Source organism: Equus quagga, chromosome 2 (genome assembly GCF_021613505.1).
Source record: "Equus quagga isolate Etosha38 chromosome 2, UCLA_HA_Equagga_1.0, whole genome shotgun sequence".
Lineage (NCBI taxonomy): Eukaryota > Metazoa > Chordata > Mammalia > Perissodactyla > Equidae > Equus > Equus quagga.
This window is the reverse complement of record NC_060268.1, coordinates 13,322,997-13,395,085: the sequence shown is the minus strand read 5'-3', so window position 1 is coordinate 13,395,085 and position 72,089 is coordinate 13,322,997. Positions and strand designations below refer to the sequence as shown.

The following is a 72,089-nucleotide window of genomic DNA, read 5'->3' as shown; positions in this document are numbered from 1 at the left end:
AACACAGGAGTGAATTTACCAAGAGAAAGTAATAATCCTAAATGTTTAGGCACTTAGAGCTTGACAATACATGAAACAAAACCTGATAGAACTGCAAAAAGAAACAGACAGGGGGGCCGACCCCGTGGCTGAGTGGTTAAGTTTGGGTCCTCTGCTTTGGTGGCCCAGGGTTTCACAGGTCAGATCTGGGCACAGACCTAGCACCCACCGCTCATCAAGCCATGCTGAGGCGGTGTCCCACATAGCACAACCAGAAGGACCTACAACTAGAATATACAATTATGTACTACTAGGGAGCTTTGGGGAGAAGAATAAGCAAAAAAAAAAAAGAAGAAGAAGACTGGCAACAGATGTTAGCTCAGGTGCTAATCTTTAGGGGAAAAAAAGAAAGAAATGGACAAACCCACAATTATAGTCAGAAACTGCAGCCCCCTCTCAATAATTGATAAAAACAAGTAGACAGAAATCCAGCAAGGATACAGAAGACTTGAACAACACTATCAAACAAGTTGTCCTAATTGACATTTTAAATCACTCAACCCAAAAAAGCAAAATATATATTGTTCCCAAGTGCATATGTAACATTTATCAAGTTAAAACACACTTTGGACTACCAAATTTCAACAAATTTTAAAGAATTCAAGTCTTAAGACATATGTTCTCTGACTATAATGGAATTAAATTAGAAATCAATAACAGAAAGATATCTGAATAATCCACAAATATTTGAAGCTAAAGACACTTCTAAATAACCCATGGAATCAAAGCAGCAATCAAAAGAGAAGTTAGAATGCATTTTGAACCTAACTGAAAATGAAAATACAAAATGCCATAATTTGTGGGATGCTACTTACGGGAAAATTGGTATCACCAAATGCCTATAGTAGAAAGAAAAAAGGTCTCAAATCAATAACCTCAGATTACATCTTAAGAAACTAGAAAAAGAACAAATTAAATTAAAAAGAGCAAATTAAACTAATTTTTAAAAAGTAAATGGGAAATAAAGATAAAAGCAGAAATCAATGAAATAAAAACAGAAAAATAGAAAATAAAGCCACAAGCTGGTTCTTTTAGAAGATCAATAGAGTGATAAGCCTCTAGTCAGACTGACCAGGAAAAGAAATACAAATTATTAACATCAGGAATAAGAGAGGTGACATCACCACAGATTCTACAATTATCAAAAGGATAATGAGGGAGCGTTATGAACTACTTTCTAACTATAAATTTGTTGACTTATATGAAATGAGAAAATTCCTTGACAAACACAAACGGCAATGCTCATTCAAGAAGAAATAGATAACGTGAATAGCCCTCTATCTATTAAAGTAGTTAAAAACCTTCCCTCAAAGAAAACTCCAGATCCAGATGGCTCCACTAGTGTATTCTACCAAACACTTAAGGAAAAAATAATACCAATTCTACACGAACATTTCCAGAAAATTGAAAAGAAAGGAATTAATTAATCAATACTGTTAGGCTTCTCAATTAATACTATGAGGCTAACATTACCTGGTATCAAAACCAAAAACATTACAAGAAAATACACACCAATATCCCTCATGAACATAAATACAAAAACTATAAACAAAATTGTAGCATATCAAATCCAACAATATATAAAAATGACAATACATCATGACCAATTGAGGTTTAATCCCAGGATTGCAGAGTTGATTTAACATTTGAAAAACCAATGACTGTAATTCATCATACCAACAAATGAAAAAAGAAAAACATCTGTTCATCTCAAGAGAAGCAGAAAAAGCATGTGACAAATCCAATATCCATTCCTGATGAAAACTCTCAGCAAACTAGGAATAGAATGGAACTTTCTCAACATGATAAAGAGCATCTATGAAAAACCCACAGTTAACATCATATTGTATGATAAAAAATTGGTTCCTTTACCCTTGAGATCAAGAACAAGACAAAGACATCCACTCTAACCACTTCTATTCTACACTGTACTAGAGGTTCTAGCGACTTCAATAAGCAAGAAAAAGAAATAAAGGCATCAAGATTGGAAAAGAAGAAATAAAACTGTCTTTACTCACAGAAAATGAGGCTGTCTATGTAAAAAATCCAATGGAATCTATAAAAAACTGATAGAATAAGTGACTTTAGCAATGTTCAGGATACCAGCTCAATATACCAAAACCAACTGTATTTCCTTACACTACCAACAAACAATCAAAAATGGATATAAAGATATGGGGCTGGCCCCGTGGCCGAGTGGTTAAGTTCACGCGCTCCGCTGCAGGCGGCCCAGTGTTTCGTTGGTTTGAATCCTGGGCGCAGACATGGCACTGCTCATCAAACCATGATGAGGCAGCGTCCCACATGCCACAACTAGAAGGACCCACAACGAAGAATATAATACAACTATGTACTGGGGGGCTTTGGGGACAAAAAGGAAAAATAAAATCTTAAAAAAAAATGGATATAAAGATACTATTTATAAAAACATCAAAGTAGAAAATATTTAGAGATAAGTGACAAAAGATATGTAAAATCTGTACATTAAAAACTACAAAACACTGCTAGAAAAATTAAAGAAGCCCTATATAAATGGAGAAATATCCTTTGTTCATGAGTCAGAGAATTCAATATTGTTGACAATTTTTCCCAAATTGACCCATAGAGGCATCACAATCCCAAGCAAAATCCCAGCAAGAATTTGTTATTTATTTAAAAAATTATTTTGGAAATCGACAAGCTAATCTTAAAGCTCATATGTAAAGGACCTGGCACAGTCCGTCCCCCTTGCCCCCAAAAAAACCTTTGAAAAAGAAGAACAAAGTTGGAGGGACAATACTACCTGATTTCAAGATTTATTACCAAGTTACAGGAAAAAAAAAAATTGTGGTATTGGCACCAACACAGACAAATAGATTGCTGGAACAAAACAGAGAGTCCATAAATAGGCCCACACATATAAAGAAAACTGAGTTTTGGAAAAAGTAGAAAGCAACTCAGTGGAGAAAGGGCAGTCTTTTTCAACAAACGGTGCTAGAACAATTGTATATCCATATGCAAAATACAAATTTCAATCCATATCTCAAATCATACTTACAAAGTTAACTCAAGATGGACCACAGACCTAAATATAGATCCTAAAACTATAAAACTTCAAGAAAAAGCATAGGAGAAAATCTTTGTGACCTTGGCTTAGGCAAAGATTTTAGATACAACACCAAAAGCATGAACTATAAAAGAATAAATTGATATATGGACTTAACGAAAATTAAGAATTCCTACTCCTTCAAAGAAAACTTTAAGAGAATTAAAAGACAATACAAAGACTGGGGGAAAAAAATCTTTGCAAATCATATATCTGATAAAGTATTTGCATCCAGAATACATAAAGAATTTTCAAAACTGAATAAGAAAGCAAACAACTCAATTTAAAAATAAGTAAAAGATGTGAACAGACACTTTATTAAAGAAGTTATACAATGGTAAGTAAGCACATGAAAAGAAGCTCAAAATTATTAGATATCGAGGAAACACTAATATAGGCACGACATACTTATTACATATAGTGGTTGAAATTAAAAAGACTGGCCATACGAAGTCGTGTTGGTGCAACTGTGGAGGAACTGGAACTCTCATACACTGCTGGTGAGAATGTAAAATGGTAAAAAACCATAAGGCGATTTCGTAAAAAGTTAAACACACAATCACCCTATCATCCAGCCATTCCATTCATAGGTATTTATCCAAGAGAAAAGAAAGCATACGTCCAGAGAACAAGTACACCTCACAGCAGCTGTACCTGTAGCAGCCCAAAACTGAAAGCAATCCACATGTCCATCAACAGGTTAATGGATAATCAAATCGTGGCATACCTATACAATGGAATACTACCCAGAAATAAAAACAATGTACTATTGACACACGACACAATAATATAGATGAATTTCAAAATAATAAGGCTGAGTAAAACCAAACAAAGAGTAAATACTGCATAATTCCATACATATATAAAACTCTAGAAAATGCAAACTAATCTAGAGTGACAGCAGATCTGTAGTTGCCTTGGCGGGGCGGAGGGGGGGCCAGGGCAAGAAGAGGTAGGAGGAAGGGATTGCAAAGGGGCAAAAAGAAACTTTGAGAGGTTACAGATATATTTGTTATCTTGTCTGGATATGTTCCTAATCTTGAATGTCATGATGGTTTCACAAGGTATATGTATGCCAAAAATTATTCAATTATACACTTTAAATATATGCAATTTATTGTATGTTAATTATACCTCAATAAAGCTATTAGATTGATCCAACAATGATCAATATATTTATCAGCTAAATAAGCACTCATCTTTTTATTTTTAAATCAAGAAGACTGATCTGTTACCTTGCCACAGAAGAAAATTAACACTCAGTCAATATCCATTACACGCCAGGTATTATGTTCGCCACTTTACACATGCTAACTTAATATCATTATCTTAAAGCTATTAACTGTTAAAAAAAGAAAAAGGTGCAGGGAGAGAGGGTAACATGAAACTTTAGAAATTAGACAAGACTTTATCTCTATTTTTTAAAAACGCTAACTTGCAAGTTCCTACAAATCAAATATATAGCAATATCAATGAACACAGCAGATTAAAATTTAAATTCTTCAGAGTCAAGTTCTATAAATCCAGCAGGAATTGTCCTACAGTGAGAACACATATTAGGAAAAAGGTTTACACTTGATGCTTAAATTATGTTCTCATATATTCGGATTAACTGAATTCTCCTATAAATACCCTGGGTGAATGGCAGTTCAATTTAAAATTTAAAAATATAGTTCAAAAACAAACAACCCAATTAAAAAACGGGCAGAGGACTTGAATAGGCATTTTTCCAAAGAAGGCATACAAATGGCCAACAGGCACATGAAAAGATGCTCAATATCACTAATCATCAGGGAAATAGAAATTAAAACCACAACAGATACTACCGCACACCTGTCAGAATGGCTATTATCAACAAGACAAATAATAACAAGTGTTGAACAAGGATGTGGAGATAAGGGAACACTCATACACTGCTAGTAAGAATGTAAATTCATGCAGCCACTATGGAAAACAGTATGGAACTTTCTCAAAAAACTAAAAATAGAACTACCACACAATTAAGCAATTACACTTCTTGGCATTTATCCAAAGAAAGTGAAAACACTAATTTGAAGAGAGAGATGCACCGCTGTGTTTACTGCAGCATTATTTACAATAGGCAAAATATGGAAGCAACCTAAGCGTCCATTGATAGATACATGGATAAAGAAGATATGGTACACATATATGTGTATATATATATATCCAATGCACTATTACTCAGCCATAAAAAAATGAAATCTTGCCATTTTCGATATAGATGGACCTACAGGGTATTATGCTAAGTGAAATAAGTCAGAGAAAGACAAGTAACATATGATTTCACTTATACGTGGAATCTAAAAAACAAAACAAACGAACAAACAAAACAAAACAGAAACAGACTCGTAGATACAGGAAAAAAAACTGGTGGTTATCAGACAGGGGAAGAAGGGGGGGGGGGTGGGCAAAATAGGTGAAGGGGATTAAGAGGTACAAACCTCCAGTTATAAAATAAATAAGTCATGGAGACCTAAGCTACGGCATAGGCAATATAGTCGACAATACTGTAATAATTTTGTATGGTGACAAATGGTAACTAGACTTACTGTGGTGATCATTTCATAAGGTAAATAAATGTTAAATCACTATGACATACACCTGCAACTAACAGGCTAGTGTGTCAATTAAAAAAACATTTCAGATGGGACCAAAAAAAAAAAATCCTGTGTAATTGGCAATGCCCAATTACTTTGCAAACTAGTTTCCTCATAGGGTTAACTTTATGTAAAAACTGCACCTGCTTCCAAAAAGGATTTGCAGTGGCTCTTCCACCTGCAAAACCAGGTAGCTGACTGGTGGACCTCTAAGACGCCTTCCAACCTTTGTTACTCTACTTTCTCCCACTCATCTTCTTAGGAATTACATTAACCATATTTCAAACAAAATAACTATAACTATTTAAAGATATAATACATAAACTAATATATTAGAACGAAGTATAGCATTTGAAGATCCATCTTTTACTCTGTATTTTAACAAGGTTTCTAAACTTCAGTACTATTGACATTTAGAGCTAGAATACTATTGTGAGGGACTATCCTGTGCATTTTAAGATGTTTAACAGCATTCCTACTACCCACTAGATGCCTGTAACACCTCCACCCAGTTGTGACAACCAAAAGCGTCTCCAGACATTGTCAGTGTCCCCTGGAGGGCAAAACTGTCCCTGGTTGAGAACTACTGTTCTAAAACTACAGACTGTATTAATCCCTCTGTATTGACTACCTCCAATCACAGGGCAGGGAGTGTGAAAGCCTGTTCTGCATCTAAAGGCTCTTAAGGATATTTTAAATGTTTATATACAGTATATGTTCCATTTTTTAAAACCCCATAAGTTACTAAAAAGCAAAAAGGTTTTCTTAAACTATTGTTTTGTTTTCAAGCCAAGGAAGCGAGGCCCTACAAAATATCTGACATGTGTGACCTCTTAATTTAGATCATGTCTCCCAGATGGAAAAAACTTCTGTGCCAAAGAAATATATGAACCATTCTGTAATCACTTTACGACTAAAGAATTATGGCAGCTAATTTAGGAAATGTCAATACACTACTGGAACTCAACTTTATAGCTCTGCCATTACCAAACCCACAGTCTGTCCCAAGTAGGTGTCAAATTCCATTAAGTCTTCGATTTCAAACTGCCATTATCTGATACATCTCCTACACTTCACACATTAACTTTCTCTCTCACTCTCTCAGCCAAATCTTTTCTTCAATGACTTAACTCTGAAGTAGAATGAAAATAAAAAGATCACAATCTCAACTATACTTAGAAGACATATTTCCTTGAAAAACTGGGCTTCTTTTTATACTGCTAAACTGAATTTAACTGCTTTCTTACTATTCCACAGGAATAAATACAACTTACTTGTGACATAGATGAGCTGTCATAAATGTAGGAAGAGTAAAAAAAACAAATGAGACAGAAATCTGGGCTCCAGCTCTGGCTCTGCCTTCTAGCAGCTAGACGACCACTTAACATTCCCAAACTTCAGCTTTCTCTTTTGTAAAAAATGGAGGATGATAATGTCTACCTCTCGAGTTATTGCGAGGATTAATTAAAATTTATATGAAACCATTCCGTAAACAGTAAAGCACCCTACAGACGCTGGGTAAGATTGGTGGTATCCTGCTGGCATAAGTAAACACTATAGTAGAGAAACATGCACCTCAAATAAGGGACTTATCTCACTGAATAAACGTCACTTTTCAAAACAAACACTCATTTAGGAAGAGAGCTTGAGATAAACTCTGAACTAGGATTCAGGCATCTGGGTTCTAAACTCAATTCTGCCATTAACTCTCTACCAACAGAGGCAAACTAATTTTCCTTTTAACCTCAAATTTCATCTAAAAACATCCAAGTACCAGAGAAGATATTCCATACGTATCATTACAGCTCTCCTCAGCCTACGAAATGACCAAATATCCGAAAGATTCGTTTCACACTATCACACTGCCAGCAAAACAGAAGTCGAGGGCAACAAACGGTAAGAAAATTTTAATTAAATAAAAACAGAATTCCATACAATTCTCCAGAAGCAACGCAAACGATAAACCACCCTGTTTTCTCTACTTAATAATAGTTCTCCCTCTAAATGACAGCAGTGATGAACAAGGTGCATTAACAGAAGGGCGGGGCTCTTTCCCACAGGCTTTTGGGGAACCACCCACTTCCCAAAGAGGTGTAACTGCTTCCTCCTTGCCCTCAGCAGCCAAGAAACTTGAGAGATGAAGGTTTACATTGTCTGAGAACGTTTTTCCCTTTCCACTTGGGTGGGGACGGCGGTCGTCATACAGACGTCTGACAAACATATCCCACAAACACCAGGATCCACTACATCCAATCTCCCGAAAGTCTAAAAAAGATCGAAGTTTTTTAGAATAACACTAGTTTTTAAAAGTGAGTTCGGACTACTAACTCAGACCGAGATGAGCCCGTGTTGGTGGGGCTCAATGTCTGCCAACGGCCAAGTTTTCGCCTCCCCAGACGAGCCGCCCTCGCGCGCCCCGCAGAGCGCCGCCGCGCCCTCCTCGCCCGCCTCGCCCGCGCCGCGCCGCGCAGGGCCGCAGGGGGAGCCCCGGGGCCCCCGAGAGGGCGGGCCGGCCACCCCCGGCCTCCGGGCGCCGCCGCCCTCGCTCCTCACCGATGACGATGCGCAGGTGCTTGAGGCGGGTGAGCGCGTCCTTCTTGGTGTCCAGCACCTTCTGGGTGGACTTCTTCACGTCCCCGTGCGGCTTCTTGGAGAACATCCTGCCGCGGCCGCGGCCACGGCCGACTGCGGCCCCCTCCCGGCCCGGGCGCGGGCCGGCGGCGGAAAGTGGAGGCAGTGGGCGGGGAGCACACTAGCGCGGGCGGCTCATTCACTCCCCGGCCCGGCGGGCCCCGGCGCGGCCGACTCCTCCCAGCCCCAGGCCAGGGCCGCCACCGTCCCCCGCCTCGCGCCGCCGCTGCAAGGCACCCTCGGCTCGGGCCTCAATATGGCGGATCCCTCGCCAGCCCTGCACGGAGCCAGGGAGACCCGGCTGGCCCGCTCGCCGCCGCCGCCGCCCGCTTCCTGCGGCCGCCGCTCGCCGCCACAGGCCGGGCCGGCCCCGGAGCCGCGGAGGTGGGGCGCTCGCAGGCAGCGGCACCACGCCGCTCTCCCTGAGGCCCCCTTAAGGTTAAAGCTTCTTTAGCAGCTTAGACCCTGCAGAGGCCGCAACGGAGACGGAGTGTGGCGATGGGGTTTCACGACTCTGCCGTCGCTGGCGAATGGTCCCCGTGGCAACCGCCTTCTGACGTCAAGGGTACTTGACGTCATGCCGGCGTGAGATCATCCGTGGCATTACCCACCTTTTATTTCCTGTGTAAGCGGCCACAGGAGGAGCCCAAGGAAGTCAGGGAAGGTAATTACTGCGTGCGCCTCTGTCAGCAGTGACTCCCAGCCAAACTCCCAAACTAGTGTCGTGTAGTTTTTGTTTAAAAAGGCCCTTCATCTCCACTGTTTACTATGTCATGGTAACTTAGGAAGATAGCTCCAAAACATCAAAGCAGGCGTGCAGTACATTTTAGATCCAATTCGAAAGGCCTTGCTTCTAACAGCCCTTCATTTCCTCAGTTGACTTTTGTTTAAAGAATTTTTGCTTGTTTTGTAAAGTGATGATTAACAATTTACTGTAGTTTAGAGATTTGTGGGGTTATAGCACATCTTCTTGGTTAAAATTATCTTGCACAAATAAATGAATTCTCCAAAAAGCATTCTGTAACAGAGGAAAAAATTGCAAAGAAATCTGGAGAACTTTCAGGGTGAATTTTCTTAATAAGAGTTCACAAATCCAAGAGAAAAATACTAGGGCGCAGGTAGAAAAATTGGTAGAGAACATGAAAAAACTCACGAAAGTGTATACTCATAACTAAAACGTGAAAAATGTTCACACTCGTTAACTTTTTAGAATCAGATTAAAACAATATTTCTAACAATTTGTAAACAACTTTATTAAGGTGTAGTTGGTATACAATAAACTGCCCCTTTTCAAAGTGTACAATTTGGTAAGTTCGATATTTGCATACACCCATGAAAACATCACCACAATCAAAATAGTGAGCATATGCATCACCCCCCACATTTTCCTCTTGCCTCCTTGGTAGTCCCTTCCCCTCACTGCCCTACCCCCGGTCTCCAGGCAAGCACCGATCTGCTTTCTGTCACTTGGAGTTTGCATTTTCTAGAGTTTTATATAAATGTAAGCATACAGTATACTCTTTTTTGTCTGCCTTCTTTCACTTAATATAATTTAATTTTTAACAATAATGTCGGTCAAACGGTAAAGTTTATTTTTAAATTAGCCATCTTCCCGCTGATGAGAGTGAAAGCACACATTCCTATTGCTTGCTGAGAAGCAGCATTAATTACTACAAGCTTCCTGGAAATTAAAATTTGGCATTATGTTTCCAGACACTTACAAATGTTTATATACTTTGATTCATTAGTTCCACTTTTAGAACTCTATTCTAAAAAATCAGAAATGAGAAAAATATTTATGTAAAAATATTAAAGCATGATTTATAATATCGAAAGGTTGGAAACAATATGAATGTCCATCAGAAAGAAGATGAATGTCCAAGAGGTGGAATGTTATGCAATCATGAAAATTATAATATGAAGACTCTTTAATGACATAGGAAATAGTCAAGACGATATTAAGTGAAAACGCAGATACAAAACTGAAAATATGTATGTTATCAAAACTGCGAAAGAAATTATGTACATAAAATATAGTTAGAAAAATGATGAAAAAATAGTCCAAAATTGTGATTATAGCTACAAAGTGGAATTACAATTGATTTTAATTTTCTTCTTTATGTTTAGTTTAGTTTCTCTTTTTTTATTGCTTTTACAATTTAAAAAACAATAAATACAATTTAAAAACAAAAAATACAATTTAAAAAAATTTAAAAAGTTTTCTTAAAGAAAATTAAGGAAATCTAATATACCAATTTTAAACTTAACAAAACAAATTAAAATATATATATGGGAATAGAAACTCCTTGAAAACAAGGGCTTTTAAAAAAAAATTATGTCCTGTTAGGACACAGAATGAATATTTGTTGATTTTTAAATTGTTATGTTTACGTTAGAAAATGGTTTCTTTTGATAGTAGAAGAGTCATCTGATCCCATGATTCTGACTATTATTTATTTGGTAATTTTAGACACCTGTGTCCCTACCTGTACCCCCGCCCCCCAAGGCTCTTTTATGAGATGCTAATTGGACCTCACCATTTAGAGGTTCCACAAGCTACTCAAATTCCATATATACAAAACTGCAATTGTCATCTTTCTCCTCCCTCCTCCCAAACCTGACTCTTCCTCCTTCATTAAACATCCCTGTTGAAAATACCTCTCTCAGTCCAGTTTTTCAATCCAGAAGCTAGAATCATCTTGAGGATTCTTCTCTCTCTCCTCTCTTGTCCAGTCCAATCAGTTACCAAGAACTGATGATTCTACTTCCTAAATCTTTCTTGACTTGGTCCTCTTCTCTCCATTGTCACAACCTTTGTTCATATGCAGGATTTCATGTCTAGCCCTGTGTGCTAGAAATGGCAGTAGTTTCCTCCTTACTCCGACATCTTAGTAGGATTTGAGTGTCCCCTCCTTTTTTTGTTTTTTGGTTTTTGTTTTTTGGTGAGGAAGATTGGCCCTGAGCTAACATCTGTGCCAGTCTTCCTCTATTTTGTATGTGGGACGCCGCCACAGTATGGCTTGATGAGCAGTGTGTGGGTCCGCAAGATCTGAATCCGTGGACCCCGGGCCGCCAAAGCAGAACGCACGAACTTAACCATTACACCACTGGGTCAGCCCCCATCCACTCCTTTTTAAGTAAATTTTAAGAGTTAAAAAAAAATACCCAAGGGGCTGGCCCAGTAGTGTAGTGGTTAAGTTCACGTGCTCCACTTTGCCAGCCTGGGGTTCGTGGGTTCAGATCCTGGGTGCAAACCTACGCAATGCTGGTCAAGCCATGCTGTGGCGGCATCCCACACACAAAATAAAGGAAGACTGGCACAGATATTAGCTCAGGGACAATCTTCCTCACCAAACAAAACAAAACAAAACAAAAAAACCCAATAGTCTTATCTTCTTGCACTCACTACTTGAATATCTGTGTTAATGAAGAAAAGAAATGGCATGGGTAAATCAAGATATTGTTTCTTTTGGGGGGGTATAGTTTATGGTTACACATTTGTTTAGGATATGTCTTACTGTCAGGAAATGCGTAGCACTTCAGATCAAAGAATAAAACCCACATTGAGGGACTAACTAGCTAGAAACATGTCCAGATTTTATACCTTGCTCCTACTTCATAGTGATTATGACCAGCATCTCTAAGTCCGCTAAGATGACGCAGGAAGAGCAGACCTAGTCTTTTGCTCTTTCTAAACTTATTGAAGTGGAGACTAAAGAAAAGATAATTAGCTACACTGATTTTAGTGGATATATGTTGGTTTGCCTGCCTTCTTCTGATAATTATGCCCAGATTTTCCTTTGGAAAGCCACCCCTCTCTTGGTCTCATTTTATCTCATGCCCACTACCCTGTTTAGACTTCAGTATTCTGGCACCCTGGGCAGAGCAAGTTTACTAGGGATGGGCACATGACCAGGTCAGTCCACTAAAATTCACTCCTGCAACTATTGGAAAAGAGAAATCCTTTTTCCAGAATGAAGGCCTGGAACTGTTAGGAACCAACGTGTGAAAAGAATCTGCTGGGGATAAAGCCAACGCTCCGACAGCAGAGGGGATAGTTTGAAAGGAAGGGAGTGAGTCTTGATAACGTCGTTTGGCCATTTGGATCCGACTTGCCTGAAGTGCCATGATCTTTTCCATTTCACAGGCCAATAAAGTCCTTATTTTGCTTAAGCCAGTTTGAGTTGGGTTTCAGTCACTTATGGTAGAAGAAGTCCTGACTTACACATTTTAAAGATACTCTGCTAGGCTAGAATGGGGATTATAAGTTTTAACAGGAAAAAAAAAAAAAAAAAGAACTGCTCAAAAGCAATCTTGGGGGCTGGCCCCATGGCCGAGTGGTTAAGTTCGCGCGCTCCGCTGCAGGCGGCCCAGTGTTTCGTTGGTTCGAATCCTGGGCGCGGACGTGGCACTGCTCATCAAACCACGCTGAGGCAGCATCCCACATGCCACAACTAGAAGGACCCACAATGAAGAATATACAACTATGTACTGGGGGGCTTTAGGGAGAAAAAGGAAAAAAATAAAATCTTAAAAAAAAAATTAAAAAAAAGCAATCTTGCAGCCCTCTTCTGCAGTCCTCCAGCCGACTTCCTTTTGTATCCACCATGACACACACCACACTCTATGTGGTAGTCATTCTATGCTTCATCTCCCTTGTGTTAGACTGTAATTTCTCTTTAAGACAGGTTTTTGGTTTTTATTTTTCTGTGTTCCACAATCCCAGGCTCTAAAAGCTGTTTTCTCTCCCTCCCTCCTTCTCTCTCCTTCTGTCTTCCTGCCTTTGTCTCCATGTCTGTCTCTGGCTCTCTCTCTCTCTGCCCTCCCCGGTGGTACCTGGCATGTGGTAGGCACTCAGTACATATTCATGGGAAGAATGAGTAAACACCAGGCACTCAGTAAATACTTACCGAATTTATGCAAATATAATAAAGTTGCTGTTTCTGCTGTCAATTCAGGAACAGTAACCTGCCTGGTGGGGATGGGGTGGAGGGAACACCAGAGGAGCAGAGAGGATGGTGGAAGGAGGACAAAGAAAGGAGAAACAGTACTTAATACAGATGGACCAGAATGTAAGCAGAGCCAGTCTTTTACTTTCCAGGTTTTGATTCACAGGGAAATGTGTTCTATGCCTTCCTTAGGGTTTGAGGTGGAATTTTTTTTGTCTTTTGTGTTGATGTGTTTCCACTGTGGAGGTTAAATTGCTATTAGGGTCTTAAAATATCAGAATGTTACATATAGTTGAGACAAGAATAAAGATAGAAAGAATAGGAGAAAAGAAAAAGAAAAGTAGTCTTTATTAAACATTTCCGTGATTTATCATGAAAATGAACATTAAGTTGTGGTCACCAGAGACTCTAGCAGAAGGATAAACTTGGAGGCTACAGTTTGGGCAATTCATTCTGTCCTAAATCTGTTACTAAGAATATTTTCATATGCTATTTATGTGTTTTCTTTCATATCTTTTTTCTGTCATATCATATACCAGTACCAGTTTTCTGCTGCAAACAGCAACAAGAAGACTTTTAAGCAGAGCTATGTATGTTTTCTACAGAATTAACTTGGTTTCCTCTTCTATTACTTGTCCTTTTTTTTTTTTTTTTTTTTTTGCTGAGGAACCCTGACCTACTGCCAATTTTCCTCTTTTTATATGTGAGCCACCACCACAGCATGGCCACTGACAGATGAGTGGTGTAGGTCTGTGCCTGGGAACCGCCAAACTTAACCACTAGGCTACCAGGGCTGGCCCATACTTGTGTCTGTTTTTAATCCTCTTTTTCCTATTTGCACCCCACATAAACCTGGATATGTTGTCATTTTCTCCTCTACAAAGAAAAATTCAGGATATCCTGTTACATTGATGGAGTCAACCAAAGAATCTGCCATAGCTGAAAAATCAGAGAAATTCTGAATGGTATAAATTAAAATTGCTCTTGGAAACTTTCTTCTATAAAATAACTTCATCAGGAGTGAGCCTACTTGTTTGCAGGACTGTGTTTCTCCTATGTTCTCACTCAAAGCAATAGCCCTGTCCAAAATACAATGGCATATTTTATTTATTTATTTATTTTTTTGAGGAAGACTAGCCCTGAGGTAGCATCTGTGGCCAATCCTCCTCTTTTTGCTGAGGAAGACTAGCCCTGAGCTAACATCCGTGCCCATCTTCCTCCACTTCATATGTGGGACACCTACCACAGCATGGCTTGCTAAGCAGTGCCATGTCCGCACCTGGGATCCGAACTGGCGAACCCCAGGAGACCGAAGTGGAACATGCACAGTTAACCACTGCGCCACCCGGCCAGCCCCACAACTGGCATATTTGATTATCAGAGAAAAATAAAGAAATTCAGCCAAGAAGAGGGCTGTAAGACTTTTGCCAAAATTACGTTTAAAAGAAAATACTTTGCTTAATAGTAGCTTGTTTCAACAACGATATTATCACTTTTTTTTAAGTTTACAAAAATTTATTCAGTTCCCACATTCACGGCTTGTATGTCGGTCTCATCAGAGCTTGTTTTGAGGAAGCATTATGATATATGGAAAAAGAAACGAATTATTCATGGAATTTGGGTTCCAGTTCCTCTCAGCATCAGTTTTCTCAATAAAATCAAGATAAGGTCTGCCACTCAGGCTTTTGTGAAATTCAGGAAATAATAGTGTTTTCAACTATGATCTTTAGAATTAGATAGATGGGAATTAGTCCCTTTCAGGTCTTACTTTCTCTGAGATCCCTGGCACATAGTTTAATCTCTCTGAGCTTCATTTTCCTCATATGTAAACCACATCAGTAATTGTGATAATTAGCTGAGAAATGGTATGGAAAGTTACTTCTATAATGGCTGACACATCTGATAATCTTCCTTTCCTTTCCTTCATAGACTTTTAATAGAGCATTTTGTATACTAGTTATTTCAAGATTTGCTCTCTCACTGGACTATAAACTCCCTGAGGACAGAGACCATATAGGTTTCGTCTAAAGCTGTGTCCCAATCTTCCTACAGGGTGCCCTTTACAAAATGCCCTCGATAAATATTTGTTGGATGGAAGAATGAATGTCCGTTTCCCTCCCTTTCTCTTGCAGAGGCACTCAGTTTAATGTTTGGTGAATGAATGAAATAATTTTAAAAAATAAAAAATGTAACATATTATTAATAATAATTATATGGCTGGCATGCCTGAGGAAAAAAGGAAACATCATTGCAAAACAAACTGGCACAAATGTAACTTGGATACAGCATGCCAAGCCCACTGCCTGATTTTTCTCTTCCCAATGACTCAAGTACTAAAATTCTTTGAAAGTATAAGCTCTGCCCACTGGAGATATATTTATTATGAAAAGAAAAACCCAGAGAATTCTCTTTGAAATATTGCTTGTGAAAACTAGAATTCAAACTTATGTTTAAAGTCATGAACATCCCAAGAAAACTAGGTAATCTTCAATCTCCCAAATATGAATATGCTAGGTTACAATTTTTTGTGGTCAGGTTTATTCAAATTTAAGAGATTTTTTTAAACCAATAGATTAATTTTTTGTTTTAGAGATTGGCGCCTGAGCTAAGAACTGTTGCCAGTCTTCTTCTTCTTTTTTTTTCTTCTCCCCAGAGCCCCCCAGGACATAGTTGTAGATTCTAGTTGTGAGTGCCTCTTGTTGTGCTAATTTTTTTAATAGATTTTAGTTTTGTAGATCAGTTTTAGGTTCACAGCAAAATTGAGAGGAAGGTGTGGAGATTTCCGTATTCCTGGCTTCCACACGTGCAGTCTCCCTCCTTACCAACATCCCCCACCAGAGTGGTCCGTTTGCTCCAATTGATGAACTACACTGACATTTCATTGTCACCCAAGGACAAGAGTTTACATTAGGTTCACTTTTGGTGATGTATATTTTATGAATTTGGACAAATGTCTAATGACATGTGTCCACTGTTATAGTATCATGCAGAGTATTTTTACTGCCCTAAAAGTCTTCTGTGCTCCATGTATTCATCCCTCCCCCAGCCCCTGGCAACCACTGATCTTTTTACTGAACAGACTTATTTTTTTAAGCAGTTTTAAATTTATAGGAAAATTGAGCCAATAGTATGGAGAGTTCCCATACGCCCAACTCCCACTCAGTTTCCCCCATTATTAACATCTTATGTTAGTATGGTATATTTATTACAATTAATGAACCAATAGTGATATCTTATTATTAACTAAACTCCATAGTTTATTCACATTTCCTTATTTTTTATCTAGTATCCTTTTTTTGTTCCATGATCTCATCCCGGATACTTTATTACATTTAGTTATCATTTCTCCTTAGGCTCCTGTTGGCAGTGATAGTTTCTCATTAGACTAAGGTTGCTGGTTTTGGGGAGGAAGATCACAGAGGTAAAGTGCCAATTTCATCACATTGTATCAATGGTACATGCTATCAACATGACTTATCACTGTTGCTGTTGACCTTGATCACCTGGCTGAAGTATTATGTGTCACGTTTCTTCACTGTAAAGTGGTTTTTCTTGTTGTTGTTCTTTTGCCTTTTCCATACTGTACTCTTTGGAGGGAAATCCTTATGTGCAGCCATTATTTCTTAGTTGGTTGCATTTTATTATAAAGCTTGTACATTTACTTCTATTACTTTCGACATTGTATCTGTTTTAGTTTCATTACTTGTGAATGAGAAGGTTGAAATTCCAGCTGTGAGGCAATGGTAAGAGTAGGAGCAGAATGCTTACCAAGTGAATCCTAATGAAACACAAATGGCAAGGATCTGAATTTAGCATTAGAAAATTAAGAACCAAAGAAGTAATCAAGAGACAGACCAGCAGTTTTCAAAGTGTTTGGGCTCAGGATCAAAATTATTGAGGACTCTCAAAGATCTTTTGCTAATCTATTACATTATTAAAAATTAAAGCTGAGGAAACTACAAAATTCTGATGAAAGAAATCAAAGACATAAATAAACAGAGAGATAGTTCGTGTTCATGGAATGGAGCACAATTTTTTTAAGACGTCAGTTCTTCCAAACTTGATCTGTAGACTCAACACAATACCAATCAAAACCCCAGCACGTTATTTTGTACATGCGAACACACTGATTCTAAAGTTTATATGGAAAGGCAAAAGATCCAGAATAGCCGAGATTAACACCGAAGAAGAATAAAGTTGCTACAGCCTGATTTCAAAACTTACTATACAACTATAGTAATCAAGACAGTATGGTTTCGGTGGAAGAACAGACAAAGCAATGGACAAAACAGAATGGAGAGCCCAGAAACAGGCCCATACAAATATAGTCCACTGATGTTTCACAAAGGAGTACAGGTAATTCAATGGAGAAAGAGTAATCTTTTCAACAAATGGTGCTGGAACAAGTGGACATCCCTATGCAAAAAAATGAACCTAGACATAGACCTTACATCTTTCACAAAAGTGAACTTGAAATGGAGCATATCTAAAGGTAGAATGCAAAACTATAAAACTTCTCAAAGAAAACTTAGGAGAAAATCTAGGTGAGCTTTCATTTGGTGATGAGTTTTTAGACATAGCACCAAAAGCATGATCCATGAAAGAAAAAATTGGTAAGTTGGATTTTATTAAAATCAAATGTTCTGCTCTGTGAAAGACACTGTTAAGAGGCTCACAAGACAAGCCACAGACTGGGAGAAAACCCTTGCAAAATACATGTCTGATAAAAGACTTGTTTAAAATATACAAAGAACTCTTAAAACTCAACAATAAGAAAACAAGTGATTCAATTAAACAATGGTCAAAAGACTGAATAGACACCTCACCAAAGAAGATACAGTGTATACAAATGACAAGCATATGAAAAGATCCTCCATATCATTTGTCATTAGAGGATTACAAATTAAAACAACAGTGAGATGCTACTACACACATATAAGGATGACTAAAATTCAAAACACTGGCAACACCAAATATTGGTGGAAATGCAGAGCACAGGGACTCTTATTCATTGCTGGTGGGTCTGTAAAATGGTACAGCCTACTTTGGAAGACAGTTTGGCAGTTTCTTATAAAGCTAAACATAGTCTTACCATATGACCCAGCAATGGCACTCCAAGGTATTTACCCAATTGATTTGAAAATATGTCCTCACAAAAATCTGCACACAAATGTTTATAGTATCTTTATTCATAACTCCCAAATCTAGAAGAACCACGATGTCCCTCAAAAGGTGAATGAATAAACAAATGGTGGTACATCCAAACAATGGAATATTATTCACTAATTAAAAGAAATCAAGCCATGACAACACAGGGATGAATCTTTTAAAAAAAAGTTTTTTTTAAAGATTGGCACCTGAGCTAACAACTGTTGCCAATCTTTTTTTTCTTTCTGCTTTTTTCTCCCCAAATCCCCCCAGTACACAGCTGTATATTTTAGTTATGGGTCCCTCTAGTTGTGGCACATGGGACGCCGCCTCACCGTGGCCTGATGAGCGGTGCCGTGTCCGCGCCCAGGATCCGAACCAGAGAAACCCCGGGCCGCCGCAACAGAGAGCGCAAACTTAACCACTCGGCCACGGGGCCTGCCTGGGATGAATCTTAAATGCATAATACTAAGTGAAAGAAGCCAGTCTGAAAAGGCTAAAGCTGTATGATTATAATTATATGACATTCTGGAAAAGGCATTATTATAGCAACAGTAAAAATCAGTGTTTGCCAGGGGCTTGGAGGGGAGGGAGAGAATGTGGAATAGGCGAAGCACAGGGGATGTTTTAGGGTGGTGAAATCATTCTATATGATACTGTCATTGTGGATACTTGACTCTAGGCATTTCTCAATACTCATAGAGCTTTATAGCACACAGACTGCACCTCAATATATGCAAATTAAAAGAAATCATTTAGGAGATCAGAGGATCCCAGGTTGGAACACAGGATATGACAAAATAATTTAACTGTTCTACAATGTATGAAACAGCCTCACTGGAAAAGGTGTGGGAAAGGTATTCGTTCAGAAACGAGTGGAATCTGTAAGACTAAAGGCTCAAGAAAATGTACATCAACACTGCACTCTAGTTGACAAAGTTGTTTCCCATGAGGGTATGGGTTAACAATTCTGATACTGCTATACATGTATACTGGAATTAAATAATTAGGTAAGTGGATGGCAGATGGTGGGACCCAAGTTTCTCATTGTTGGAATGGGAGTTTTTCAGATAAGCATGGGGAAGAGGGTAGAATGATCCACCTGGAGTGGATTCGAATTGAAGACATCAGTATGAACTCATGTTTAAATTAATATCTACAGATAGTTACATATAGAAATATTTGTAGATATGTGTATATAGATAGATTAGTAAACATATATATTTCCTTGTTCTGTCAGCTGAGAGGGCTTAGAAGCAGTGACACCCTAGTAGCAGCAAGCACTCCTAGCGCTCAGATCTTGGTTTTTAATACCATTTTCCAATTAAAAAACCAAGGCTCTTTGGAATAATGGCCGATTCCAGGATTGGAGCAGAACATATCAAGCTGAGCCTGGAGCATTTTGTAGTGCCAGAAAGTAAAGTGCTACACACACACACACACACAAATGATGGGAGTATGTCAACTGAAAGAGCACCTGATGGTCAAAGCTGAAACAATGTGAACAACAAAATAAAATAGTATTATATTATAACACCCCAAAATAAAATAAATATCCATGAGTCCATACTGATATAAATAAATGATTGAATAAATAAATAGAGAAGAGACAAATTTCCCATGCAAAAAGAAATCCAAAAAAATTATATAGATACCCAAGGAGGTGGAGAATAACTCCCTACTTCTTAGGTGTGGTCTGCACATAATGAGTTTCTTCCAAAGAGTATAGTATGGAAGGGGCAGGGGGAGTAACTTTACGGTGGAGAAACGACGAACACTACCTTAGCCAGGTGATCAAGGTCAACATCAACAGTGATAAGTCATGTTGATAGTGTGTGCCCTTGATATAACGTGATGAAAATGGCACTTCACCTCTGTGGTCTTCCTCCCCCAAACCTATAACCTCAGTCTAATCATGAGAGAAAGTTAGATAAATCTCAGTTGACCAGTACTCCTCAAGACTGTCAAGGTCATCAAAACCAAGGAAAGTCTGAGAAACTATCACCGCCAAGAGGAGCCTAAGGAGAAATGATGACTAAATCCAAGAAGGTATTCTGCATGAGATCCTGAGGTAGAAAAAGGACATTAGGTAAAACCTAATGGAATCTGATAGACTATGTAGTTTAGTTAATAATAATGTATCATTATTGGTTCATTCATTGTAACAAATGTACTATACCATTTGTAAGTAAAGAAAACCATGTGCAGGGCGTATGGGAACTCTGTATTATTAGCTCAATTTTTCCTATAAATCTAAAACTGTTTTAATAATTAGAGTCTCTTAAAAAAATTAAACCCGAGAAATTTTAAAAATATTTTAATATGCTTAAAAATGACAGTGATAAGCCATTGCATGATAACATTAATGATTTTTTGAAAAATATATTTATGAAAAGATATGTTTATGAAAAAATAAAAATATTTATTTTTCAAAACATATTTAGTGAGAAAAGTGTCACTTTTACTTTTTTTTTCAAATCTCTTTAATGTTTGGCTTAGGAGAAGACAATTTTATTCTTACAATGTAATATGTTCTTTTGGCTGAAGTATATGAAAAAAATCTGACCTCATATAGATATGTAATTTGAAAAGGGGAATATTTTTATACCATTTCAGATAATTGTGGACATCACACTAAACCTAAACTCAACTCAACAAGTGGTAGTTTCTTAAAGATCGATTGCAATGTGGAATATGAAAGCATATCAGCAAACTTTTTGTATTCTTTACACAAAAATCTTGCACTTTAAATGGACCTTTTACCCAGGCATAATTTTGTAACATTATGCATTTGCCATTTGGAAAATAACTGTTCACTGAGTTATACAGATATTCCAAATGTTAATACCTTTCGTTAAAGAATATAAATATCTAAAAAACATCACACACATCAGAAAATCCTTTAAGTATTGGAAAGTTGTCATTCTCACTGTGGTGGATAAAAGTTTTCCAAATTCCTAGTTTTCCTTTGGAAGCTTGAATTTTATCCTTGGTAACAAATACTGTCAATTGTTTTACTAAAAGTGATGGGCTCACTTTGTTTATTTGATTTTTTGTGAAAATATTTGCCAGGTATCCAGGTCTGAATAACTGTAGTTTGTCAGTTCTTTCAAGGAAAAATGCCGTTCCTTGAATCAAGTTGTTAGGTGAGCTCACAGCTCAGTTGCACAAGTGTTTTTCCTTAAGCCCACCGTCGTACCTCAGTAGGCAGCATTAGTGCATTATTTATGCTACTTCCCATTTTGCCACAGAAAATATTAAAAAGATGTGCACTCAATGCTTGGGATTTCATAAAGAATAATTTTTACTGCTTCATCAAGGACATTCATAAGTGAAACTGGCAGTGAGGAATACAATGACTGTTAGAACACTTTGGTACCATTGCCTTCATGATAATGTGCCAACCATTTTACTTATCATTGCTTTTGCACCATCCGTTCCAACGTCAATAGATTTTGTAATTTCTCTGTTGTAATTTCATGGATTATGATTTAATTTTTAGAGAAAACAGGTAACATTCACACACAAGTCAAGAAACATTAGAAGAAACAGTATGATTGGTTAAGGACAGAGAGAGCTGAAAATCATATACAATGAGTGTAGAACTTCTTAAATGAAATATATTTTTCAGGAGATTTGTTGAAGCAAAGGCTACTGACATTATTTCTTAGTATAAGGAAATGAATCAAATTCAAAGAGAAGGGAGATAAGTAAACTATATCTATATCCTCCCTCTCATGCCCCAAATTTAATCCATTACTAAGTTTTGTCAATTTCACCTCCTAACTATCTCACATTTGTCCATTTCTTTTCACCATGCAGCCTCCACCCCTGTCCAAGCCACCATTATCTTACCTCAACATCTGATTGACTTATTCCTTTCCCTTGTTCCTATCCAATCCATTTCCTGCTAAGCAACCAGTGATCTTTTTAAAAGATCTGATCTTAAATTAATGTAATCTAATCTCATCTTCCCTTCCTACAGACTTTCCAGTGGCAACCCACTGCATTTAGGATTCAAAAAGAAAAATCAAATTTCTTTACCATAATCTACCAGGCCCTGTGAGATGTAGCCTTTGCCTGTCTCACCAACCTCATCCTGTGCCCCTTTCACACTTGAACACTAATGACCATCCACAGTGATCTCTTAATTCCTGGCACATAAACACCCTAAGGTCTTTCCTACATCAGAAACTTTACCTAGGCTAGTCCCTCAGCTTATGATTCCTCCTTCCCCTCCCAGCTGGGCTAACTCCCACCCATCTCTCAGGTCTTAGCTGAAATACTCCTTCTTTAGGAGGCCTTATCTGACAGCCACTCCCCATCTTAATCAGGTCTCTGTGTTATACTCTCATATAACAGCAGTAGAGAGCATTCCTCAATTTGTATAGTGGTTAATTGTTTAATCTTTATCTCTGCACTTTTCTGTAAGCTCTGTGCAAGCATAGGCTGAGTCTGTTTTGTTCACCAATGAATCTCTTGAAACCAGCCAGTACCTGACATATAATAGACATTCAATAAATAGTTAATATAGAAATGAATATGAGAGGGACTTTTGATAATAATAGGTAGGAAATTATGATGGGAGATTTTAAAATATTTTATTCATTGTTTCCATTCAAAAAACATGCACATTTTAAAGAAAAAATTAGCTGTCTGTTTTAGTCAGAACTCTTTCAGCTGAAAGTAACAAACAACCAATCAAAACAACTTCAATGAAAAGAATTTACGGGCTGGCCTGGTGGCATAGTGGTTAAGTTTGCACACGCCACTTCTGCAGCCCAGGGTTTGTGGGTTTGGATCCTGGACATGGACCTACACACCACTCATTGAGCCATGCTGTGGCAGCATCCCACATACAAAATAGAGGAAGACTGGTACAGATGTTAGCTCAGGGCTAACCTCACACACACACACACACACACACACACACACACACACTCACAAATTTATTGGCTCATGTCACTGGAAGTCTGAGGATTAACATTGAACACATATAGATCCAAGTGCCTACATAATGTTATCAGGAATCCTCCTCTCTATTTCAGCTCTGCTTTTCCTCTAGGTTGGTTCTCATCCCACTTCTCCCTTCCCCGAGTCACATGTGGAAGGGAAAATGGCCCTAGCAAACTGAAGCTTACAAGCTTAATGGAACTTTTAATTTCAAAAGACAACTTCCTCCCTCCTGATAACTCCATTAAAAGTCCTGGCAATGCCCATCATGGCCTAGGTTGGTCCACATGTCCATCCCTAAACCAGGAGAATATAATATTCTGACTGCTCACCTGAACCATATGAGCTGAATGGAGTAGAGGGGGTTCTTGGACGGAAAGTCAGGGAACTATTATCTCAATAAGGGGGTGGATACTGAGGAGGCCAAAACAAAAGGTATCTACATTACTAATTATCCGGAAAAATTATTTGAAGAAGGACAGTACAGATTAAAAATAAAACTGCATATAAAATATTTACCTTTGAGAAAAATCTTAGAGAAAAGGAAAATTTTTCTACTTTAAAAAAATGTATATTGACTACAGAAAAGCACATGATGAGCTGAGCCATGAGACAGTGAACTAATTTATAGTTCTGGACTTATAGTTGAACTAATCCCAGAACTAATTTTTGCAAATAGAGAAATAATACAACGATGGGTCCTGTACCAGTGAATGGGCTGTTTGAAGCACCTTTGGGTTGTTTCATTTGTAGGCAGTTGAAATTATGGTCTCATATAATTGGTAGAATTATAAATTGGTGTCATCTAGTTGTCATTGTAGATCCCTAGAGGCCCTTTAGTTTGAGTGATTGAAATGTTTACCCTGATTTGAGTACTAGCTGTTTGTCACAGCTTCTGGTCTCCTGCCTTTGTTTTTCCAGCTACCACCATCTGGCCTGGGTCAATCCGTAGGGACAAGGTTTGTCGATTGTACAGCTGATGTCTCAGCTCCACCATGTGGTTGTGATTGGAATTAAGTTTGCTTCCCTTCAGAGGCAAGATCTGCTGATTAAAAACAAGCAAGCGCAAGGAATATAATGAGGGTAAATCAGAGGAAAAAATGGACTTCTAGCTGCTTCCGTATATCTATTTTATTCCAAACAAAGATGAAACTAAGAATAATATAAAATGGCAGTTTTACTATTTTCTTCCTGCTCCTCAGAAAATACTTCCTGAATACAAATGCCCCACTTTGGAGACTAGTGACCTAGAAAAATCCTCACACATATGCCCCAAAAGATAGATACAACAATATTCATTGAGGCAACCTCTTGTAAATGAAAACATCTGAAGCAATCTAAATGTGCATTAACAGTAAAATGGGTAAAATTCTTAATATCCATTCAGTGGAATATATATACTCAATGGAATACCTTAGAGCAGGTTAAAATAACTGGATTAGAGCTACCTGTGTCACAATGGATAAATCTCAAAAACATTTTTGAGGGAAAAGGAAGTTGTCACATGATATGTAGTATTGAGGCCACTTTAAAATATGAGCACTTTAAAACGTATTAAACAATCCTACATATTATTTATGGATACATACATATACAAAAATTGTATGTACACATGCATGGCAATCAAAAACACCCAAGACAGGATAATGGTTAGTCTGGAAAGGGAAGGAGAGAATTGGGATTGAGGGGGGGTCTGGAGCAAATGTGGTAAAGTGCTAAGATTTGACAAAGCTTAGGGGTGAGTACTGTGTTTTATTTATATATATATATATATAATCTAAATACCTATCTATGTGTTTAAATTATGTAATATTAAAATATTCAGTAAAACAGATTAGAAAAATGTTACCCCAAAGAAGATATGAGAGGAAAACTAGAAGGAAAAAGCCAAAATTATTTTAGGTCTACTTTGTGCCAGAGCAAACCCAGTAAGAAATGGAGTGGTTTAGGATCATCTACGTGAACACTACAGTGACCAAGAATTACGATAGGCGTACCATTGGAGAGAATGAGCCAAGAATGCAAATCTTCAAAAAATGAGGGGGAGTGACCTTGGGAGTATGTAGATGACAGTCACAAGGAGAGATACTGTGTGGCATATCCTGATGACAAGCTGGGGGTTTTTAGGGAGGAGAGAGGACAGCTGGAAGGAACAAGGAGGACAAGGAGCGTTCGTACTCGCTGACGAGGCTCAGTGGGAGTAGTGGTGCAAAGGAAGCAGAGTCCTAGGGGAGGGCCATGTTTCCTTCAGAACAAGAAAGTTAAGGGACCATTCAGAGTAGAGGGTGACGATATAGTGGATTTTGCTGATGACTGACCATTAGTTCTAGAGGGCTCTCCGTAAATGAGTAACTATGAATGGATTAATGAAAAGTGACATTTAAAATGTATCTAATGATTATGTAAGCCCTATGTAAAATATTTGTAAAGTGCTACATAAATGTAAGGCATCATTACTACCTCCTTAACTGCCTCAACTGAGGAAACTTCATTCTGCTTTCATAGTTTTCTTTACATTAATTTGTATTTTCTAAAGTGACAATATTCTTTTCTAGCCTTATTAATTTATTTCCTTATGGGTCTTCTTACAATTCCCGACACATCTTTTCTAAAATCTATTTGGGGAGAGGGGAGAGAAACTCTATTTTTAAGCAAAACACCATCAGACAACTCTAACTGCATAATCTCCTATTATTCTGTTTGCCTTAAACACAAATATAGTGATGACAGGAATTGTAGAGCTGGAAGAGAACGTAAAGATAACATAATGCATGGGGCCGGCCCTGTGGCTGAGTGGTTAAGATCACCTGCTCCACTTTGGAGGCCCAGGGTTCACTGGTCTGGATCCTGGGTGCGCACCCTACACACCACTCATCAAGCCATGCTGTGGTGGCATCCCACATAGAAGAACTAGAATGACCTCAACTAGGATATACAACTATGCACTGGGGCTTTGGGGAGAGAAAAAAGAGGAAGATTGGCAACAGATGTTACTTTAGGGCCAATCTTCCTCACACACACACACAAGATAACATAATGCAACATTCTCAGTTTACACCTGACCAGAGATTATGTGGTTGGCTAAATTTTATTGGCTGGTTACTAGCAGAACCAGGGCTAGAATCCATGTCTCTTCTCCAACTTCCTTCTGCTTTTCTTTGAACAGCAGAAACAGCACCTGCTAGATTGGTGCCATATGATGGTGGTTAAGTGCAGGCTCTGATGTCAGACTACCCAAGTTCAAACCTTAAATCTGCTACTTATTAGCCGTGGGACCTTGGTCAAGTAATCTTACTGCTCCATGCCTCAGTTTCCTTGTCTACAAAATGGAAGGCATCATCGTATCTACTTCATAGAGTTGTTATAAGGATTAAATGAATTAATGTTTTTAAAGCAGATAACAGTGCTTGACACGTAAAGAGTGACCAGAAATGTAAGCTACTGTTAGAATTTAGCATGCACTCTGCTGGCTGCTGATATAACAGAGATGAACAGAGGCCAGGGGTTTTACCCACAGCTGTATTTGTTTGATCTGAAGTTTAAGAAACAAAGCCAAATCAAACCACCAACAACAAAAACCACCCGAGATAATGTTTACAAATCTGAATATTTCATATAGAGATCTAAATTTCCAGTTTCTCTTGAACATTGGAAAGTCTGACATCTAGACGAGAATTCTGATGTAGTAACAATTGGCTGGAGCTGAAAGTAGCTGCCCTCTTTAGTCCACACCACTCCCATAATGCATGTACTCACACCCTTCCAGTTTCCATCTTAGCTTTACCTGCCTGATTACCACATGCATTTGAAATTGCATCCCAGACTAAGACAATCCTGCTCCCAAGGAACTCACAATCCAATAGGTGAGATGCGTCTGCTAAACAATTCACCATACAGGATGATAGAAACAAGTACAAAGTTGCAAACTACTACAAAGTACAGTAGTAGCCTGAAAGAACATGAGTGTGTACTGGATGGTGGAGGTGCTGCTGGTGATGTTTGTTAAGAAAGTGGCTTTGAAAAAGAAAAGGAGTGAAAGAGGGTTGCAGAGAGAATAGGATGTGCAAAGACATTCAAATGGGAAACAGTTTGTGTGTTTAGCAACTGAGGAGTTCAGTTTTGGAGAATATAGTAAGAAGGGAGAAGTAGGCTGACACTAGATAATACAAACCCCTTAATTTGGATTTCACCCTGTAAGAGATGGATAGCCCTTGAAATGTTCTCTGTCATTAAATTCTAACTTTATCTAATTAAAATCTAACTTTAATCCAATTATGCCTGGATACCCTTACCATCCTCCATCAAATGTCTTTGGATCTCATGTTTGAGAAAGAAATGCTGTACAATCCACAATATTCTATGAAATATCTTTCAATAGCAAATCGCCACTTCAAGAAGAAACCCTGAGGGGGCTGGCTTGGTGGCCTACTGGTTAAGTTCTCTTGCTCTGCTTTGGCGGCCTGGGGTTTGTGAGTTTGGATCTCAGGCATAGACTTGTATACCACCCCTCAAGCCATGCTGTGGCAGCATCCCACATACAAAATAGACGAAGACTGGCACAGATGTTAGCTCAGTGACAATCTTCCTCAAGCAAAAAAAGAGGAAGTTTGGCAACAGATGTTAGCTCAGGGCCAATCTTCCTCACCAAAGAAAAAGAAAAAAAGCAACCCTGTCTTTATAATGGATAGATTGTAGATTTGTCTGCAAATGAAGTTTGCTCATCTGTCAAATGGGGATAATAATAGCACCTACCCCAGGGCTATTAAATTGGGAATTAAACTCAATATAACCTATGTAAAGAGCTTACCAGGGTACCTGATACAGAGTAAAAGTGGTCAATTAATATGTTATTATGATTATGATATTTATTGAGTTTTCTTTGTCTGTCATCCCTGTCATTGAGAAAATATAACATTTCATTAAGTCAAATATATGTTTTAACTGAAAACTGAAGTTAAATCAAGACCGGTGGCATTTCGGTTGCATTTGGTAAAAAATAAATGCAAAAAATACCAGATGAAAATGCCTAGATTAAACTTCCGTCCCTTCTATATTATTGATGCAGAAGTTTCAAGAACAATTTAAAGATTCTTGTGCAACGTAGAAAGTGCAAGTTATCGTCTGCAGTTACTAATTCAATATAATAGTTTATTAGTAGTAATAAAGGTTCTTAGGTACAAGAGACGTTTCTCCAGTTCCCCAAGCTCAAAGAGGAGAAAAACTCCTCAAGCTAGAAATCTTTTCACCTCTGACAGTAACATCTTGGACAGCCAGGGAGCTCAGACAATCATTTGGCGGGAAAAGACTAAATACAGACCAAATTCGCACAATCTGTTTCTGTTTAGTTTATAAACTGCGATCAAGGCTGTCAGCTTTTGTGCCTTGTGGGACTTGAAGTCCAGAGGGAAGAAGTGATCAGGGTTGTCGAGGCTTGGAAGCCAGCAGCCCCTGCAGGTCTGCGCAGCAAGGACTACAACTCCCGACACCCACCGCAAGGCCGCGCTGTAATTACGGGCAACCAACCGTACCCGAGCAGGGCAAGCCCCGCCCCCCGGCTCGGAGGACTGCCTCCACCAATGGCAGAGCTCCCAGCGCACAGCCTGCGGGTTAGGTTGTGAGGCTCGGGCCGGGGGCGGGGAGGAGCCGAGGGGGTTCAGACCGAGCTCGGCCGCTGGGTGGGTCGGGGCGTTCGGCGCGCCCTTCATTGAAGCGGCGGTGGCCGGGCTGGGCGCCGGGAGTGGGAAGCGGCGGCGCGGCTGGAAAATGCCAGTCCATTCCCGAGGGGATAAGAAGGAGACGAACCATCACGATGAGATGGAGGTGGACTACGCCGAAAACGAGGGGAGCAGCTCGGAGGACGAGGACACGGAGAGCTCGTCGGTCTCCGAGGATGGAGATAGCTCAGGTGCGCGACCCAGCAGGGCTGGGACCCTGAGTGCTCGCGCCCGGCGCGCGACAGGCCGCTCTCGGCACGCCGGGCAGCTGCGTCCTGCTGGGAGAGCGGGGCGGGGAGAGAGGGAAGGGGCGGAGACTGGCTCCCGGCCCTCGGCAGCACCCGGACCGGCGGCGGGGCGCTGCTGGCTCCAGGCGGGTCCCCGCCGGTGGGGCGGGGCAGGGCGCGGGTCCGGGCTCGCCCCGCTCCGGGACGCCGCGCAGTCCTGCTCGCCGTCGGACCCGCCCTCGGGACCTCCGGGCGCTGCTCGGGGCTCTCGACGGACGCGGGGAACGCCCCGCAGCTTGTCTGGGAGACCCTGGAAACGCCTCTTCTACCCAGACCGCCCACTTCTTCCCTTATTTTTCTCTTGTGCAACCCTCACTTCTCAACATGGGTGTGCTGTCGGGCCGACGGTAGATTGTACCCGCTCTTGGCTGGCTCAGAACTTAACCTCAGCGTCCAAGTCAGCCTGTCAGTCAGCCCTGCACTTCGGTGCTCTTGCGGGGACTGACTTGGGATGTGGCCAGTTTACAGCATCTCTCTGAACTTTTCAGGACTGAGAAGAAGAGCCCAACATCAGGAGCGATTTTGGATCTTCCTATGCGTGTAAATTGGCTGATTTTCGGCAGCTTTGAAATTCTCCAAATCTTTTCTTCCTTGCAATCTTTTCTAACTTTGGGCTGTTTCAGGTTTTTTTGGGGGTCGGGGTGGCAGAAGGAATGGGGGGCACATTAACACCACAAATCAATTTTGCAAACTTTTAGGAACGGTTATTAAAAAAATAAATGGAACTTGTGATTACCTAGATTCTTTTCCTTCTATCCACATGATGAGGATGAGACTTAGTTCTTTCCTGGCTTGATTTTGGCCATGTAAAGCAAGGCTTGGTGACAGGTTGATGACAGTCTGTTATCGCCCCTACGCCCTCTTTTCAGGTTTCCCTTTTAAAGCAAATCTCCATGGAAGTAAGTAATTTCAATCAGTAAACTAGCTATCCAAAAATAAGTGTTTATGAGTAGCTTCCTCGTGCAGCACTGGGCACTACTCAGTGTGAGGTATAAATAAATAGTTATGATTTGATCTCAGTTAAAGAGCTTGATTAAATTGCCACTTGATTAAATTGCCAAATGAATGCTTAATTATAAACAATGCTGTAGGAATTCAGAGGCAGAGGCAATCTTGGCAGAATAGGGTGGTCAGCAAAGGCTAGTTGAAGAAGGTGGGATTACCTTAATTATCTTGAAGAATGGGTACAATTTAGATTGGGGTGGTAATGGTCCAGTTGTTTCTAAAGGTGGAGGAATGTAAGAAAAAGTGCAAAGGTCAGAGCTTAAGGCTTATTTGAACAGTGAGAAAACCAGTTTGGTTGGGAGGAGGATTTGAGCTAGAAAAGGAAAAGGAGGGTATAGATGTGAAAGATTTCAAAAAAGGAGAAAACAGGATTGATGAGTGCAAGTTTAGGAATGAAGGTAAGAGGGAAAACCCACATACAAGGAGAATGGTGGTAGCATGAACAGAAATAGGAAAGTAAAAGGTTTGAGATGAAGATGAAAGAGAGAGCGGTTCAGACGTGTTGCTTTTGAGGTGATGGTGTTGTAAGTCAGAGTGCCCAACTGACAGATGGAAATGTGGCAGTGGAGCCTGTCTAGGATGGGAAACATAATTTGGAAGTCGTCTGTCTAGCTTTGAAAGTAGGTGAGATTTCAAAAGTGAGGAACACAAAGAAGGAACATCTAGACTGTCTGAATACATTTCCTAGATTTGTAAAACACTTTATCATCAAGTGTGCTTTGTTTTTTTGATGGGAGCTAGGATCTCGCAAAATGACATCTATTTGTTAAAATTCCACCTCTCTAGTTTTTATGTTGACTGTTGTGATTTTTCACTGGTTTTTATTCCATCCCAGAAAATAATGGACAACTTAATTTGTGAAGAATGTAGTAATAATTTGAACTACAAGTCAGATTTTTTAAGTGCAAAGAAATGATTTAAATAAATTTCAGAGTTTTGCTTCTTGTAAAAGCATCTCTTTTCTGCCATATGTCTTGCATGTTAAACTTGCACAGTTTTAGTCTTAAACCTTGCTACCGAGCAGGTCTTAAGGCTACAGAAAAAACTCTGCTATCCAGAGATATTGGGGAGTGAGTCATCTTGAGGGACCAAATTTTACATAGTCAAAGAGTAAGCTGTTGAGAGCCAGAAAGAATTTTAATCTGTTTTAGAAAAGTTAAAAAAAATGAATCATCTACTTTCTTGCTATATGAAAATAACTGGACGTAATTTGATCCTTATAGTTTGACCTTTATTTGATGAAGATCAAGATGCAGATCACTTTGCACTTCATTTATTTTGATGTGTTGAATATATGTGAGGTAGAAATAGAAGATATGGAATATAGGACAGACCTGGTAATTAACCGTTGCTTTCCTTAAAGCGTTGGCTTGTTCTCTTCTCATTCTCACTGACTGACAGTAATGTGGGGTGAGGGAACAATGGGAGTATAAGAGTAGGAGACCAAGATATCCTGTGGTAAACGTAATGAGTTTAGTTTTCTTTTTTATGTGTCTGGGCAATCAGCCCTGTGAGCAGTTCTGAAAGAAGAATTCCTAAAGTGTTTTTGAGCAATTTTAACCTTTAAAGGATGTCATCATTTTGGTACTTAAGTTCTGGTGAGTGGTGGAAAACAAACCAAAAAAAGTGGGTTAGTTACTTCATAGTCATAGCTTAATGTAGCCCTTTAAAATGATTTAAAAATGGATGAAAATAAGAAGGTCTAGAGAATGCTCTAGTTTTAACTCTCATCTGTATTTTAGGTTAAAACCTATAGTGGAAATTATTTTGGATAAATGTTTATTTTCTCTTAACACTTAATATAGGCTTTGCACATCTAACTTCATGTTACAGGTTTTTTTTTGTTCTTTTTTACCATTTGAATTAACATTCAGATATATTTGGAACATAAAATTAATTTTATCTTTGATACTTGCCTTTTTATTAACAGAAATGGATGATGAGGACTGCGAAAGAAGAAGAATGGAATGTTTAGATGAAATGTCCAATCTTGAAAAACAGTTCACCGATCTCAAGGATCAGTAAGTAGTGGCTTCAGAAGGTCATTGTCACTGAATCTCAACCATGTCACATGTGTTCCAGCGCAAGAGAAATGGTATTCCCTCGGAACTGTTTTCCTTTTTGTATTTTATGGGACTGAGTGATCTGAAAGGGGCTTCAACCATTGTTTGCCTGCTGAAGACCATATTAACTAAGGGTTTCGAGGCAGGTTTTTGGGGATGAAATAAGATTTCTATGAGAATGTTGGTAGTTAAAATATTCCCCCTGGGTTGTTGCACCCAGGTTCTAATCTGCTTTGTTCATTCCTTTGTTAAATAATTGGATAAAGATAGCATTGTTAAAATTTGAGAATAAGAGAATATTTCCCAAAGATGGCATAGTGATTTTTGTTTATATCTTAACATTGAATAGTACACACATTACGTGTTTTTTACATGCGTTGTTTAGTTTGCTTCTTGCAGGCGCTCCATAAGGTTGGAAGATAGATAGTCTTATCTCCGTTTTACCTGTGAGAAAGTTGATGCTCAGAGAGGCTAAGTGATTTGCCCATAGTATATCAGAAAGTGATAAATTAAGCCAGGCTTTCTGCCTCCTTGTGCTGCTGTGGTGTTCCTTCCACTGAGGCATATTACACTGGAGGAAATGTAGAGGAGTAGAAAGAGCATAGGTGCTGAACCCAGGCTTTTTTGAAAGATTAAAAAGGAAAAATAATAGCTTCCTTATTATCTGCCGTGAGGAATGAATGAGCAATATGTAAAATTCCTAGCCTTTTGCCAGGCGTGTAGTGAGTGCTTATTAGATACTGTTTTTTCCCCTCTTTATCATGCCAGAAGTCTTATGTGAAGTTGGTAACACAAGAATGGGCCCCAGTGATTTGAGAGAACAGAATAGATGCAGATGCAGATTTAAAAAAATCTTGAAGGTGAGCTTTCACGTTGGAACTTGCTGGCAAGGTCATGGGGCGTAGCTGCATTTTAGGAATTGTGAATGACAGAGAGAAACTTCTGAGATATAGACACCTTAATTTATTCAGAAGCTGCTCTTCAGTTTATAAATTCTTCATGATTTTGCTGCTTATTCTTTTTCTCCTACTGCTTCCCTAGGGAGTCCCAAAGAGGAGACGAAAACCCGTTTAATGTCTAGAATTTCCACACTAAAATGGGACAGATTTGTTTACCATCTAAATCCTGCTGTTTATGCCATTTCTGGCCTTAACTTTCACTGGCATTAGGATGAATGTGTAGATAATGTTCCATTCTAGTACAACAAATTAATGTAAACAATCCAAAAGAATTACAGGTTTAAAATTTGGGCTTTAAAAAACATGGTATTGTTTTCCTATTTTAAAGCTTTACATTATTGATTTTAAATTAAAATTAGTTTGGATCCCTAAAGAATCCATTATTTGGACAACATGGAGAATTCATCCAGGATCATTCTGGAAAAGAGGAAGTAAATTTGTGCTTTTGTATTTTAGCACAAGTAATCTGTGAATGAATAATTCTCATACAATTAAGATATGCTCTTGAGCTTTTAAAGTGTATTTTATGGTTATCCAAGAAATGAAAATCACTTTGAAGCTCTAGTGCAGCACATTACACAGAACTTTGCAGCTAGCCAGTCATTACGCCTCTTGTTCATCTTGGGGCTGGTTGCCTTGATTTTTGCTTTATCGTAGCTCCCTGTGAACACGAGCCAGTTCCCCTACCAGCTTCATTCATCTCTGAAAGTGTTAAAAGTAGGCCCATTACTATTATTTAATAGGATTCTTTCTCAAGGAATTGGTATCCAGAAATAATGTTTTAGAAAAAAATAATTAATCTTTACACCAGGTTTATAATTATCTTATTTTTTCATCTTGCCTCAATTAGCTTGTTTGTTATTTTGTCCCATTGCACTGTGTGTCTCTGTGAGCTGTCTGAAATCCTCTTTAGAAGAGGTGGGAAATATAATAATAATGATGATGATGATGATGTAATTATTCTGTTTCTCCTGTTCTAGTACCACAGAACATGATAGCACTCCTTTCATAAGGCAGAAAGTGCACCGTTTGCAGTTTGTATAGTGGTGTAAAGTGACTTCTTCCACCTCCTTAAAAAGATAGAGGAACTTATACCACCTGAGTTTCCATTCATTTCAATGTTCAATAGCCAACAAACATTAATTGAGCATCTACTCTATGAAGTGTATTGTGGTTGCTGCTGAGGGACTAAGGATCCTTGCCTTTGATGAGTTTATACTTGAATTCCAAGGTTGTAGAAATTATACTGATTTTGAGGAATCTATTCTTTTAAAAGGGTAGTTAATTGCATATTGTTAATTCACATATCTTCTTCCTTCAAGATGCTGTTCACCCATTCAGGATACTTTATCAATATTTTGTGTAAGTTTGATATTTTTCAGGTGCAGTCATCCTTTGTATCAAATTTTTAGCATTTTGCCTAAAGTTGTATTTGCAATTACTATAAGTATCACGTTGTACTTTTCTGACTTTACACATTTGTTTATTATTGTATCTTGAGTTTTAGAAAAATATAACCCAAATGTGACAATGTATTGTTTTGGCAGTTAACTCAGATAATTTTTCCCTTTTTGTTTGGAAAAAAAAAAGAATATTTATTGCATTAACACTCAAACTTGCTTTGTTCCTTCAGAATCATCATATAAATCTTTATGCTAATTATAACGATCAATTATAGACAATTAATATTGATTTTCTTAATTGTATTGGTTTATATTTTCAAGAGGAAAGAGGAGAATTTTATATGAAAGCCAGGTATCATGTTTTCAAAGCCAACTGCTAGTTATGCCAGCACCTGTAAGCATAATTGGTGGCTTTTTTTTGGAAGTTACTATATGCCATCCTTGTGACATAGTATGACACAGTCTTCACCTATCATAAAGTAATAAATGGCAAAAAAAAAGAATTTTTAAAAAAATGATCTTAAATTGTTAATAGGCTTTGAAATTTTTAAGATATCCTTGAAATGCCACAAAACCAGGATTAGAAGTGCCTTTCATAAAGAATGACAATGTAAACATTTTTCTGTTAAAAAGAGTTAGTTCTGTTCTGCAGGATTATTGCCAAAAATAAAGAGTTGTCTCACATACTCTTGTCTTTGATAATCAAGCTAAAGGTATTGGTGTGACAGCTGGCAAATTAGAGTATTTTTATGTAGCTTCATAAATATGGCAACAAGGATCCGCTGCCCCGTTTCTCGTTTCCCCATCCACTGAGCAGCTCGTTTTGTTATGGCTTCTTCATCTGCAGTCCAGACAGCCTGGGTGCGCCAGATCACATGTTCTATAGTCATTGGTTTTACCTTCATCACTGTGCTTCCTCTTTGTTCTTTTTAAAAAGCAAGTGGGCTGAATATTGTAATACTGACTCCTTTTCAGGAGAGGTGGAGAGAAGCCAGGGAATAATTTATTTTCACAACTAGTAATGTCTATATCGAAATTATTTAAAATAATTTCTTTGTTTCTTTTAAATTCAGTGCTTAAATGACCTTTTCTCTTAGAATTGATTTATTGTTCTACAATTAAAACAAAAATAAAAATCTGAAGTGCCAAAAAGTAGTTATTTCAGTTGTATTTTTTGTATTGTGAATTAACCATTAGTGATATATCTTAAAAAAGATAGAAAAACGTCTGTTTTGTGATTATGTGCAAAAGTCAAATAATGTCACTGAGTTCTTGAGATCAAGGCAAAAATACATTTGGTAGCTTATTAGAATATAAATGATATTAGGAAGAGATAATGTATAGAAATGGTAATTGTTAGCCTTTGTTGGGCTTTTAAAATTAATATCTTAATTTTTGCTTTGTTAAGACTTTATAAAGAACGCTTAAGTCAGGTGGATGCAAAACTACAAGAAGTCATAGCTGGAAAAGCACCAGAATATTTGGAACCACTGGCAACTTTACAAGAAAATATGCAAATTCGTACAAAGGTAGCAGGTAGGAAAGTGCAACATCTTTTCATGTGGTAGAATATGGACTCTGATAGATTTAAAAGGTTTTATCAAGTGAGTGTTTGCTGTTAGTGGAATTACAGATATATTTACATGACCAGAGTATTTCACTATCAGTCAGCCCACAATTATTTACTAAATGACTTTTGCTTTTTCTCTGCTGCTGTGGGGGATCAAAAAAAAGGCCTCAAATTACTAACAGTGTTGTTCAGAAGATACTTTCTCATGTAAAACAATTAGAAACCATGATACTTTCATTAAGGAATACTGTTACTCTCACAGTTTAACTTCCTATTAGGTAAATTAAGGTTCACTTTAAGTACTTAGTATATTTCATCTATAAGAGTGATAAGGATTTTTTTATTTATAAAAACACTTAAAAAATGTTTGATCAGGATATTAAGAACAGGAAATTAGCCTTTAACTCTGTAATTTAATGATAATTTTTTATTTGGATACGTTTGTGTACTCTTGTGGCTAAATGAAGAATAAAATGAAGATGTGCTGTATTTGTATGGTTAAATTTTAGTCTTCTGTTTATAACTGGGGTCTGGCCTCAGTATTGTGTCCTAGGGCTCATAACAAAGGATGTGTCTATTTGTAGGTCTCTTATGATTTTTCATAATCAAACTAAAAACTGAATTTTAATTAATGGAGATGCTGATTGTTTTGTTTTTGGGAGACACTAATTGATCCTCATGTGCCTGTTATGTAACACCTAACAAATTGTTGGTAATAGATTCTTTTTGTACTAAATCCACCTTAAACCAAATTTTATTCGAGTGCTTAATATTAAGTATGTAGATGATGTGATACTTAACCTGCTATTTTTATATATTACCTTAGTGTACCCTTAAAAGTAAACATGTCCTTACTTTTCGTCGACATTCTAAAAGAGCTAAGTGAGACTCACTGGGTGTTTAGGAAATATTACTTGAGTCAGTTATCACTTTTCTACTATGTGGCCTCCTTTACTTTTTGATTATACAGAGAGTAGTGTGTGTGAATGTGTTACTAATGGCATAGTTCCAGATATCTGTCTCTTGCCTTTACTGTACAAGAAAGAGAATTACATTTCTAGGGCCAACTATGGCATAGAGTTTAGCATATACATCTAGAGCTCTTTGTTTGCCATTTTTGTGATGGCGTCTTGCATGGCCATGTTGCCTGTTTTATGCTGTTGCCTTGGTACCTCTAAGGTGAACTCTTGTGAGCACCCGTCCTCTAGGAAAAACCCTGTCAGGAGCACTCAAACATCATATCAGTTTACACATTTTGTTATATCAGTTTATATATTTAATCCTCTTGGAAGTTTCGGACTCTGAAAATAAATAATAGTTAAAAATAGTAGTTTTAGTGGTTATGGTATCCAGTTGTTACTTTGAATATACATAATTAATGAAACCAGAATTTATTGACTCTGTTTTCATTATGAGTCCTAAGAGATTGTTTTTCGTAGGAAAAGAGTTTTATTTTCATTTTGATCATTCTTTATCAAACATTTTGGAGTATTCTTTAGAAGAATGGGATAAGAAGTAAAATTTGCAGTGTAGTTTCTGTCTAGCTCTTAAATTCTTAAGTTTTCTATTCTTCTTTGATTTATATTTTAACTGAGCCTTTTAATTTTTAGTTTGTAAAGATAGAGTTAGAATCACTTGTCAATTTCTTCTTGATTCATCTTATAAAATACAGTTAGGACAGAGTTTCTGTAGGGAAGTGATAATGAAACTCCTTATTCCTAACATAATCAGAGTAATTGTGTTTGGTTGCAGGAATCTATAGAGAACTCTGCTTAGAATCTGTAAAGAACAAATATGAATGTGAAATTCAAGCTTCTCGCCAGCATTGTGAGGTACTGTTATTTTGCTTAACTTTTAAGCTAATTTCAGCTCTTCAAGTCTTTTTCTGAGTGCAGTAGTTAAAAAAGTAAATAAGTGAGATAAAATTAAATAGTACTTTAGCTCATCGCTTGTATGATTTCTTTCTTTCTTTCTTTTTTAAATACAGTTGCATTGGAAGCTGTATAGGACACACAGAAGAGACCATAGAAAAAAACTAAGTGAGATAATTTTAGAAGTTTTGCAACTATTACCTTAAAAAGACTTTGTAAAGATTATGTCATATAGCATCACTGAAAATATTAGTATAATTAGTATAATCAAGTTAAGACTCAAAAAAATGTATATCCAGGACTATAGTTAGGATGTTGGTCTATATTATTAATTTCTGACTCTCTAGATCTATTTCTGCATCTTAGGGCAGATAACTTTTCATAAAGCCTAGACAAGATCATAAATATACTAGTGGAAATAAAATGACAAGTTCTATACTGATTCTTATCTTCCTTTAATATACCAAATCTTTATAAGTTATCAAAATACTAAGAGTAGATGGGTATAAAAATGATGGAGTTTGTTTCATTTTCTTGATTGCAACTGGGATGAATTATGTTTTGATGTTTACTGGTTGCTTGGACTTTCTTTCCTAAGAAGTACCGTTTCATATCTTTTGCCTTTATGTTGGGCCATCAGTCTTTGCCTCATTGACTGTGGAGGTTCTTTATATGTTCTGGATACAAATGCTTTGCTGATTATATGCTTTACAAATATTTTTACCCAGTGGTGAGATGTCTTTTCACTCTTTTTGATGACTCGATGAATGAAAGTTTTACATTTTAAGGTAGTTGAATTTGTCATCTTTCCTTTATGTTATGTGCTTTTTGTGTCTTCCCTGTTTTGAGATAAGAAGATGTATTTTCCTTTAAAAGTTGAAGTTTTGCTTTTTAACGTTTAGATTGCTAAACTACCTTTAATTTTTGTGTGTGGTATAAAGTAGGGATCTAATTTTATTGTTTGCTTGTGGATAGGTAATCTCCACATTACTTATTACATACTCCATTGTTTTTCTGCCAATCAGCATTTCCATCTCTTTTTTGTGTCAAATGTCCACTTAATGTTTTTTCTATTTCTATAAAAATATACCTTTGGGATTTTCATAGAGATTGCATTGAACTTGTAAATTGCCGTTGGGTAGTATGGGCATTTTAATGATGTTAAGTCTTCTGATCCATGTACATGGATGTCTATTCCATTTATTTGTGTCTTCTTTAATATCTTTCATCAGTGTTTTGTAGTTTTCAGTGTACAAGTCTTTCTCCTCCTTAGTTTATTCCTAAGTATTTGATGCTCTTGTAAATGGGATTGGTGTTTGTCAATTTCCCATATCTCCTTATATTTCTAGGAATTTTTGCTTTGTATATGTCTATTGAGGCTATATTATCAGACTCTCACATTTTAGAGGTTTACATCTTTTAATAAGTGTAACTTTTTATCCTTTTTTAATGCTCTTCTTTGTAATGATGATTTTTGCCTTGAAGTCTATTTTGTCTGATCATTAGAAATAACTAAAACAGCTATCCTAGTTTTATTTGGCCTGGCATTTGCCTGATAAGAGGTTTTTTTTATCCTTTTGTATCCTCCAACTTTTTCTGGCCTTATATTTAGGTGTATTACTTGTAAGTAGTATATGCCTTGATTTTAAAAAATCCATCTTAACAATCCATGTCTTTTAACTGGTAAATTTAGTCTAATTATATTTATAGTGATTATTTTGATTTTTAATACCAACCTATTTTGTGTTTTCTAGTTGTTCTGCTTTATCCTTTTTTATTCTTTCCTGACATTTTTGGGGGTGTGTATGATTTATTGAGTTTAAAAAATAACATCATAAAATCATACCATTTCTATTATTTATTTGTTTATTTTTTAAAGATTTTATTTTTCCTTTTTCTCCCCAAAGTCCCCTGGTACATAGTTGTGCATTTTTAGTTGTAGGTCCTTCTAGTCATGGCATGTGTGATGCCACCCCAGCGTGGCCTGACGAGTGGTGCCGTGTCCGCACCCAGGATTCAAATCGGCGAAACCCTGGGCTGCTGAAGCGGAGCACGCGAACTTAACCACTCGGCCATGGGCCCGGCCCCTATTTCTATTATTTTAATGTTTGCCCCCATACCTTCTCTTTCTATTATTTTAACGATTACCTTAAATTTTCAGCTTGCATACCTACCTTAGTAGGATCTAAATATTAATCAATAACTCTGTCCTCCTCCTGAACTATAAAGGACCTTACAACTCTCTGACTCCAATTACTCTTTCCCAAATTACAGATGATAATTGTTCACTATCTCGGTTCCATCTTGTTTTTTCACCCTTCAAATGAGATGTTATTTTGAGCTCATAGATGTAGTTCTTTTTAGGTTTATCTACATTTAACTAGTTATTTTGCTCACTGTTTCTGAGATGCAACTCTTCCTTGCTGGTTTATTTTTTACTTCTTGAAGAACATCCTAGGCATTCTTTCACTGAGAGTCTCTTAGTGGTAAGCTCAATTTTTATTTTTCCAAAAATAGCTTTATCTGTAGTAATTCTGGAAGGACAGTTTAGAGGGATATAACATCCTAGGATGACAATTATTTCTTCTTAACATTTTTAGGATCTTACTTTCCACAGTCTGTGCTTAGAAGTCTACAATCATTTGTAGATAACTTTCTTTTAGTTCCTCTCACTGGCTGCTTTTAAGCTCTTTTCTTTGTTACTGTTAAGTTTCTCTACTGTGTGTCCCCACAGAGATTATTCTTCTCAGCTGTTATCTTTTCTGATATTGCCTCTCTTCCATTTTCCCTACTTCTTTCTTCAGGAGCTCTAATCAGCTGTGTGTAAGTCCTCTTTGTGTCTTTCATATTGCTTAATACTTAATTCATATTTTTTATTCAATAAATCATTACCTGAAGTTCTTTAGAATCTAGTTCTGCTGTCTTTAAATTTCTGCCAGACCTCACAGCTTATTTCCTTACTTCATCATTCTGGACTAAAGCAGGCTTAATGGTAGGAATTCTTTGAGCCTTGGGCAGAGGATATAGTGATAGTGTCTGCTTTTATTTCCGCTAGGTTGTTTCAGCTAGGCATCCTGGCCTGCCACCAGCACGTGACTGCTGTGGTTTTTTGGCTTGGGATTTCCTGGAAGATGCAGGTAGTCTGTATTAGAATCTCGAATACGTGGAGGTCAGGCCTGAGATGACATCTTTTCAGGGAAAACGTTTTTCCCCACTTACTGCCTGGGCTGAGACAGTTGTATTTCCCTCAGGTGGGTCTTCTCTAGTCTGCCTTTTCATGGAAGGCAGTAACCCTTCGGAGCTGTGCAGGATCCTAGTTCTCACTCCCCACTTTGCTTCTGCCCAAGATCTTTCTCTTTTTCTCAAACAGCCACTAAAAACCCTGCCTCTCTGTTATTGACACCAGCAAATACACTCAAGAAGACCCGAGCTTCACCATCCGGTTAGCATGCTGGTTTCTGGCTCCGTGTTTATTTTTGGTCGTTGAGGGTCTCTCTGATTTTCTTAAAAGCTTAGCTGTACCTCTAGAAGGATCTTTGTGATATTTTATCTAGAGTATCTATCTAGGTGTTTTGGGAGTTTTGTTTGTTTTTTGGGGATATCTAGTCCACTATATTGCCAGAAATAGAAGCCAACAAGATAGCTTCAAGTAATATTTTTTACTTAGACAAATAGATTGATATTCTTTCTGTTCCATCATTTTTCAGCTTTGAAAGTCTTCCTTCCTCCATAAAGATGCTAAATATTTACCTAAATTTCTTCTACTTTGGTTATGGCTTGATGTTTTTTATGTTTAACGTATAATTAATGTTATAAATAATTGTTTAATTATATAATTAATCTGAAGGTACTCACCAGTAATTCAAGGACATTTTAGACAGAGGGAAATAAAGGGTGAAAGGAAAGTTATATTTAGAGTGTTATGTGTTTTATATTCACCTTCTCATTTTAATCCTTACAGCAACCTTATGGAATAGGAATTATCTTGATTTTATGAATGAGGCTCAGAGAGGTTAAGTAATTTGCTTGGGGTCACACAATTAATGAGCAGCAGAACCAGGATTGAAATCGTTTGATCTTTCTAGTATTCGTGCAGTTTATCATTAAATCTGAATCTTATTATTCAGGGCTTTTCACCTGCTTATCCCTTAGTTCTGCGTTTGACTCATATAGAAAAAACTCTGAGAGGCAAGGGAAGTGGGAAGAAGGAAGACACGCTGCCAACTGTCGGAATAAAAGTTTGATGAGCAGCAGATAGGAAGGAGGGGCCAGGAGCAGAGGCTGGAGCTGCTTACACAGGTGCGTGTGCAGAGAGCACGCCCAGACCCACAGAGGCAACCACGGCACTGGATGGTTTGTGTCAAATTCAGGCAGGAAATCACGTTGACAGAATACTACAATGTGCCAGACACTGAAACGGGGAGGTACTTTATTTGGGTTATCTCATTTAAGCCCCCACAGGGCTGGAGATGAGTATTAAGAGCTGACAGCAGGAGGGAGCAAGGTCTCCGTTAGGCTCTTAGGGTTCAGGGTTAGGATTCAGTTCTTGAGAAGATTGATGAGAGCTCTTCAGGGCTCTGATCTTTTGGTTTCTATTCATTTAATTGGTTTTTTTTTTTTCTGAGTATAACATTAATGTGTCTACTGAGAAAACTTGAGAAACAAATCTAAAGAAGGAAATAAAATCAACCATAATCTGCTAAACAGAGTTAATCACTGTTAAAAAGTGTGCATATGTTTGTAAAATTGTTTTTCATGTACCTGGTATGACTATATATATACTATTTTGTATCCTAACTTTTTTTTTTTTTTAAGGATTTTATTTTTCCTTTTTCTCCCAAAGCCCCCCGGTACATAGTTGTGTATTTTTAGTTGTGGGTCCTTCTAGTTGTGGCATGTGGGACACTGCCTCAGCATGGCCTGATGAGTGGTGCCATGTCCACACCCAGGATCCAAACCGGTGAAACCCTGGGCTGCGGAAGCAGAGCAGGAGAACTTAACCACTCAGCTACAGGGCCGGCCCCACGACTAACCTAACTTTTTTACGAGCAGCATTTCATGAGCCTTTCCCTACATCTCTAAATACTCTTTGAAAATTTGCTTTGAACAGATAACGTGTGTACACATTTCTGAAGGCACAGGCTTATAAGGAGCAACAGCAGTCCCCTTTCCCATCTCTCAGTCCTGTGTCCCAGCGGCAGTTCTCTCTCTCTCGTTTAGCTACTGCTTCTGCAATTTATCCTCATGTTTCTAAATAATATCAGGTTTATGTTTCCTGTTATGAAAGCCGAGGATTCCATGATAGTTTGCCTCATCCCATTCTCCTAATATTGTTATGCCACAATTTTTGTTTCTGTTGTAACTAACCATTGTTTACTGAGCCAAGAGTTATACTATGCTTAAACTTCCCTTCTTGTACAAGTATTTTTTAACCTTGGAGTTAATAATTGCTTCATTTATTGTTAGTTTTCTCTGTCTTTACCAATTCCTTCCAGATTCCAGCAGATCTAAGAAAGCCCCCTAATGCTGTTTTCCCTGTGATCAAGTGCATCAAGTAATCCATGAGTCCTATTTTCTTCTGGAATCTTCCCTCCTGGGAGCAGCCCCTAAACTCCTGGATCCCCTGTCCTCCTGCTCCATCCTTCAGATGCTGTCCAGGCCAGCTGCATCTCTGTCTTCATGGGCTGTCTCTTCAGCATCACCCTGGAGCTCCCCTTTACATCTTTCCTGCTAGATATTGTTTTCTTTTTCAGTTTGTAGAGTAGCTTTTTGAGAAAAGGTATATAGAACTCAGTTTTTTGAGACCTTTTGTATTGGTTATCTATTGCTTTGTAATAAATTAGTCCAAAACTTAGTGGCTTAAAACAGCAAACTTGGGGCCAGCCCGGTAGCACAGCGGTTAAGTGCACACGTTCCGCTTCTCAGTGGCCTGGGGTTCGCTGGTTCGGATCCCGGGTGTGGACATGGCACTGCTTGGCACGCCATGCTGTCGTAGGCGTCCCACATATAAAGTAGAGGAAGATGGAAATGGATGTTAGCTCAGGGCCAATCTTCCTCAGCAAAAAGAGGAGGATTGGTGGCAGATGTTAGCTCAGGGCTAATCTTCCTCAAAACAACAACAAACATTTATTATTTTGTGGTCTCTGTGGCCAGGAATTTGGGGGCGCCCTTGCTGGGTGGCTCTGGGTCAGGGGATCCCATGGAGCTGCAGTGGAGAGGTCAGCCAGGGAAGCACAGACCTGAAGGCTCGACTAGGGGCTGGAGCATCTGCCTCCACAGTGACTCTCACGAGGCTGTCCAGTTGTTGCTGATTGTTGGTTGGAAACCTTAGTCCCAGGGGCCTCTGCACTGACTGAGGGCCCCCACTGCCTGGTAACCGGCTTCTCCCAGAGTGAGTGATCCAAGAAAACAAGACAGAAGTGACTGTGATTTTTATGACCTAGATTTCTGCCACATTCTGTTCATTAGAAGTGAGTCACTACGTCCTGCCTGCATTCAAGGGGCGAGGAGTTAGCCTGTACCTTTTGAAGGCAGGAGTGTCAAAGATTTATTGGACATGCTTTAAAACTCCCACGTCTTTCATGTCCAAAAGCTCATACCTAAAAGAATATGGAATTCTAGATGGCAATCATGTTTCCTCAGAATGTTGGATGCATTGTTCCATTGTCTTCTAGCTCCCAGTATTGCTTATGAGAAGCCTCTTATCATTTTGATTCCTGATCCTTTGTATGGGACCTGTTTTCTTCCTAAACACCTCTCAGATCTTTTTTTTAATCTTTGATGCTGTGGAATAGCACAGATGACATGCCTCGATGTGGGTCTCTTTTCGTTCATTATGCTGAATACTCAGAGGACCTTTTAATCAAGAAACTCTTATCTTTAGTTCTGGGAAATTTCTTGTATTGTTTCTTTAATACTTTCTTCTCCGTAATTTTCTGTTTTCTCTTTTTGGAACTCTTATTGGTTGAATGCTGGACCTCCAAGATTGATCTTTGAATTTTTTTTTGTTCCTATTGTCCCTCCCCCTCCCTTTCTTATTTTGTTCCCTTTAAGAGTGTGTTCAACTTTCTCTTCCAATTCGTTTACTGAATATTTTATTTCTGTTATATATTTAATTTCCAAGAGCTCTTATGTCCTCTGATTACTCATTTTTTATATTTTTTATAACATCTTGTTCTTTTTTCATGAGTGTAATCTCTTTTCTCTGAGTATTAAATATAGTTACTTTGAAATTTTTTCCTTCTTGACTTGTCTCTGTTTTTTTATACTTCTTTTCTGTTTTTCTCTCTGCCTTTCACTTTGTATGCTTTTCACAAATGACTAGTCATCTTTGGCCATTATTCATATTTAAGAGTGAGTCAGTAAAACCTGCCTGTGTGCAGAGCTTGTCAACTACTGAGCTCTAGAAGTTTTCTTCTCACCGTTGAGCCTAACATGACGAGGAGGGGCCTTCTCTCTAGGACCTTCTGTCTATTTTCCCCTAGAGTGTCTATCCCGACCCTCCTTCATTTCTTTCTAGATCTGAAAGCTGTCCTCAGACTTTTTAGAACATTGTCCCTTCTCTCACGTTCTTTCTTTACAAAGTGCACACTCGTGAATGGTGTAACATAGTGCAGATCTCGGTGTCCTATCTTAGTTTAGTTACCATGTTCAGAGATTATGGCATGAGATTGTGCCCCTCCCTTTGTGAGAACTACAAGTGGTGTTTGTTGATTTATTTTGTGCATATTTTTTGTTGATTTTATTATGTCTAAGGGAAGAGAGAGTTTATGATCTGAGTTCATCTGTAATCTTATCCTAGAAGTCTCTCCCTACTTTTTTGAACTCTGAATTTTTACTGTCTGCAGAGCAGTAATATGGATCACCATAATTTGTATAGCCAGTATTCTATCAGTGGATTTTACTTTGTTCCTCATTTTATGCGTTACAAATACTGCTATTGTGAGCATCCTTTCACATACACCTTTACCTGAGGTTTCTATTTCCTTAGGATAAAATCCTCAAAGTATAATTAGTAGATCAAAGGATACAGTCATTAAGGGCCTTAATATTTGTTTCTAAGTTACTTTCCAAAGTGTTGAATTGGTTTATACACTCAGTATTAGTCAACATTGTTTATTATAATTGAAAAAATAGAACAACCCTGCCAACTGAAAAATAATATCACATTGTACCCATTTTAATTTGCATTTGTGTTTTCTCACTCTCTCTTCTTTGGCCTATTTTGGCAGAGAGTATGGAAAATACTTAGATTTTTCTTACTGATTTATCCCTGCTTGTTTAATGCTATCTTAGGGTTAAGCTCTTATCATCTTGCAAATATTTTTTAATTGCCTTCCTTTTACTTTTGTTTGCTTTTTAATGTGTTTTTAATTTTTATGTGATTAAATGTATTAGTCTTTTCCTTTATGACTTCTCCTTCTAATTTTGTGCATTGAAAGGCTTCCTTCATCCCAGCATCAAGTAGTCACCACCTTTTCTTTAGTTCTTTTAGATTTTATTTTGTAAATTTAGCTCTTTAGTCCATTTATTTTTTTGTATAATGTGAGGCAAAGAACCAGAGTTGTTTCTTTTTATAGTTAAACTCATTTTTCTGTTGTCAGTTATTGTCATCAGATTTCCAGATGACTTGAAAAGTTACCTTATCATATACCACAATTTCCCATAATCAGATCTGTTTCTGAGCTTTTAAATTCTATTCTGCTTATCTTTTTATTCCAGTGCAGTACGCTTTTAAAACACTATGATTGTAGAGTTTTAGTATATTTTGCTCTCTGGTGATGCTAGCCCTTCAAAATCTCCCAGAACACCAGTCCTGAAGTCAGGGCGCCGCCAAAGGGGACTTGGTTCTGAACACAGGCCGGGGGGAGACCAGCACAAACGCGGAACCTCGGAGCCACTTTCCTGGGGCCCTTCGAAGCTGCCCTGATGAGGACAGCAGGGGTGTCAGCGTTGGAAGGGCTCAGTGAGCAGGTTCACTAAGTACATGTGTGGGGATTGGAGGGGTATGGGATCTGGAAGCCAGATATGTAGTTATAATTAGTGTTTTCAAAAAGCTGAAGTACCTGTTGAACATAGAAGCCTCTGCAGGCACCAAAGCAAGGAGTTTGGATGCCCTTGTCTTTTCCAGGCGTCTTCCAGCTGCTCCATTATGACTTTCTTTCCTCCGTAGGGAAGCCTCTGGAGGGTCTTGTGGCGGTGCGGATAAAGGAGAGAAGAACACAGAAATAAGAATGAGAATAGATTCAAGGCCCTTCTCTCTGTACACGTGAAAGTGTACCTAGAATATCTTTAGAGATGCCTTCAAAGCTTCAGACATTTCAGTCCCACTGTGGCTCTGTTTTTTAATTATAAAGGATGATTAGTGGATTTATTTTAGAATTTCTGCTTGGCCTAGGACAAATTTGTCAATTGAAGGGAAAGAGAATGCACCAGTTAAACTTTCATATTCATAAAAGCAAAAGCATTATCGCTCTTGCTCTGCATTCAGAGTCGGCCTTGGTTGGACAGTCCAGGTCTGTTTACAGCGGTCATGCTCTCTGGACCATGGCTGGGGCCTGCTCTCCCTTTTTCTCTGATATATAACATTTCCCAATTCTTGTAGCACAATGTAGATAAGGCTGGAATATTTCGTAAGACTTTGTAGCAAAGACAGAGGAACAAGTAAAAGGGGGTAAGCATAGAGAGTAGCAATGAGATAATTTCTCAAATGAGATCTCGTTTTAGTCTTCTTCAGCTTTGCTTTCTCTCTAGCTCCTGACTTGAGATTGACAAAAGCCATCTTCTCTACCACTCAGGAGAACCTTCAAGTATGTGTGGACTCTCAGTTTCAAACCTGAAAGAGAGGACTTCATGATTGACACCGGGAATGCTGCCAAATGGCTGTGGTCTATGCCTTCCGCTTAAATCATATCTAACTGTGTAGGCTCTATGAGACAATCGTGTCTAGCTAGATCCCAATAGCCTAATATCCTTACTGGAGATGAGCATGTGGTGGGTGGGTTGGGAGTCTGACATAAGCTTTTTACATAATGAATCTGTATATTAGACTTATGCACATTTTATGGCTTTTAAAATAAGGGGTACAGGGGCCGGCCCAGTGGTGCAGCGGTTAAGTTCACACGTTTCGCTTCTCAGCGGCCTGGGGTTCGCTGGTTCGGATCCCGGGTGTGGACATGGCACTGCCCGGCGTGCCATGCTGTGGTAGGCGTCCCATGTATACAGTAGAGAAAGATGGGCATGGATGTTAACTCAGGGCCAGGCTTCCTCAGCGAAAAGAGGAGGACTGGCAGTAGTTAGCTCAGGGCTAATCTTCCTCAAAATAAATAAATAAATAAATAAAATAAAATAAGGGGTACAGTGTTTTCTAATTAGAAGAACGATGGGCTACAACTAGTAGGTGTGGGTTCTAGTTTGATTTGCCAGTGAGCAGTCTTGTCTCTTTGGGAAAGTCATTCGATCTTTCTATAGTTTTGTTGAGAGATTTGGATATAATTAGTGTGTAATTTTATGATTTTGTAAATAATTGGGTTATTTAAAATGATTATAAAATTTGTGCTTGAATCTTTCTTTCTATGGTATATATTAGTCTCTTTTAATATGATGCTGAGATGTCAGTGAGGAATAAAGGCCCGATTATTGTTCCAATGAGAAAACATGATCCATTTTATAATGATGTACTTTATAGGACAGCTTCTCCATTATGGTGACAGGTGGGACCTGCTTATATTTAAAAGGGGCCATGAGAGCTTACTTTACCTTTTTATTAGGTAAATATTTGCCTCTTTATTTATCACGTATAAATTTAGATGTTCTTAAACAATTTAATTGTATGTAGTTAAATCTGTATTTAGATTCTATATTCTATAGTTTCATTTCTTTCACGTAGTTGACATTTCATCTTTAACATTTTTAAGTTGAGCTAAAAAAAGCAAAAGCGCCATATGTTAAAGTACTTTGTTATTTAGTACTCTTCATTAAGATAGACTGATTTTTCCTTTCTGCTTATGTGTAACCTATTTTTTTTCCCCAGAGTGAAAAGCTTTTGTTATATGATACCGTCCAGAGTGAGCTGGAGGAGAAGATAAGGAGGCTCGAAGAGGACAGGCACAGCATTGACATCACCTCAGGTGACGGCCGTGATGGGATTGGCGTGGTTGGTTAAGTGACGCTGAGCCTTTGGTTTACTGTCGTGCCTCGTGATAGCTTAGCCTCCTGCTATCAGGGTATGTAAAGTGAGGTCTCCTAATGAGGGGAAGGGGAGACTTCTGAAGAACTTGACAGGATTGTGATTGTTGCTTTGATTTGAGCTCACACTTCAGAAGGACATAGAAAATGGAGCACATGAAAGTGGACAAAATCGAAATGTGACAGGAACTGTGCAAATGAGAACAGTAAGAATGTTATTATAATATAGGAATAGGATTGGAAGACAGTAAGAATAGTATTGGGAGACAGTCACAGTATATGTTCTTTCCTCTGAGTCTTGAAAGACCGTCACGTGGAAGAAGGAACAGAAACCTTTTCTCGTTAGGACCGTGCATATTGGGGCGAATGGATAGAAGTTTCAGGGAGGCCGGTTTGTGTCTCAGAAAAAGGAAAAAGACTTATTAATAATTAGATCAATCGAATGTGAAATTGGCTTTTTCAGGGATATTATGAAAAGGCTTTCTACACTGTGTGGCAGGTTTACTGGGTTATCCTACAGTTCTTGCATATGTATTATTTTACTGTTGTAAGTTTGATTTCTTTAGTATAGAGTAGGCATAGTGGGGTCAGACGAGCTGAGCCCTAATGCCCCTGCTCCATCATCTACCAGCTGGGTGAGTGGGTGACAGTTTAGCTTTTCTAAATCAGTCTCCTCATCTGTCAAACTGAAATAATAAGAATACCTACCTCAGAGGTAGCTTTGAGGATTAGATGAGACAATGCATGTAATGTGTATTTAACAAAGTGCCTGATGCATGTTCATCAATTATTAGTCATTAAGTGCCAAGTTGATGTTTACTTTAATAAAGGCAGAGAAAAATTCATCTATCTATAGCTGCTCATGAAATTATATAGTCATATGTGTATATACATAGCCACCAATGCAATTTTGCTACCAGGAAATTATATAGCCTTTTTTCAACCCCTTTGATCTCCAGAAATCAGCTAATACTTGATTTTTATTGACTTGCCAGAGCTGTGGAATGATGAGCTCCAGTCAAGAAAAAAGAGGAAGGATCCTTTCAGTCCTGATAAGAAGAAGCCAGTTGTGGTTTCAGATATCCTTTCCTAAATTCTCAGGGGGTTCTTTTGCCTTGATGTGAATTTTTGCCTTGTGCATACCTCTGTAACTTCTGTTAGTACACTGACTTTATTTGTATGATCCTGGAATAAGCAAAAGATGATTTATAAAACTGATTGAAGGCAGAAGGGTAGATTAAGGGTAAGATTAGATTAAGAGGGGTGGGGAGGAGTAGAAATTTAGTTACAATCTCAACTTTGAAAATTCATATGGCCTTCCAGTTCATAAGGGCTTAGATGTGCAACAGCTGTTTAGTATATAGCGCGATTGTTTAATTCTGATGTGTAATTTTTAACATTTTTAATGTTTCTGAAATTGGAGTGCCTTTAAATTAAATTAATAGATGCATTCGATCTCGGCATTCCCTGTGTTGCCCCCTGCACCTCAAAACAGTGATTAGGTTGGTGGTGTATCTTACCATCAATGATATCATAGAATTAAGAGAATATCGTTATAACATCTGAAGTATTGAAATATATTTTATCCTGGTACTAAGTTTTTTGAAGAATAATTTGAAGTCAGAATTCAGTATGCCAGAGGATTATGGCCAGAAATCATCACTCCGTTCTCATATAATTCAAAGTGTGAAATTCTTACAGCTAAATTGACCTTGACTTTTCAACGTCCATATATAGTTTATATGCTGCAAGATCTTGATATTCTTGAAGACTGGACAACAATTAGGAAGGTATGATTAAAGAGCAATGGAATATAAATATGTTTTTATAGCCTACTTTTTAAGATTCTATGGTTTTTCACTAATATATCAAAATACGATTATTGTAAATATGCTTTACTTTGTAACAATCTCTCTAAGGCAGTTAATGCTAATACAGATAATAGTGGATTGCAAGAATATTTTAGGAGAGACATGTCAGCAGCTTGATTATATTTTCTCCTGTAATAATGTAATTAGCAATTTATGCAAAAGTCTACAGAAAAGCCTTTATTTAGGTTGCCCCACAAGTAACAAATAACCATTCTATGCCTAGTCCTTCACCCGGTCCTGGCTTACGGAGGCACTCAATGTTTGTCGAATAAACAAAAGTGGATGTTTGAACCCTTATTACGTGTCTTACATTCTGTCATCAAACATTCAAGAGTTACAGGATTTTCTGTGCTTGTTTGAAAGTGGAGACTTGTTTTCCTTATTGAATTTTTCCGTTTTTAGCAACTTCTTAGTTGAGAGTTAGAGATTATTCCAGGTATTGATAACACTTCCGGGAGAAATTGTTATTCTTTGTATATATTCCTTATTCATATTTCTTAGACGTGAACAGTTTATTAGAGCAGCTGAAGATTATATTTCACTGTTTGTTATTGAGGTCATCAGTAGTGTGGTAAATATTAAATAGATACGAAAATATACTTTTAATCTCTGAACTCAGATGATGTCTTCCTTCCTCTTTTTTTATTAAGGCAATGGCTACATTGGGTCCACACAGAGTGAAAACAGAACGTAAGTCATTTAGTCTCAGTTCAGAAATCTGCCCTATGAGGACTTGTTGAGTCAGGCTTGTTAACTCGTCTGCACACTGAAGAGCTCCCCCAGCAGGGGTTTCATTTCATCAGTAAACACTATATCTGGAATTAGAATATTTTAAATCCTACTTAAAATTGGCACTAGTAGTTGATAATATACCTGCTTCCCCTTCTGGCACTTGTCTAGTTGATGAATGATTTATTGTACATTGTTTAGCTTTTGTTTAGTAATTATACTAAAAACTTAGTGAATTTTATAAAAAACATAAGAAATTTCTCTTATTTCTATTAGATTTAGGTTTGTTATCTAAGAAATATTTTTAGTGTTTTTTCACGTATATGCATGGATTGGTGTTAATTCTTAATGCTCTGCGCTTTTGTTCTTCTGACAATGTCTTATTAATATAACAGTTTTTGAACTGATCCCTTTAGCACCTGTGAAACTGGAAAAACATCTGCACAGTGCTAGATCTGAAGAGGGAAGATTGTATTATGATGGTGAATGGTATATACGTGGACAAACTATATGTATTGATAAAAAAGATGAATGTCCTACAAGGTAAAAAGCCTTTATCATTTCGGTCTTGCTCAGTATTAGAGTTTGCAACATTGTTATCAATAAATATTTGCTGCCTCTATAGGCATACATTCATAGTGTATCATTAGTTCTCTGTGAATCCTTTTTTTCTCTTGACATATGATTTGATTGGCATGTGTGTACATCAGTGTTAGTATTTATACACCAGAGTTACATATTAAGTTCGTGAATGCAGCATTAATATGAGTGGAAATGTTGGAATTATTTAGCAGGTAAGTGATCCTGATTGTTAATTCTTATAGTAGATGAATTGTTATGATCTTAATATTATGACCTTTAAATTAGACTACTATGAATTTTTGGTGGACCTATTAATATTAACCCTTAACTTTTTTGGGTGTATTACAGTATTTTGGATAAAAAGAATTTGTATCAATTAGAATAGGAAAGAAATGGAAAATTAATGAAAACTTTAAGAGGAACAGTAATTAAAATATAACTTGAAAGTAAAATTGCCTTTTAAAAAGACCCAATCTGTCTAGGCTTAAATAAAGTTTATATAATTATGTATATGGCCTTCTAAGTTTTATCTGGTTGTGGCCTTTGGAAAATGTGAATGCTAATCACTGCTTCTGTTCCTTTGGTAGTTTAGGATGTAATTCTCAGAGTAGTAACCTTCTACAGTAGGAAAACATCTTTTCCTAGGTATCAGTGGTAAATAAAGTGTTTGCATTTAGTCTAGAATACTCATTTTCCAAATACAGTGGTTTTATTTGGATTGTAATTTCATCTTTAAATTTTTAGGATACCAGGAGCGTTGTGTACAATAACTTTTCTCATAGAAGCCCATTGAACTAATCACTAGGTTATAAACGATACCCCTGGATTCTTTGCTTTATCTTATTGCTTTTGAGACATTTTACTTGCTACTTAGCATGAAAGTGGTTGAGATGAAATAGTATTAAAGAGGATTAAACACAAATCTAGTTTTAAAGAGATTTCTACATAAAGATGAGTAGTGTCCAGAAAAATTCGTACAAGTACCGTAGATGGTTTGACCCTGGGAATAAGGCATTGGTGTTGGAAAGATTTCCTACAGCCCAGGCTGCTGTGAGTTGGAGGTGTCATACCGCCCAAGTAGCGATTTTAGCTCCACTGTATATTTTTGGGGGGTGGGCTGAGGATGGAGTGGGAACAAAGTGCATTAATAGTTCTAGTAGTGAATTTTACCAACTCTATTAAGAAAAGAAAGGTGGTTATCTATTAAGTGTTGCTGAATGTGATATTTTTAACAGCATGCCCTGCTGATAGTGCAGTGTTCTGGTAAATGACAGTTACATCCCTGGATCTACTCTTGTGGTCCAGCTATTTTGGTTTTATAGCTGGTACTCTAAAATGAGTGGAGGAGGCATATTGTAATTCATTCATTCATTCCTTTTTTCTTTTTTTCCTTTTTAGTGCCGTAATTACAACAATTAACCATGATGAAGTTTGGTTTAAGAGGCCTGATGGAAGCAAATCTAAGCTTTACATTTCACAGCTACAGAAAGGAAAATATTCAATTAAACATTCATAATCATGATTAAAGTGTTATCTAAAGCTACCTTATTAGTGTTACCAAATGTGATGTGCCATGGGAGTAAAAAATGTATTCAGTAACTTAATATTCTCATTGAATCATGAGAGACTGTGTATTTGTAGGTAGTACTCTAAGTAGACCTCATGTTGATATGTTATTAAGAGACAGTAATAAAAGTTTAATCATGATCATTACATTTATTTGCCTTTTAGGTCCAATGACCAATAGGTATATATGGTAGGGGTTTCTTACTGAACTTTTTTCTTTGTTTTTTAAAAACATTATGCAAATCTGTCTTGTCTTTAGTGAACTATGTTGCTAAATGGCTGCATTTATCTGCCATTTTTTGATTTTCCATGTCTTTGTCTTTCATCGTGTGTTTGTAAATAAGCCTGATAAAATGTTTCCTATAAATGGTTTGTACTAGTACATTAGTGTTAAATCAGAACTGAAATTTAAACATATATACATGAGTATGTATATTTGGCATCATCAGCTTACTTAGAACTGATGGCCTTACTCTACAATCTTGTTTTACCCCAATTTAGCTCTTGGGTTTGAAAGCTAAAAGGAGCACTTTGGTAGACTAGCAGCTCTCCTCTCCTCTTCCTTGACTTGACGGTGGTGACCGATTTTTACAAATTACACTGAATGTTAATTAGTAACATTAGTGTCAAGTAATAACATGCTTCTGCCTGTATTTCTCGTGACCCGTTAGAGGGCAAGTTTCTGCGCCTGGTGTTCACGATGCGGTAACTGACAGTGGATGGTAACTGACAGTATTGTGGTGCTTGCTGTACATGTCTGATCTTTTGAAACAGAGTTTAGTAAGCATTTTCCAGAGGTAAAATTAGGTTCCTATCCTAATTTTATTCCTAGGGCAAGATAGACTGGGATAATTTCCTTGAATCTTTTCCCAAATTAGCATTTTTATCTTTGGTCTTTCCACACTTTAAGGCCACTTGGTGCAATTGAGGAAGCATTGGCCCCTCTTCCCTTAGCCACATGCAAAATTAGCTTCTAAAACCTCAGGAACAGTACAAAGAATCGAAACCCTCACTACAGCAGCGCAGTTGGCTGGAGTATATCTTAAGGGACAACCAAATCAAGTATTCCTGGTGGTCTTGTGCACTTTAATTTCTGTTCTAACGAGACTTAAGAGGATGAGGAAGAGATCTACTTATTAACACTTAGGGCAGGAATATCTGCATTATTCCGTTTATTTTCTTACTCTTTTACCTCTGCAAACATCTTCCTGTGCAGATCACTACTTCACAGTTGCCAAATGTTAAAATATTTGACTTCTGAAATTCGTTATCAGCAAAGTTATGTACGTTCTGTTTCTAATGAACATTAGCAAATGTACATAATGTCACAATCCAATAGTATTTGACAGTACTTATGTATACAATGTTTCATAAGCATTTTTAATAAGATTTGTATTTTTAACTTTAGTATATAATAAAAAGATGTGTTTGAGTGTCATCTGTAGTGTCTTGAGTTACTTGTCCATAAATTCTTTTATTATTTATAACCTATCCACTTCTAAGAACTATTTGAGCCAATTTACACTAATAGATATGGAGTGTTGGAGTGTTGAACAAATGTTTCTGCTTCCCTAAAGCACAATTCAACATCTGTTGGGGCATATCTAGATATTCAAGATGGCTAAGTTATACTTAATTTAAAAATATGCATATATGTTATACTTTAATAAAAAATGTACTGTCTATGCTCTGAAATTCTAAATGGACTATCTTTATTTTAAAAACTATGCTTTAGTACATTTACTTTCAAAACATTAATATTTATATCCAATGATTCTATAATATTGATGTTGATTCAGGTAAGCATATGCTTATTTTGATTTTACTACTATAAAATGTATTTTGTTATTGGCAGTTTGCCATTAGACTTGTGGTCAAAGGGTTCAGTTTAGGAGAATTGCTGTGAAATGTGATGTCACAGCTGCTGCTGCTGTTATGTATATGATCAGCCTCTGTCTTAGGATCAATTTATGGGCCTTTCCTGTGACAGCTCCCAGTATTTCCTATTCAGTCCAACCCCTTCCTGCCATTTCCCATTAAAAAGAATCCAGTCATCACTAATCCAATTCGTCACTAACATTAACAGACATTAACATTAATGGCCCACTCCTCATTCTGTCCCTTTCTCTTACTGGTTGCCGGGGTGTTGAGTACTTTTCATTGGAACCTTCCTCGTGTAAAAGTTGTACACATTGTTACTCAGAACTCAAACACCACTGACAGAACTGTGTATATACCTTATTGATGGTTATTTAGAAAAAAGAACAGGGATGTTTGCTGTTATTTCTAAGATTTTGTTTTTGGACCTAGTAAGACCAATGCACTAAAACTGAACCAAAATGAATTTCTAAGATAAGGAAAATGGATATAGGATGAATGAATATACTAGTTAGAGTGTACGTAGTTTCTTGCCAAATTGGAATATAAAGTTTTAATTGCTAAAGATAAGGAAATCTAAAATATTAAAAAAAAAACAAACATGAAAGCTCAGAGTGAGGTTAGAGAAAATGTGTGTTCCTTGTATTGTCTTTAGGGATGGACTAGGGGAATTGTGGCTGGCTCCTCAAGTGGGATTAAGCATGGAAGTGTCCCCCATTGGTCACTGTGGCCCAGAGTCTTCCCCTTTACTTGATAGGCCCAGAAACTTGAACTTTGTCTATATACCCTGTTATGGGCTGAATTGTGTACCCCCCCCCCAAATTAATGTGTTGAAGCCGTCATCCCAGTATGTCAGAATGTGGTTGTATTTGGAGATAGGGCTTCTAAAGAGGTGAGTAAGTTAAAATGAGGCTGGTAGATTGGCCCTAATCCAATCTGACGGGTGTCCTTATAAGAGGAGGAAATTTGACAGCAGATGTGTGCACAGAGGAAAGACAATGTGAGGACACAGCAAGAAGGCAACCGTCTGCAGAAATCAAACCTGCCAACACCCCATCCTGGACTTCTATCCTCCAGAACCGTGAGAAAATAAATCTCTGTACTCTGAGTCACCCGGCATGTGGTATTTTGTCATGGCAGCCCTCACAAACTCACACGTGCCCAAGGTGACAGCTCTGGAAGCAGCAGATTGGCCAATTCGCAGTGGACTGAAGTGACAGCTGAGTGTCAATTGCATCGTTTAGAGTGGGAAGTATAACAGAAGGAGACCTGATTCCTCAAAGCAACTAGTTGGCATAGTCTTTCTTCGAGGGGAATCTTTGTGAAAGCAAACTGTTCTCGTGAAACTTCAGGGAGGGACCAGTCCTCCATGGAGGGTACCTCCTTCCTGCTTTTGTGCTGGACACATTGCTATAATCTTACTTTTGACTTTTTTTTCTTGGTGCCCTACTGACCAAGATCGCTCCCGTGTTAACGCGCTGCACAGTCCTTGCCCACAGCCCCTCTAAGTCCTTCTTATACCCTGCGCTCTGCCACTCTGGCCAGTTTGTTGGACCAGTGTGGCCCCTGACTCCTGGGCAGCTGGGGATAATAATACTTGTAATCAGAGTGCTTGTCATGTGCCAGGAACTATATTTAATATATAATTAACAGAAAAATCATCATGTAATATTGTTCATGCTTAAAACAAAGTGAACGTAAATGTAAGAATTCTGGTATGTTTTTATAAATTTACCATATGTTAGGAATTTCTGGTCATGTTTTTCTTAAGACATGAGAGGCAAAGTACTGTGGCAGAACATATATATATATATATATATATATATATATATTTAAGATTGGCACCTGAGCTAACATCTGTTGCCAATCTTTTTTTTTCTTTTCTTTCTCCCCAAAATCCCCCAGTACATAGGTGTATATTCTAGTTGTAGGTCCTTCTGCTTGTGCTATGTGGGACGCCGCCTCACTGTGGCCCGACGGGTTGTGACATGTCCGTGCCCAGGAACCGATCCAGCGAAACCCTGGGCCATCGAAGTGGAGTGGGCGAGCTTAACCACTCGGCCACGGGCTGGCCCCCAGAACTTATATTTTGAATGTTCTGAAATTGAGTTGATTATCTCAAGTTGCTAGTCTTTCTGAAAAATGTGCGTGTTACATCTATCTATCTAATCCATCTGTCTGAACTGGAAAGCAACCGTAAGTCTAAAATTTCTTTGCTCCTAAACCTGAAGCTAATGTATTCTCTTTCAAAGACACGTTATGAAAGGAGGTCAGGGGAAGATGCAGTAACAGTCTTTAAAGTTCTTTTTTCCTTTCCTTTTCCATTTTCCTGTATATGATAGCGCTTTGAGGTGGGTGACCTTGCCAGGAGACTTTTGCATTCTCTTGAAGAATGAAGTGCCATAATTCTAGTCCAGATGCAGCCACGTGGCAATGTTGCGTCTCTGCTAATAAAGATTACAATTTATGTTAAACCACTTAGAAAACCATCTCCTTGAGCAGAGGTTCAACGACGTCTACTATTAGAAGGATGTTGAAAGAAATATCATATTTCATTTATTATTGAAACAATTTGAAAATGGCATTGTAAATAGCAAAGAGTAAAGTGCTTTCACTTGTTTGATGACAAATTTATGATTTCTGTTTATTATGTTTAAGTACATCTATGGGTAATTGCACTTATTAAGGAAAAGTGATTTTTTTTTGCAGGCTTCAGGAACTGTTTAAATTATTCATTGACTAGAGCAGTTTTTGATTTGAGGCTTACACTCCACGGTGTTAACTTTTATTTTATCAATATACTTATGTATGCATATGTAATCACAGTAGCTACACACAAGGGCCAACTTGGTTTGGGCCTTTCCTACATGCACTTGAACTGTACCCTCTCTCATGCCAAGGGTTCTGTTGGGGGTCTGGGCACGGATGAAGGGGAGCACAGGGTTGCACCCAGTCGTCACCCCTCTCCTCCTTTAGAGCTGTCCTCGCCTTTCCCTCCTCCTGGTGTGGCTGCTTAAGGGAGTTCTCGGCACCAGTCATGCCCAAGCTGACTCTCTGGGCAAGGCTGTCAAGGCGGGAGGCGACGCGAGAAAGAGAGGCTGCTGCTCCGGCCACTGTCTGCAAGATGCCTCCTGTATTCTCTCCTGGATCTCTGGACTTTCTCTTTTTCTACCTCCATTTTCAGCTTTAAAAGGTTCTGTAAGATCCTATGCCCTATATTGGTGGTTTTTCTGCCAGTTAAATAGGGCATAGCAGGTCCTGTTATTTGCATTAAAGGAATAGTGTCTGTGCTCTTCTGTGCTTCTCTTTTTCGTTCTTTTTTAACGTACTGTATCTCGGTGATCCTTCCACATCAGCCCCTAGAGAGCTACCCACATTCTTTTTAGTGAGGGCATGGTGTTCATCTTATGGAATAACCACATGGCGTTCCGTGGTGTGGAATACCAGCACAGTGTGGTGGATATATAATTGTTCCTTCCCTCCCTCCCTTCTTCCCTCCTTCTCTTTGTTCCTTCTTATCAAACAAGGCTGAAGTGAATACTCTTGGACATATATCTTTGACCACGGGGAAGAGTATATTTGTGGTATAGATTTCCAGTCTACTTGAAATTCCTTGGTCAAATGGTAGGGGAATTTTATATTTTATTAGATATTGCCAGATTTCCCTGCAAAGAAATCGTACCAGTTTACACCTCCACTAGCAGTGTATGAGGATGCCTCTTTCTCCTTATCATCAGAAATACTGTTGGTGACTGATTTTCAAGGTCATTCTTCTACCTTCTCTTTCCTTGTTTGTTTACCTTCAGGCTGCGTGCTAGGACCTCATTCAAGTCCTTTTTGAAGTTTCCACTCACTTCTTTGACTTCAGCTGCCACCCATGTCCCGACAGTCCCAAACCTGAACCTCTGCTCTCGCCCCGGTTCCGCTGGGCATTTCCATCTGCTCTTCACACTTTTTTACACCTAACACTTACAATCCCAAATATTATCTCCCCTTCACGTACCTCCCCCAACCCCACAGGTAGTCCTGTTGTGTTCGCATCCTTGATTCATGCCTCCATCCGCCCAAATTCAGACCTTGGAGAGGCCGTGGCAGGTGGTCAAATTCACGGACTTTGGAGCAAGACTAACTGGGTGTGAACTCTGCCACTTATCCCCTGTATGACCTTAGGCAATTTCTTAACTTTGTGTGCCTAAAATATCCCCATCTGAAAATGGAAATAATAATAAAACTTCATAGGGTTGTGGTGAGGATTACTGAGTTAATATACGCTATGTGCTTAGAACAGGGCCTGTTACATGATAAATCCTATATGTAAGGGCTTTTTATGTATTTTGACTCCTCATATCTAATTAATTACCAAGCCCTGTAGATTTTAACTTCAAAACATTTCCTGAAATCATCCTCTTGTCTCTAGTCCCACCGATGCTGCCTTAGTTCAAGCTGCGAGTTTCTTTTCCTGGGTGACTGTGGTGAGCTAACCGGCCTCTTCGCTTCCCGCCTTTGCCCTCTGTAGCAAATGTTATATTTCTAAAACCCAGAACTAATTTTTTTACTCTCTGCTGGACTTCAACTCTTTTGTCTGCCCAGCACTCCAGGTCTTCTTTTTCCAGGAAACGCTTCTTCCCAACTGTGTGGTTCCAACGGGAGCATCCGTTTCTCTCCTCTCTGCCAATCTTGGTCACAACTGTTTGAACTAAGCCGGCACGTAACTCAGCCTGCCCCACTTAGAGCCCTTCCCTGAGATCTTTCAAACTATAACTGTGGAAAGAGAGTCAGTCTCCCTCTTGTCTTGAAACTGGCAAGACAACAAAGTTTTGGAATTATAGGCAATGAAGTTCCTGCCCTGTGGAGAAAGATGGCACAAAGCTGAAGAGAGGAGAGATGACAGATAGAAGCTTGGCATTTAACTTTCTGCTTTCAGCTGACCCACGGTCCATCAGCCCCCCAATGTTCCTCACGTTAATGGGTCTTTAATCAACTTCCCTTTTTCTAATTTTTTTTGAGTTGAGTTTCTGACTCTTGCAACATTTACCATGAACACTAGAGCTTCATATTCTGTTGATTTTCATTTAAAAAATTATAATAAAATTTTATAATTTCACCACAAATTCAAGGAATGAAAAATAAAGCCACTGGTAGAATTGCAAAGGTACATGCGAGAAAGAGAAATGCAGCCTCCGACTACTAGGAACTGCCAGGCGCTCTCTGCTAAGCCTTGGTGTTCTCCTGAAGGCCACTAAGACCGGACGAAGTGAGACGGAAAAACAAGACCCCTCCCCCTCATAATCTTGTCTAAGTAGATAGAAACAAGGTCAGCCTGCAAACCACAAAAACATAAGACCTCCCCCTATCCTGGTGAATATGAACAACTGCTGCTGCTTTATTAATTACACTGTTGCCTCATAAATAAGGTTTATTAGGACACCCCACCATAGAATTGCCCCCACTTCCTGACATTTCCTTGAATCCTACCAAAAGTCAAACACAAGCCCAAATCCTGAAAGCCCTTTGTGAATATGTTCTGTCTCAGACACCCACAGTTCCCTACGGGGTGTGCTCTCCTCCTGCAAGGAGCAAGAAGCCCAACTTGTTCGACTGCAGCATGTTTCTGGTGGTCTTCAGCTGGAGGGCATTGACACACGTTTAAAACAGTCTTGGCTGGGTCAGCCCGGTGGTGCAGTGGTTAAGTTCGCGCACTCCCCTTTGGCGGCCCGGGGTTTGCAGATTCCGATTCTGGGCATGCACCTTATCAAGCCATGCTGTGGCAGGTGTTCCACATATAAAGTAGAGGAAGATAGGTACAGCTGTTAGCTCAGGGCCAGTCTTCGTCAGCAAAAAGAGGAGGATTGGCAGTGGATGTTAGCTCACGGCTAATCTTCCTCAAAAAAAAAAACCCTACCAGTTTCGGTTGAAGAGTTTTTCATTCGATTTAACCTCAAGATACTCAAGTATATTTTGGACAGTTTCTGGGAGTTCCCAGTATATTATTATAGTTATAATGACTGATAAAACACGCTATCATAAAAGACAAGGCGAAAGGACATTTCATGAAAAGCCTTTTGTTCTGCCATCGAAGTTAGATAGCACTTTGCTTCCCAAACTAGCAAATAGTGTTAATATTTCTACCACATTAACCAGGGACTGTCTCCTGGAAATGTAAAAGCTCTAGTACCCATGCATTTTGATTAAAACCTGAAGGTGGCAGTAAATTCCTACAAGACTTAGGTGCTTAATTTAGAATTTGTATTTGTTCTCCTAATTATTCAAAATCATGTAGTGAGGCTGCAGTTGTATTTAATTCTATTACGTACTTATCAAGGCGTATTCAGGAAGAAGATAAAGTTAGAAACAAGGATTATATTGTTATTACCGTTTATTGACTGAGAAAGATTTACCATGTAAAAGGCTTAGGAACATTGCAGTGGATTATATGCTTTACAGTTACTATAGAAACACAGTATGTAATTAAACAAAAGGAAACATTAGAACTTTTAATACAGATCAAAGTGCTCTGAAGGGATGTGGCAGTAAAGGGACAGTTTATATTTGTCTATTAAATTATTAACCCTCTTGTAGGCTTTTGCTCCACACTTCTCCAATTTTATCCTCAATGTTCTTCAAATAGTATTTTGTATAGTTGTATTTTTACCCAATGACCTACTTATAATCAATAGAATCTCTAGACTATTATTAATCAAGAATGGCCTAATGAATAATTTAATATAGAAAATTTACAAATAGCAAATTTATAAAGATTAATCTGTATTGGAAAATGAATTGCTTCATTGGTCTTTTATATAAAGATCTAGAAATAGATCATTTCATTTTCCTTCTCTTAGAAGATAAGCATTGTCATTGGTATGTTGAGTTATACCAAAAATTATAACAAGGTTTTAGTGACCTCAGTGTATAGGCACAAGATTTTTATAGCTTTAAAAATTAGGAAGCATAGAATTTCTATAACATTTCTAGATAAAAGGTAAAATAAACAAGAAGTATACATATTAGAGTGTAAATACACAAAATAAAGTAATCAGTCTTGTTGAGCAAGATAAATAATGCTCTATTTTAAATACTTTCCTATGATGATGCTGACATGGAAATAATTACCAGTTTAGAAATTGTTAATATGGATGATCTGAATTTTCAAGATATTTTATCCCTCCACTTAATTTTATTTAACTCTTTTTTTTCAAAGATTTTATATTTTCCTTTTTCTCCCCAAAGCCCCCGGGTACATAGTTGTATATTTTAGTTGTGGGTCCTTCTAGTTGTGGCATGTAGGACCCTGCCTCAGCACGGCTTGATGAGCGGTGCCATGTCCACGCCCAGGATCCAAACCAGCAAAACCCTGGGCCGTAAAAGCAGAGCATGTGAACCCAACCACTTGGCCACGGGGCCGGCCCCTGTTTAACTTTGTTTTTAAAGTCATACTATAATAATAGCTACTTTATTAACAATAGTAAATGCAAATTTAATTTTCACAATTCTGTAGAAGTTTTTTTTTTCTTTTTTGGTCATCTTTTTTAGGCAGTTAGAAATTTTACAGAGACTGAAAGAGGATAGTCATGGGTTTGATTTTTTTTTTTTTTTGACCAGGGAAAAGTGTAAAGTTAGAAATATAGACATATGACATATATTTATTCCAGAAATATTGACACATGTTCACAATAAAAAATTTCCAAAACATCTATTTTTAATATAACAATTTTCAATAATTATAAATGACTAGTCTGTTTCATTTTTAAATAGTGCATCTATTTGTTTGTAATACTTGAAAATGTGGTAAAATTAAAAAAGAATGCCTTTTAACTATAGATTCTATATAATTCAGAGATATTTTAACTTATGGTACTTGAATTCCATTTCGTTTGTTGGTGAACTTAATAGTAAATATAAATATAACACCCTATGACCTATCACCAGCTTAAAACTTAAAATGTACCAACGATATCTGCATTATTTTGTAGTTATTCACTGGTGGTGGTTAATACTGGCTGCCAGCAGAGGGCGCTTTGAGGTTTATCTGTTAGAATTCCAAGACGTTGGTGGCAGAAGAGTCTAGACTCTTCAAATGGGTTTCCTAGGAGTAAAGACATCTCTAACATTTCTTTATTGCCTATGATTTCCTGTCTCGTTTTACAAACTCCCAGACTGTCTGGCAAGGGATAAGACGGCCATCTAAAAAAACCAGCTGCCGTTCCTAGCAGACAGCACCACAGGTGTCTAAGAGATGGTCTTGTGATGTGAAATCTGAGGAAGGCAGGAGGCTCCCTGGATTTTTCTCCCAGACTCTTTCCAACTGACTCCATCACCACTGTCAGAGTTCTCCCCTAGAGATCGGTATGGAGCCCAGAAATCAAAGCTTGTGGTTTTAAAACTGTCTAATTTAGTCAACAAGAAAGTAAACACCAAATAGAAAAGAGGAAGCCTGAGGGGGAACCAACGCTGAGGTAGCCTTCCAGATGACCAAGGGCGGCGTCTTCATCCTTTCTGATAGGGATACATGTCCTGATACATCCATGTGTATGCACACACATACACCACACACACCCCTAAAACAAAAGTGCCTTGAAACAATATTTACCCTTATAATGTAGGAAAGAGGTATATATAATTCTTAAATACTTAAATGAAACCTAGAAAATAAATTCTAACTGGGTTTTTCAAGGAACCTGACACACTTGATTTACAAATGTATAAGGAAGAAGAAATGCCAAGAATAGCCAAAACACTTCCAAAGAAGAATAACATGAGGAGATAGCCCCTTATCAGATACCAGAATTTTAATAAAGATTCAGTTATTAAAACAGTGAAGTAATGGCATAAGCATGGGTGATGAGATCCATGGAGCGGAACAGAGCTCAGAAGCACACTCATCACCCTTGTGCATCTACAGATGTTTGATTTATGGCAGAGGGGGTGTTGAGAGCAATGAGAAGAGTGGACTTCTCAATAGTGGTTTTGCAAAAATACTTACCCATAGGAAAATATGGAAATTGGACTTCTACCTTTACAGAAAAATTAATTTCAGATGGAAACTTCTGGAGCGATGATGATGACAGCAGCATAGTTTTTCAATCCCTTTTCTTCTCCACATAAAAACAGTCAGAGAAACTAGATAGGAAGACTAGAAACTGATGGACTCCATTTACAGCAAAACTAAATGGAGAATTTTCCCTGCGAACCCCGGCCGACAAGGCAGTGGTGCCCAATGCCATCAGCCACAAAGCACAAACAGCATCTGTGGGGAGGAGGAAGAAGGAGGCAGCAGGGAAGAAGCACACCCTGAAAGTAGCCAGCAGGTGTTCGCTGGGAGATGGGGTGGCCAGTGTGAGGAGAGCAGCTGAAACTTGGAGAGATTTTCTCTCTCCAACACCGAGTGAGTGCAGGAGGCCGGCAGTAAGAAGCTGGTGGAGCTGGAGGAGTCTGGCCCCATGGGCTCTCATAATGGACCTGTCAGGGCCCTGTGGGTCAGGGCCCCACAGTGAGGAGAAACTTCTGGGAATGGCATCAAAACTGAGCAGGATAGAGACAGTAGAGATGAAGGAAAAGAGAAAGTTCAGCTTGAAGTGGGGTAACAGAACCAAAGAAGTCCAGAAAACAAGCTGCCATATTATTGAGCGCCACTCAGAAACAACTGAAGAGGGAGCTCTGTGATGCTGGAGAAGGTTTCCTGCACCTGGCTTGTCTAGGGGTCCAGAAAAGCCATTTTCGTATAAAAATAAAAAGTATCAAGGTCAAATCCCATACAAAGTTATTACCAGACAAAGAGAGTAAGGCATAGAATAACATTCCTATGCCAGAAAGATATGTCCTCAAAACAGATCAAAGCTGTGATCCAGGGGATGGGTCCCATGGCCAAGTGGTTAAGTTCACGAGCTCTGCTTCAGCAGCCCAGGGTTTTGCCAGTTAGGATCCTGGGCGTGGACATGGCACGGCTCGTCAGGCCAGGCTGAGGTGGCGTCACACATGCCACAACTAGAAAGACCCACAACTAAAATATACAATTATGTACTGGGGGGATTTGAGGAGAAAAAGCAGAAAAAAAAAAAGAAGATTGGCAACAGTTTTTAGCTCAGGTGCCAATCTTTAAAAAAAAAACAAAAAAAAAACCCCCAACAAACTGTGATCCACTATTTCACAACAACTGAAAGATACTAAGGAAATGTTACAAAACATGAAAGAACCAAACATATCACAATTAGAAAAACTCAGAAATGAGGTGACAGAGGTCAGCCAGAAATACAAAATAAAAGAAGAAATCATTTCAAAAGTGAAGACTAAACTAGAAGATACACGAGTGAATAAACCCACTGCATATTGCCTTAGAAGAAATAGATGGGGAAAAAGAGGAAAAATAAAAAATGAAAAATCAATGAAGTGTGAGATTAAAAGGATTCAAGAGGAAGTGACAAATATTGAAGATAGACAAAGAAGATTGATTCCATGGATTATGGCGTCCCTGAAGAAGAAAGCCAAAGGAAAGGAACACAACAAATACAGAAAAATATAATAAGGAAAACTTCCCTGAAATCAAAAAAGATTTGAATTTTATATTGAAAGCATAATTGAGAATATCAAATCAGAAGAACCAGTCACAAGACATATTCTAGTAAGATTACTGAACTTTTAGGAAAAAGAAAAATTGGGGGGATATAAAAAAAAAAAAAACCCATGTGACTTATAAGGAAAAAACTTAGATTATCATTGTATTTTTTCAGCAGACTGCTCTATGCCAGAAGAAAGTTGAGAAATGTATTTAAGATACTCAAAGAAAGAAAGTGCAAGCCAAGAATTTTATATTCAGCAAAACTAACTTTCAGAAATAAAGGGCACAGGGGCCAGCCTGGTGGCATAGTGGTTAAGTTCACACATTCCGCTTTGGCAGCCTGGGGTTCACAGGTTTGGATCCTGGGCGTGGATCTAGCACCACTTGTCAAGCCATGCTGTGGTGGCATCCCACATAAAACAGAGAAAGATTGGCACAGATGTTAGCTCAGCAACAATCTTCCTCAAGCAAAAAGAGGAAGATTGGCAACAGATGTTAGCTCAGGGCCAGTCTTTCTCACCAAAAAAAAAAAAAAGAAAGAAAAGAAAGAAAGGGCACAAATTGTTGTCAACAGACAAGAACTCAGGACACATTATTCCAGTGAACCATACTTCCGAAATCCACAAGAGGACGAGCTTCAGACACCAAAGTGCCCAGAGGCACATCAAAATAAGGGGATTAAATACATACTTTACTGTACAACTAGGACTGAGGGATAAGAGCAGTGGCGTGTTGTTTGAGAAATAACATACATTTCAAATTAAAACACCTTGTTTTTCAGCCTATACCTATAACTTTAGTGTGAGATGCTATTTCTTGGAAAATCCATTACCAGTTTTTAAATTTATCTCCCCAACAATAGAGTCACAGAAGTCAGACTTGGTAAATGCAAGATTACTCTCTGATTCAGCAAAGAAGTCACTCATGCATGTTATTAATGAATGAGATTCCTTCTAACATGAAGGTTGGTTGATACTTTTGTTTATATTAATAAGACAAACAATGTGAACAATGAAGATATGTATCAGAACTTCACTCGTTTGTCAATAATGCAAGTGACCTCTGATGAACTGGATAATAGTTTTCAAATATTTCCTCACTTTTGGGTGCTATTCAAAATGTAATGGCTACAGACACAAGACACTTTTAAGTTTAATGTGCATTGTTAACATTTTCTCCATCACTTTCTTAAGTCTAGACAATCATAAAAAGCAATAAATCAAACTCTAATTTGTAGAATTTGCTGGTTTCTCTGGTGTGAATACTCTCACCACAGCTGACTTCAGGCTACCAAGACGATATCACTGAATGTGGAGCTGGAAGCGTCGTGCAGTGGCTCACCGTTCCATAGTCACACAGCGTTCCACCGTGCAGATGTCACAGATGTGAAAAACCTTAAAAGCGTAGCTAGTAAAAACATGCAGTAAAGTAATTAGGGAATGATGATTTTCGAATTTTCTACGTTTGCTTTTAATATAATTTATTTAATTGTACATCTATATAATTTCATTTTAATAATGGATGTGTTTAACAACCAGCTCACAAGATTCCTGAAAATGTAACAACTGGCTCTCCTGAGCTGGTGTGAGCTGGCTCCAGCCCACCACCACACAAGAGGGAGAGTGTGTAGTAGGTAATTGTTCCGACAAAGCGAATAGAGTACAACTATTTTAAGAATAGAAGAGACGGATTTTTAAAATGTTTTCAGTAGTCATATTGCTGGGAATATTAGTGTTATTCTTCTGAGACAGTTGCATGTGTAAGTATGAGATAAAATAAGTAATTACGGGATATATTACTTCTACCATTCTCCGCATTCTTGAGAACCAGAATTCTCATATGGAAGAAAAGAGATATACATGTAATAGAAAAGAGTTTACATAAAAGTTTGGGTTGAAATTGCAATTATCAATATGGACGCAATAAATATTTTATGTATATTTCCTAGTTCTTTCCACCGAACAGGCCTAAAAACAACGATCAACCCAGAAACAACGAGCATCCTTCGTACCTAGATTGTGGTACAATCTACAATTATCATTACAGTTTCTCATTAAAAGAAACCAGATGTTCTTAGAGAAATGGTCAAATATAGGACTTGGGCAAGAAATGAGCAAGACAAGCTTAGAACATCTGTATTACCAGAGAGAAAGAAAAACCAGCAAAAATTACTAGAGTCATGTGAAAAGGATTTAGGGGCCAGCTTTAAAGGGCTCCTAATGGTCAAAGATGGGGCAATTTGAGCAAAATAATGATAATAATTACAATGGATCAAAGCCCATCAACATGTTTAAATCGAAAAGTTCTTAATGATTGTGTGTGTGTGTGTGTGTGTGTGTAACTGTATGTGTGTGTGTGTGTAACCTTTAGAGAATGACAAGGAAAAAATTCATTATCTTGAAAACTGATGAACAAAAGGCAAAGAATTCAACATTTATCCTACCTTTCCTTATATAAACTGCATCACTTGGTATGGTAACAAAAGAGTGGATTTTTATAAGGGTAATCCAACAAATAAACGAAAATAAAATGACAGAATTTGAATATCACCATTTGCCAGTTTCTAATAAATGGCCATAAGCACTAAACATCACTGGCTGCTAAGTTCACAAAATACGGTGATAATCAGAAACTACATGCTTGTTATCATTTTGAACTTGAGGCTGATCTAGTCTCTGAATCCAGCTGACGATTTGCAGAAATTCAGAGGACAGAAGAAAATCTTGGATTATAGCAAGAATATGCAATCAGCAAAATTCAGTCTGTGGGAAACTCTACAGTTTCAAACGGCCCAGATTCTTCAGCTGAAAAAAGTATGAGGAAATGACAAGGATAGAGGAAGAACTTTATAGAATAAGAGATAATTAAAAGACATAATTTTTTTTTAAACCAAGCGAGACTAGCTGATAGTGTAGGTATGCACATTTGGGTAACAAAACTATTTTTAAAAAGTGAGGCAGTGATTAGTATAACAGCCAGACGGTGGTGACGTACGTGGGGAGAGGAAGGCTTGTGACTGGGATGGTACACGCGGAAGCAGCTTCTTGAGCTTCTTAACCGGGGGGTGTTTGCCTTACAGTAATTTCTTGAGTTATACATTTGTTGTATATGGTTTTTCTGTCTTCACGTTTTATTTTACAATAAAAAGATTCTAAATGATAAATTCCAAATGGATTTTTGGTTTGCACCAACACACTCATCCATCTCACCTCTGAACTGGGCCTTGCGTTTTCCCTCCTGTCAGCTAATTGTAGGGAACGTCTGGTAGGCCACAGATGCATGCTGAGGGAGAGGGGTTTGTGCAACAGAGGCAGGCGAATGCGGAACTGGGCAACATGTTGTGTTACTTATCTGTGCCCTCTGGGTTCGCTCAGTCTCTCCTGCCCCCTCATCTTATGTGCCATGGGACATCAAGTGACTCTGTGACCAGAGCTGTTCATCAGGAGTTGCATGGTCAGGTGCTCAGCCTCTACTGAGCCCCAGTAGCAAGTCAGAAGCTGCTTTTCAGATAAGGTATAATCTCTTCTACACTGTGCCTTTATCACATCTGCTCCACTGTCTCTCTCAGACCACTCATAGCAATTGGCTGCAGTAATTGTTGCAATATGCACATTTCTTGCTAAGGATTCTTTTCTGCTATTTTCTATTCTACTGTGGTAGCCAGTTTCCAAGATGGCCCTTGATCTTGCTCACCTCCTGGTGTTCACATCCTTGTGTAGCACTCTCTCACACTGAATATGACTGAACTTTGTAGCCAAGAGGGTATTATGTAGATGATGAAGTGTGACTTCTGAGGCTAGGTCATAAAAACCATTGTATCTTCTACGCTGCTGTCTCTTGGATTACTCACTCTGGGAGAAGCTGGCTGCCATGTCCTGAGGACACTCAAGCAGTCCTGTGAAGAGGTCCACATGGTGAGGAACTGAGACCTTGCTGAACTTGTGAGCAAGCTATCATTTCAAAAATTTTATATAAATGAAGTCATGCAGTAGGTAATTTTTGGGGATTGACTTTCCTCATTCAGCATAATTCTCTGGAGTGAGACTGCAGCTTTTTCTGTGGTGTTTGGCTAGAGTAGAGCGGTTATTGTCTGCAAGTTTCTGCCTTGCTGGGCAGCCTCTTTCCTAGAGACAGCAGGCTTTGTTGGGGCTTTTTTGGTCTACACCCATCAGAAACTGTGGGTTGCCGGCTTCTTTAGCTCTGAGTCTGAGATATATGAGGCAAAATGAAAACCCAGGGAATTAACCATCAGCTGTTCCTCAGATTCCAAGACCTCTAGCCAGTCTGCCTTCTTTTTCCACCTTACGGAGTCTTCTTATGTTTGTTTTCTATATCACATCCAGAATTTTCAGTTTTAGTTAGTGGGAGGAATAGGGAAAACTGTGTCTACCCCATCTTCTTGGAAGTGGAAATCTCCATGGCTGCCTCTTAACTACACAAAAGGAAACTGATTTTTTTTGGTGAGGAAGATTGTCCCTGAGCTAACATCTGTAGCAATCTTCCTCTACTTTATATGTGGGATACTGTCACAGCATGGCTTGATGAGCAGTGCATAGGTCCACACCATGGATCCAAACCCGTGAACCCCAGGCCACCGAAGCAGAGCGTGAGAACCCAACCACTACACCACTGGGCCAGCTCCGAAACTGATTGATGATGTAGTTTTATACTTTTTTGTCTTTATGGTTTAAATATTTCAGTCGTGGTAGAGAACATGTTGATCTTTATTCATTTGTTCAGCTCTTACTATTCAGTTAAGACAAATAGAAATAAACATTCAATTAAAAATGAATAGAAGTAAACCAGCTCTTTGGATAGTCTGTGTTACTTCTGATTGTTTTGTCCTTATGTGGATGGGTGTAGAGGAGAGAATGAGAGTCTGAGGGTCATGAGCACCTTGCACTGGCTCCCAAGGTATTTTGAGGAACCTCACACTCAGCAAAAAAGTTTCTTTCATGACTGAATTATATCCCCAAAGTCTTATAAAATGTGTTTTCTATTGAAAAGTTTAACATGGGCTCTCTTGTTTAATAAATACACACTGAATAACAGAGAGTTGCTCCATACCTTGCCCTTGAGTTGTGCTTCCCCTTACGGATGACGGGCGGGTTTGGAAGAACCAGCAATATGGCACAGACAACTTTTCTTAACTTCAGGTAAAGCCTGCAGTTCCATCCAGGGTGGTGGACAGATAGAAAAGGATGTTGGAATTAGCACAGAGCCAAAGCTGAACCAGTGTTCATGCTTCACACAGAGTGTGGGGAAACATTACCCCAACTGTGCAATGAATTACTTCTGGTAAGACCAGAATTGCCTACTTTTAATTTGAAAAGACATCTAGGCTGAATGTCACTTCTTAGACCTTCAACATCAGTGGTTTAACATGATTTTCTCCTTGTGCTTTCCAAAAGAAAATATCAGTGTGT

The 72,089-nt window shown here is 38.2% G+C and overlaps 2 protein-coding genes across 9 annotated transcripts in view; one reads left to right on the top strand and one right to left on the bottom strand.

Annotated features, from left to right (window-relative positions):
• Window positions 1-8,412, bottom strand: part of RALGAPA1 (Ral GTPase activating protein catalytic subunit alpha 1) — a 226,824-nt gene extending 218,412 nt beyond the window's left edge. For all 7 annotated transcript variants that reach the window (XM_046650085.1, XM_046650124.1, XM_046650133.1 and 4 more), the window contains exon 1: window positions 8,296-8,412. In XM_046650085.1, coding sequence (XP_046506041.1) covers window positions 8,296-8,401 — 106 coding nt within the window. In that variant the 5' untranslated portion in view covers window positions 8,402-8,412. The remainder of the gene's footprint in view (window positions 1-8,295) is intronic.
• Window positions 8,413-29,050: 20,638 nt separating this feature from the next.
• On the top strand, window positions 29,051-55,668 carry BRMS1L (BRMS1 like transcriptional repressor). 2 transcript variants are annotated; one of them, XM_046655106.1, is made up of 11 exons: window positions 29,190-29,328; window positions 32,360-32,450; window positions 34,774-34,813; window positions 36,263-36,390; window positions 38,177-38,256; window positions 49,328-49,424; window positions 50,478-50,561; window positions 51,208-51,272; window positions 52,004-52,043; window positions 52,478-52,625; window positions 54,063-55,668. In XM_046655106.1, the coding sequence occupies exons 2-11, from the start codon at window positions 32,405-32,407 to the stop codon at window positions 54,178-54,180; spliced, it is 846 nt and encodes a 281-aa protein (XP_046511062.1). In that variant the 5' UTR covers window positions 29,190-29,328; window positions 32,360-32,404; the 3' UTR covers window positions 54,181-55,668. The 2 variants fall into 2 exon arrangements, with proteins under 2 accessions (XP_046511061.1, XP_046511062.1); XM_046655105.1 differs by lacking the exon at window positions 34,774-34,813 and having other exon boundaries at window positions 29,051-29,328; window positions 52,499-52,625.
• Window positions 55,669-72,089: the final 16,421 nt, after the last annotated feature.

What these genes read in the sequence shown, in the direction of transcription:
- BRMS1L (XM_046655105.1), top strand. Translation starts at nt 29,187, where the DNA reads ATGCCAGTCCATTCCCGAGGGGATAAGAAGGAGACGAACCATCACGAT. An exon ending in TTCACCGATCTCAAGGATCA is followed by an intron (nt 32,451 to 36,262) that starts GTAAGTAGTGGC and finishes TGCTTTGTTAAG; the next exon opens with ACTTTATAAAGAACGCTTAA. An exon ending in AATTCGTACAAAGGTAGCAG is followed by an intron (nt 36,391 to 38,176) that starts GTAGGAAAGTGC and finishes GTTTGGTTGCAG; the next exon opens with GAATCTATAGAGAACTCTGC.